The 72,089-nt window shown below is 38.7% G+C and overlaps 2 protein-coding genes across 3 annotated transcripts; one reads left to right on the forward strand and one right to left on the reverse strand.

Moving 5' to 3' along the window:
- Positions 1-13,524: 13,524 nt before the first annotated feature.
- On the forward strand, positions 13,525-18,774 carry CLEC4E (C-type lectin domain family 4 member E). The gene is made up of 6 exons (XM_090275387.1): positions 13,525-13,824; positions 14,686-14,778; positions 15,389-15,478; positions 16,321-16,472; positions 17,116-17,231; positions 18,450-18,774. The coding sequence occupies exons 1-6, from the start codon at positions 13,671-13,673 to the stop codon at positions 18,607-18,609; spliced, it is 765 nt and encodes a 254-aa protein (XP_090131513.1). The 5' UTR covers positions 13,525-13,670; the 3' UTR covers positions 18,610-18,774.
- Positions 18,775-34,470: 15,696 nt separating this feature from the next.
- Positions 34,471-45,482, reverse strand: CLEC4D (C-type lectin domain family 4 member D). 2 transcript variants are annotated; one of them, XM_090275389.1, is made up of 6 exons: positions 45,282-45,482; positions 43,392-43,481; positions 40,508-40,618; positions 39,643-39,791; positions 36,503-36,618; positions 34,471-36,219 (listed from the first exon to the last, which is right to left on the reverse strand). In XM_090275389.1, the coding sequence occupies exons 1-6, from the start codon at positions 45,307-45,309 to the stop codon at positions 36,072-36,074; spliced, it is 642 nt and encodes a 213-aa protein (XP_090131515.1). In that variant the 5' UTR covers positions 45,310-45,482; the 3' UTR covers positions 34,471-36,071. The 2 variants fall into 2 exon arrangements, with proteins under 2 accessions (XP_090131515.1, XP_090131514.1); XM_090275388.1 differs by having other exon boundaries at positions 39,643-39,794.
- Positions 45,483-72,089: the final 26,607 nt, after the last annotated feature.

Here is a 72,089-nt window from a genome sequence, read left to right on the forward strand (position 1 = left end):
CTGTGTTTGTTTGCCTCTGTGTCTTAGGTAGAGCTGTTGCTCCTGTTACATTGTAAGGTGCAGAGCCTTAGGCTGGTTTGGCTCAGTGGATTGAGCATCGGCCTGCGAGCTAAGTGTCGCTGGTTCGATCTTCCAGTCAGGGCACATCAGAGAAAAAAAACTCTGACCCCAAAAAACCTCCGCTGCCTTGCAGCATACCTCTTCAGGGGAAAGGCTAAGGGAGTAAACCCCGACAGAAAATCCGGAGCCGGAGTCCCTAAGGCGGTTTGACGTTGTAGTCAACAGCGGCAACTCCTGCGGCGCACCTGAAGCCAAGCTGTATTGACTCCGTCTTTCCCTTGGACCCTTCAGCTGCGAAGAGAGGGGGGGGAGTCTGCTGCATGGGCAACAGCAGACCCTCCATATCACCCTGCCCAGGCTCTGTAGCTTCAGCTTCACTGGAGAGGACACTCCAGCGTCATCGCAAGATGCCGATTCAACACAGGAGGAGACAGATACCGTGTCACTCCCGAGTTGGACTGCACAGCCATTCTCGGCGGTGCAGATAGACTCTTAAGAAACTACACCATCGTCTCTCGAGACGGACGGCTGCCGACGGAGAAGGTGACCTGTTTCACCACATTGCAGCACTGTATGTGGGGGAGAGGCCTGAGAGGGAACAATGTCACTTGCCTAGCACTCACCCCTTTTCCAGGCACTTCTCCCACTTTGTATGGGACTGGCGCCTCTCTAGTTGTTGCCCTGGCCATCATTCCCAGAGTAAGTGGGTCTGCAGACATTCTAGGACAGTGTACAGTGTAGGCCCTTTAAACAAGTGGACTCTGCTGAGAAACTGGCTGTTTCTTCCTCCACCCCACTGGCTTTCACAGTTAAAAGCAATGAGGCTTAATTTTCCCCAGCACTGGGACTGTGAGCTGCGTAGTCTGGTCTGGTGCTGGGAGTGCTCCCCAGGTGTCCCTCCTGACTTTTTAAAATGTGTGACTGCGCTTCCCGGCAGCCTGACGCTGATACCACTGTTGCTGCCACCACACTGCATCCTCTCCGCCCCTCCTACCTGTCTGGATGAGTATTTCTTCTTTATATCTTTGTTTGTTGGACTTCCATGCAGCTCGATTTTCTGGAACTTCTGGTTGTCTCTAGTTTTGAGGTAGTTGTATTCCTTCTTAGTTGTGGAGGGAGACACAGTGTGTCTGTCTAGGACTCCATCTTGGCCGGAAGTCCCTTCAAATAGAAGTTTTAACTTTCATTTATAACCTTACCCATCGGAATGCAGAAAAAATGATTTAATTGGAAAAGTAATACCATCAGGGACCTTCCACCAGTATTGCACATCAAATTTATTAAGTATACAAAATTTGTACTCAGTGCAATCAGTATTGCTAATATATGTCAATATAGGTCACAAAACCATTTGAGGAATGGCAACTTGATTTTATCTAACTCCCACCTTCTCAGAATTATACCTTTGCACTTGTTGTAAATTGTATGTTTTCTCACTGGGCTGAAGTTTTTCCCTACTGTCAGGCCACAGCCATGGCCACAGGTAAAGTCTTGCTGGAAAAGATTATATCAACTTGAGGAGTTCCTAGAGAGCTACACGGTGATCGAGGAGCTCATTTCAAGGGACAGGTTGTCTGAGCCATTTGAAATATCTGATCTTTTTGTCAACACTTCCATTGTATGTACCATCCCTGCTCTTCTGGTTTGGTGGGTTACACAACAGCATAATTAAAACTCAATTGGCCAATATTTGTAGAGCATTTGGATCCTCATGGCCCAAAGCTCTCCCTTTGGTTCTTCTTAATCTTTGCTCCACCCCATTTGGTAAAAATAAACTTTCCCCTTTTGAAGTAATAGCAGGAAGATCTATAAGTTTGACTGAAGATTTTTATTCACCAATTCTTATTAAAGGAGACATTTATTGTCAAGAATTAATTAATGCCTTGCAGAATAATTAACCTTCCACAGTGTGTTTCTGGGAGACAAAGACAAGTTTCCCCATTTACACCCAGGAGACTGTCTGCTTCAGCTGACAAAGTTGCCTTCAGAATGGGGAGCAGACATTTCCCCTGGACAAGAAACAGGCATTTTCCGCAGGACAAGAAGTAGGTGATCTTTTAAAAAAATGTAGATGGTCTTAAGAGTAAAACTGACACCTCATGCCTGAACTTTCACCAGAATTGTGAAAATTCTTCTTTCGCCCTATTCCTTACCATTTTAATCCTCTTACATCTAGTTGAGAACCCACAGACTCTCGCTCAAGATCCTCTAGAAGTATCCTGGGATTGTTGTGTTTTTCCCCCTGGTACAAAGTCCTAAACTCTTAATATTCCCCATTAATTCTGTACCTCCTGATCTCTCCTTCATCCCTCACATTAATTGTTAAGTCATTTACTCTGTCTTTCTCACCTTCTTTACTGTTTAAGTTTTCACCAGTGACAATGACAACCAAATCAAGCATTCCCTTTCTTCTTATTCCTTTTTATAACCACCTATACTTGGAAAATATAATGCCTTGATAAAGTTCTCCCAAAGCACCACTGAAGGGGGCTACCTCTCTGATTGTTGGATTTGCTACCAACTCCCTCAGTCAATAGAAGACCAATACTTACCATTAGTTCTTGTAACCAATTTTGATACTGTTCCTGACCCTATTATTTACCAAGACTTGGCCCCATCAAATTTTACCTTTCAAGTAAATGTCATTAAGGTAGAAAAAGTCTATTTCCCCATTTATCACTAATCTCTGTTCTTGTCAACACTGACAAAAGTGAATTTAAATCTACGTTTAACCTCAAACCTAGCCCTTCTCAGTCTTCTCATTATATACTTCAACAATGTAAACAGGATGAGGAATAAAATAAATATTACTAAATTCTATAGCATTTATCTGCCTATTGAATATAAAGCAGATGGCTTTTGGCCAGCACGGCCACAATCACACCCTGGGTTAGAGGAAATATTTTCTATCATACCTATGAATCAATATATAAGTGAGACTACTTTTATTTTTAATCCTCACACAAGAATATGTTTATTGATCTGAGAAAGAGAGAGAGGAAGAGAGAGAGAAAGAGAAACATTGATGTGAGAAAGAAACATTGATTGGTTGCCTCCTATGTGCCAGGACCAGGAATCGAACCTGCAACCTAAGTATGTGTCTGTCATGTCAGGATGACTGTAGCCAGGATCCCCACTTCCACACACATGTCTTTTCCCAGTTCTTCCTTAGGTAAGAGAGTGCCTTAGTGTACAAGTGTCACACTGTCTCACAGTTCTTGCCCCGTGCCACTTTTGTTTAATTTCATATATATATGAGCCCCTGCTGTTCAGGGAGTGTGGATGCTCTGTTTGTGTCTCCCCTGCCACCACAAAAATAGAATAATAGTGGATCATCTTTTCCAGTCTCGCCTGCTGCTGTGAGAATCAACTTGGTACAAATTCCCTCTCTAATGCTCCACTGACATTTTTCAGCCTTGCTGAATCCAAAGTTAACCTGCCTGGAGCAGAGCTCCTGCGATACACTTGGCACAGTTGGCAGGATTTACCGCAGATGGAAACTATGGTACAGGGGTCAGCCACAGTCACTCAGGGTGGGCTATTGGGTTGGCCTGCCACGGATATGTGGTTTGTGGTGGTGACCATGTTGGTGGCTTGGGTATCCATGCAAGATTAGGAGGGGATAGAGGTGACTCCTAAGGTGATAGAAGAGGGCCTGCTGAAGATAGGGGGCTCTCTAGAGAAAAAAGGTGCCCAGCAAGGTGCTGGTGCTGCAGGCTGGCTTTTTCTCACTATTCTGTATAAAGCAGTCCAGGAGTCACTTCTATTGGAGGCACAGGTATGAGGGTTGAAAGAGGACCTTTCCTGGGAGCAAGAAATGAGGGCTTCCTGGGAGAAAACAAGGGAACTATTAGAGGCAGAAGGGACTGCCCTGAGGACCCAGATTGAACCAGTCCCTTGAAGAGATCAGAGGTAAAGTCATAGACTCCTCAGAGGATGACAATGATGGGGAGGGCCAGATTCCGCCTCTCTTTCAGGCGCTACCAGTGGTAATGCAGAAAATTAAGACTGAGTGTCCCCGAATGGGGGTGGGGGGCAAGCCCAGTCCCTTCTGCAAATCATGGAGCACTTCCCAAACGCAGAGCTGGTGGATTTGGGGAGCTGATGGGGAATGCAAAAGGTGTCAGAATCTTTAGCAGCTTGGTTGCTTAAGATTATGGGAGGCAGGTGTAGGTGGCATTTCGCTTTCTGGTTAGGAAATGGGTAAGCTTGCATCCATCACCACACACCTGGCACTGAGACAGTAGCTCCAGAATGCATACCGGACTCCATCATTCCCTGTTAGATTGGATCCTGACAGCCCCTTGCATTACGTGGCCAAACACAGGAGATTTGTCACTATGACCAGTAGGTGGCAGTCGTATACTGGATTACAGCAGATATTGCAAGAATGGGGAATGAGGAATCTATTTATAATTTGAATACTCATGGCCCAGACAAAGAAGTGTTCACAGCAGGAATGAGGGATTTGGTCCTACAAACTGTGCCATCACAGTTATTCAGACCTTTAGTAGCTATTCTTACCCCTTATAAAGGCCATGCCGTCAATGTGGTGACCAAAACCATAGCTGACCTCAAGGAGGCAGAAGCTGTCTATAACAGGAAGAGAGTGTGGGCAGTAGGGCCTGTAAAGGGAACAGAGGGACCAGTCAAGTTCATTAGGACCCAGATATGGGTTGATCTCCTGGAGGCAGGAGCCAATAGGGAGAGATTAGACAGAAAGGCTAACAAGGTGCTCTTGGAGCTGTGGCAACAGTTGAAACCAGAGCAGCAGTTTTGCCCACTACAAAGGAAGGGAGGGAACCCCGGAGCAGGTAATGAGAAGCGATGTGCACCTCAAGTGCAGGCTCTGAGTCTATTGCAATTACTTGCAGAAGTCATCCAGCAAAGCCAAGGATCCACCCGATGGCAGGGATTGGGTTTTCTGGTCTGACTGAGGAGAAGGCTGAGGGGCCAGCCTAGTGGGGCCAAGGGAGACCAGAGGCCACATGTAGAGCTTACTACCTATTGCTCTCCCAAAAATGTACAATAGGTGCTGGCCTTGGTGGACACAAGAATGGACCAATACTAAGCAATACCTCCTCCCTGGAGGTCATCAGGAGACAGGTGATACTGTTAAGGAACTATAAAAGTTCCAAATAATTCATCCAGCACATAGTCCTTACAACTCCCCTGTGTGGCCTATGAGGAAACCAGATGGCATGTGGAGGATGACAGTAGAATACTGGGAATTAAATAAAGTAATACCACCATTACACGCTACCACACTCTCAGTAGCCGATCTAATAGATAAATTAAGCCATGAGCTGGGAACCTATCATTATGTTCTTGATTTGGCCTTTTTCTCCATAGACATAGCAGTTGAGTGTCAAGATCAATTTGCTTTCAACTGGAAAGGCCACCAATGGACCATCACTGTATTGCTGCAGGGATATCTGCATAGCCCAACACTGTGCCATGGACTGGTGGTGTAGGATTTAGCAATGTGGCAAAATCCCTAAATGATGCAATTGTATCATTATATTGATGATATCATGCTGACTTCTGACTCTCTTACAGATTTAGAAACTGCTGCGCCTACCTTGCTGAAGCATTTGCAACAGTGAGGATGGGCAGTAAACATGAACAAGACAAGGACCTGTCTTATCTGCCAAGTTCTTGGGGATTATCCGGTCAGGTAAGATGAAGGTGGTGCCAGAGGCAGTAATTGATAAAATACAGGCAATTCCAACCCCCCACAATGGTCAAGCAGTTACAGGAGTTCTTGGGTATGTTGGGCTACTGGAGGGTGTTTATTCTGCATTTGGTGCAAATTCTGAAATCCTTGTACCACTTGGTAAGGAAAGGAACAGATGGGACTGGGAATACAAGTGTAAGAAGGCTTTCGCTGCAGTTAAACAGGCTGTAAAAACAGTATTGGCCTTGAGTGTTTTAGATCCAAAACCTATGTCACCCCCAAAGGGTATGGTTGAGGTCTATGGAAATGGCAAGAATGGATCCGACAACCTATCTGGTTTTGGTCTCAACTTTGGAAGGAGCAGAGGTTCGTTACTCCCTAACAGAACAGCAGCTAGCTGCCACCTATCATGCCTTGATAGCTACAGAGCTTATTATAAGGATTGCCCCCATAAAGCTGATCACAACTTATCCAATAGTAGGCTGGGTATGTGACTGGAGGCAAAAGCCCAAAAGCAGGGTGGCAAATGCTCACACTAGCAAAATGGGGTGCATATTTGCAACAGAAAAGTACCCTGTCCTCAAGCCCCCTAAGTGGGGAGATGCAACAAGTCCTGGAGCCTGTATAATACCTTGGGACACAGTAGACTGAAGGACCAATGCCTGAGCTGACTACCCTTGTGAGCCCCTATAAAGAAGGCCTACCCCCGATACCAGAGGATGTATGGCATGCAGATGGGTTGAGCTGGAGGCAGCCTACCACATGGAAAGCCTTGGCTTTCCATCCTAAGACAGAAACCATATGGGTGGAACATGGAAGAGGAAAAAGTAATCAGTGGGTACAGTTACAAGTTATATGGATGCCCGTTACCAATGAACTCTCTCCTCTCTTGTCATTTACACTGACAGCTGGGCCGTGTATGGCAGTTTGACTCTCTGGTTGCCCACGTGGCTAGACTCTGAATGGATGGTGGCTCATAGGCCCTTGTGGGGCCAAACCATGTGGCAAGACCTATGGACATTAGGGAAGTAGAAACAGGTAACTCTGTACCATGTTACCAGACATGCCCCACTTGTCTCACCTGGAAATGATGAGGCAGATACCCTTGCTCAGATATGGTGGCTAGAAGAAGCTCCAGACTCAGACATGGCCACCTGGTTCCATAGGTGACTCCTTCATGCAGGTCAGTGCACTATATGGACAATAGTGAAACAATGGGGATTGACCCTGACCTTTGATGCAGTGGCACAGGCATGCCAAAAGTGTATGGTCTGCTCCCAGCACCAACTATGGCGGGTTCCCCGAGAAGGAGGTCACATAGCCCAGGGTCCATTGCCACTGGTGAGATGGGAAGTGGAACACATTGGCCCCTTACCAATTTCAGAAGGTTTCCAATATACTTTGACTTGTGAGGATACTGCAACAGCTTTGTTGGTGACATTCCCTGCCAGGCACGCTGATCATCAGACCACCAAGAAGCACTTAGAAAAACGGTTTTCCACCTATGGCTGCCCACTAATTATAGAGAGCTACCAAGGAACTCATTGTACTGGAAAGGGGTTACAGACCTGAATAAAGGATCTGGGCATCCAGTGGAAGTTTCATGTCCCATATAATCCACAGGGGGGCAGCATCATTGAAAGGTATAACAGTCTGTTAAAAAAAGGGGATTTATGGAGAAGACAGGTTCTCTGAAGGGGTGGGCCTCATGGTTATGGACTGTGTTACACATCCTCACTGAGCAGACAAGGAAAGGAGAGCTCTCTCCTATTGATTCTTTGCTCCAACTAGCCACGGCCCCCATATTGAAGCCTGGTTTTGAAGACAGAATAACATTCTCTTGCCCATGCTGACAACCTTGAATCTGGATTACATGGTGTGATGGACCTGGCCTTGGGTGTTTCGCCACATGGGTCAACAATGGTTAGCATTGATGGCCCCACGGTATTCAAGCCAACTTGAGGTGTATACCTTGGATAATAGCCACGTGGCCTCTTCAGGTCATGGTGGTATACTTGAAGGGTGCAGAGACCATGAGCATCTTGAGGGGCAGTTTTGCTCTTTCATTATGGCCAATGCATGCCCCTTCAAGAACTTACATATTGACACAACAGTAACTTCCCTGGGGAGGGGAGTAAAGGTGCAATATAGAAAACTGGGGAGGAACCCTATACCTGCTACTGTGTTCTCAAGATTCCTCTTTAGGATGAGCAGGATCCACCCTTGTTAGTACTGCTAAAATGTATTTTTTATTGCCCTTAAGGTTGGTCTATAGCAATATATATGTGGATTGGGCATACACTTTGCTGATGCGGCAAACCTTTCGCCATACTGGGTCTGCACAGAGATGCCAAGCAGAACTGCCACTGGCTTACCATAGGGAGTACAACCTGCCAATGACTGTGCATGGCAGTGGCTGCACCATGGACTCATGCTGACCCCACCTCCTCATGGAATGATACATGGACTCAAATTAAGGGCTTGGTACGCAGCCAGGTGAATCACCTTAGGCCCCTGTTAGGGTACTCACTCTGGGATGGGCTAGGCTTGCTAACAGCAGTGATGGTGGGGTTAACATACCCTACTACCTCCGTCTAGAATGCCAAAATAGCACCAAGCCTGAGATTTTCCACAAAACCCATCTTGTCTCTGATGTGGATTACTGGGGAAGACATGGCAGTGCCCATGTGGGTGCATTCTCAGTTCCTTGGGGGACCCTGTGGGTTTGCAGGACCCACAGATGGCGCTATTTGCCCTTTAACTGAGCAGGATGCTGCACATGGGGGGAACCATATGTTTCAGGTCACATCTTATCTACCCCGAAGCAAGTGCCCACTAACTGAAAAACACTTAAGGCTAGGCACCGGGAAAAAGAACTGCTTGGTGGTTCTGTCTGTTAGACATAGTCTCCCTGCAAGGTGCAAGTATAGTCACAGAGGCAGAAGTAACCGCCTTGGCCAAGCATACAGCACAGGCCTTTAATGTGACTCACTATGCTCTGTCCCTTCTCAATAAGAAAGTTGGGCAACTGAACAATGTTGTGCTGCAAAATAGAATGAACTAGATATGCTTTGCTCCACACAGAATGCAGAGTGTGTACCCCTGATGCCCAACACAATATATCCCTTGCATTACAACAGTTACAAACCCTGGCTGGTTTGGCTCAGTGGATTGAGCGTCGGCCTGCGAGCTAAGTGTCGCTGGTTCGATCTTCCAGTCAGGGCACATCAGAGAAGGAAAACTCTGACTCCAAAAAACCTCCGCTGCCTTGCGGCATACCTCTTCAGGGGAAAGGCTAAAGGAGTAAACCCCGACAGAAAATCCGGAGCCGGAGTCCCTAAGGCGATTTGACGTTGTAGTCAATACCGGCAACTCCTGCGGCGCACCTGAAGCCAAGCTGTATTGACTCCATCTTTCCCTTGGACCCTTCAGCTGCGAAGAGAGGGGGGGTCTGCTGCATGGGCAACAGCAGACCCTCCATATCACCCTGCCCAGGCTCTGTAGCTTCAGCTTCACTGGAGAGGATACTCCAGCGTCATCGCAAGATGTCGACTTAACACAGGAGGAGACAGATACCGTGTCACTCCCGAGTCGGACTGCACAGCCATTCTCGGCGGTGCAGATAGACTCTTAAGAAGCTACACCATCGTCTCTCGAGGCTCTGTAGCTTCAGCTTCACTGGAGAGGACACTCCAGCGTCATCGCAAGATGTCGATTCAACACGGGAGGAGACAGATACCGTGTCACTCCCGAGTCGGACTGCACAACCATTCTCGGCGGTGCAGATAGACTCTTAAGAAGCTACACCATCGTCTCTCGAGATGGACGGCTGCCAACAACAGTTACAGGATGAGACGGTGGGTATAACCAAACTCACCTATGACCTGCTGGGGGTCTGGTGGGCCTCCCTAGCCTTTGGATGGTGTACAGTCTAAATTACAGCTCTGTGCTTTGTGCTTGGTATTGTCTTTTGTTGTTGCAGCTTATATTGCTGCTGTGGGATTTGGATGCAGTGCTCCAGTTTTCTAGTGCAGGGCCCCTTGTGGAAGAACCCTGTCACGTAGATTGTGAGGTGAGAATCCTGGAGGGGTAGAGCATCCTGTCGGGATGACCATCGTCAGGATCCCCACCTCCACGTGCATGTATTTTCCCAGTTCTTCATTAGGTAAGGGAGTGCCTTAGTGTGCAAGTGTCACACTGTCTCACTGTTCTTGACCCCGTGTCACTTCTGTTTAATTCCATATATATATGAGCCCGGGCCCTGGCTGGTCTGGTTCAGTGGATTGAGCGTCGGCCTGCGAGCTAAGTGTCGCTGGTTCGATCTTCCAGTCAGGGCACATCAGAGAAGGAAAACTCTGATTCCAAAAAACCTCCACTGCCTTGCGGCATACCTCTTCAGGGGAAAGGCTAAGGGAGTAAACCCCGACAGAAAATCCGGAGCCGGAGTCCCTAAGGCGGTTTGACGTTGTAGTCAACAGCGGCAACTCCTGCGGCGCACCTGAAGCCAAGCTGTATTGACTCCGTCTTTCCCTTGGACCCTTCAGCTGCGAAGAGAGGGGGGGTCTGCTGCATGGGCAACAGCAGACCCTCCATATCACCCTGCCCAGGCTCTGTAGCTTCAGCTTCACTGAAGAGGACACTCCAGCATCATCGCAAGATGTCGATTCAACATGGGAGGAGACAGATACCGTGTCACTCCCGAGTCGGACTGCACAGCCATTCTCGGCGGTGCAGATAGACTCTTAAGAAGCTACACCATCGTCTCTCGAGACGGACGGCTGCCGACAATATATGAGCCCTCGTTGCACAGGCAGCATGGATGCTTTGCTCCTGTCTCGAGTGCCACCATGAGAATAAATTTGGTATGAATTCCCTCTCCAACATTCCACTGTCATTTTTTGGTCTTGCCAAACCCAAAGCTAACCTGCCTGGAGCTGAGCTCCTGCAGTACAGTGCTCTGAATGGAATCAAACCCGCAAACTTTTGGTGTACAGGATGGTACTCCAACCAAATGAGCCACCTGACCAGAGCTAGGCTATGCCTTTTAAGATAAGTTCTATATAGAAATTTTCCACATCTTAGAAGGACGAATTAACAGCAGAATATCAAAAATTTCATAAGGGAGAAAAATTACAAAAGCTTACTCAACAAAATCTATGAAAAACCATATTGGGTAGAGGAAGAATTTGTTGTTGTTAAAAGAATATAATAAGAAGGAATTAAAGAAAAGTTAAGTATCTAAAAATACCTTGCTGAAAAGAAAGTGTTTATTTCATGTGTAAATTGCAGCATAGAGATTGCAAGAATAATGTACAAGCTGCACTGCTGAGTAACTGATATTTCTATACTGTAACATCATTGTGTTCCATTTACCTAAGGTTTAAATTAAAAAATTACAATTTAAATTGCCTTCAGAAAAAAATTTGGGTTAATTTTTATATCCCAGGATGTTTTGCTGTGATACATTTGGCCATGTATCATTGAGCCAAAAGTACACCTGCAAATAAGTATAAAGGTAGTCATTGCCTCGTTTGTGAGAGGGGGAGAAAAACTGGAAATGATTTAAATGTCCTTCAGAAGTGTGTGGTCTATAAATTATGGGAAAATTTAAACAATGATATTAAGATAGATGTCCAAGTGCATCGATGAATAGAAAGATAATTTTCAAAACTTAGAAGTATGCACAGTATGATTTTATTGCTATAAAAGTAGATAAACAATATAGTATACAAACTGCATGTAACACAAGCTTAGAAAATGTCTCAGAGTATATATAAGAAATCATTAAGTGTGGTTGACTTTAAAAGTGTGTATTAAGGGCAGATTTCACTCTTATGTGGAATCTAATGAACAAATTCAACTAACAAGCAAAACAGAGACAGACTCATAGATGGAGAGATGACAGCTAGTGAGGGGTGGGTGGAGTAGGGGGTGGAGGGATTGAGCAAAAAGGAAAAAGGACTCATGGATATGGACAGCAGAGTAGTAATTGCTGGGGGGATGGAGGTATAAGGGAACTAAATAGTAATGGAAAAATTACAATAAAGAGTAAACTTTAAAAATATAAATGGGAATCTAAAAACAACAACAAAAAGGATAGATGGGAGGTTTTCTACCTGTCATATTCTTCTTCTAACAGTAACCATAAAACTATTATTTTTATAATTTGAGGAAAAATAAAATGAAGGATAAAATTATATACATACTTTGGCAGGTAAAACATTGTTTGTTTACTAATTATTAATATGTAGTTAATTGTATATTCATAAATTTATATAATTATTTATTGATATTGACTATTGCTGATTGATCATACTAAATAAACGACTGTAGTCATTATGGTTCATCATTTAACAATTCATATAACTCATTCACTAGATAATTTCTCTCTTTTCACTAGTCAAAAGCCATTTGCTGATAATACACATATTAAATATGTTTATATTTTATAATATATGCATATAATTTTTAAACATTCTTTAATGTACAGGAAACTGACTAATGCATTGAAACAATGAAAAGTCCCTTTGAGAACAGAATATTTCCTAACACGTGGAAAGTCTGTGAATCATTGGGTGTGGGGATTACCAGGATATATAGAACTAATGCCTCCTGACACTTGTGAATTTATATCAAGTGAATCCAGTTTGATCTTATTCTTAAGTATTTTAAGGAAGAAGATGAAACATTGCTGTATCTACTAACATCCCAAAAAGCATATTCTAATGTCTAGCTGAAATTGCTTCTTCTGACATTCAAATTCATTTCTCCTAATATAGCCCCCAATATAAAACAAAAATTCCAAAGAAAATATATGCATAACTTATAGACACAGACAACAGTATGGTGATGGCCAGAAGGAAGAGGAATGGGGGCTGGGTGGAGGGGGGCAAAATTGGGAGAATGGGGACATCTGTAATAGTATCAACAATAAAAATAAAGTTTAAAAAATGATATTAACTACCAAATAAAGAATATTACTTTAAAACTCATCTGAAAGTTCTTTGGTCATAATTTGCCAAATGAGTCTTTCTATTTGAGGTATAATATAAAATAGTAATAGAATACAATTATTTTATAGCGAGTGGTTATATTTTTAAAATCCCAAATAATTCTGAACAATAGAGTTAAACTAGGCTTTAGAGTCTCTAGGCTTTAGAAGCTATGTTATGATGTAAGAAATTGAGCTGAGTTTCAAAGTCATCAAATGATAGGAGGCTATTCAACTGAAGTGGAGCTGTAAAATAGCCTACTAGTTAGTACTTTGAAAAAAGGATTATAAATCCACAGATCTAATTTATTTTTAATTAAATTTATCGGGGTAATATTAGTTAATAAAATCATATAGGTTTCAAGTGTACAATTCTATGATACATAATCTGTGTATTGAATCATGTATTTGCCACCCAGGGTAAAATCTTGATCCATCACCATGTATTTGGCTGCACATGAAGGATGAAGAAAAAACATAATGAAAAGACACTCACGTTGCTACATATTAAATACTTACACTGTGTGCCCAGGTTTGTGCTAAGTGCTGTAAAGATGTAGAGTTTGTCTCCTTTTCAGTTAAGAAATATGTGGTAGTAAAGACCAAAAGTGAGATTGGGGTACAGAGGTAGACCCCACAAGTGTCAAGGAAACATTGAGGGATGAATAAGGCCTGGAAGAAGGCGGAAAAATTTTATCCACCAAAACAAGACAATATTTTTGAAATCACTCATATTTTTCTATGACCAGCCTACTTCTGTTGTACTTACTGTTTCATCATTTCCCCATTTTGTTGTTGTCTGGAGTGCAGAGACCGACTTTTTGTCCAGTAAACTCCCTTGTCCTCCTTGTGCAAGAAAGGAAATCCTGAGGTGAACACACAGCCACCGAAAAGTTAACATTCTTATATCTTGGGGTTGAACTTCCTAAAATAGGATATAAAATGTTCATTCCTAAAGATTCCTTTTCCTTGAAACTTACCAACAAAACACTCTTGGACTCAGAAACTGAGGAGAGAGAAAGAGGAAGAGGGAGAAAGAAAAAAGGAAAGAGAAAAAGGATGTGTTTACCCAAATCATCTGCATCACAGTGCACAGGTAAAATTTGCAATTTTCCTTTTTTTTTTTTTTTGTGGAATAGGTGATAAAAAAATGTTGAAGGATAAGACAATAGAAAAGCATGCAGTAGAGTCAAGAGTGACAAAGAATAAAACAGAGGAAAATAAAAAAATGGTTAGAAGAGTATATATTATACTGGAAAGATCACTGGACTTAAGTTCAGGGAGAGCTATGACTGTTGTTCTTACCTTCTCTGTGTTTCACTGTGTCCCGTCGGGCAAGGCACTTCATTTCTCTGAAACTGCCTTTCCTTGTCTGCAACTGTGTACTGGGAAGAAAGAGAAGAGAAACTACTAAGTGAATTCAACCTTTTATCTGATTGGTTTATAAAGGGCTTGGAAAAGGAGGCACTAAAAAGAGGAGAGCAAGAGAGAGACAAGAAAAATGGAGAGGGAGAAAGGGAATGAGGAGGGGGATGAGTGACTTAGGAAAGGAAAACTTGGCACATCTTCCAACTTCATGAATCAGTCTTAAAATTAGTAATGGATTACTCTAGTGGTTCTGACAGTGTGGTCCCCAGACCAGTGTCCTGAGAACTTATTGGTTCCATACCAACACTAACTAAATTTTTTTGTTGTTTTGTTTTTATTTATTTATTTATTTATTTTATTTTTGGTTTTTCAATTACAGTTGTCCCATTTTTCCCCCATTTCTCTCCCACAATCATATCCCTCCCCGCAACTAAAATTTTAACTCTGGGGATGATGCCATCTGTGTTTTAATAAGTTTGAGAATTACTCAATATAGACAATGCAAGAGGAAGGAAATATGTAAGGTTAAATTAGAATTTCTTATGCCTCTTGCTTAGGAAGGATTGACCATATTTATGTCTTTCTACAGAGAGAGGATGCTTCTCTTACCCACTGGTCCTTTGGACTGTTGCTGGGGTCTCCATCTTACTACTCAGTGCCTGTTTTATCACCAGATGTGTTGGTGAGTTCTGAAGGTCAAATTCAATCTCCCTGGTGAATATTAGGAGTACATTCTTTCTTGTTGCCTGTAGGCTCTCTTCTCCCATAAAGAGTATTTATATTCCACTGTTCCTCCTATTTGTCTCCAGGTTATTCCTCAAGCCAGAAACACCAACTAATATATAACTCTTTCCAAATTTCAGTAGCTTCTGCTGCACTTTTCATAATAGACAATTTTCATATCCATGATGGCCTTGAGTCCTCTCCTTTGTCCCTGTTATTGATTAGGGTAACCCTTTCTATGAGGTCCTAGCCAGAGTAATGACAAATCACTTTCTGGAAGGAAGGGTAGAGGGGGTTAAACTTGGCATAATAAAGAATGCTAACACACTTGTTTTCTCTGCATCTTTGGGCCTGAAATAAGGTACAGTCACTTTTATAAATTAGGAAAGCCATAAAATGTAAATTCCCTCTTCTTTCTTTCAGTAAATCTCAGTGCCTCTCCATGCAGAAGGAAAAGTAGATAGTAAGAAAACATCATGATAATTGTTGGCACTTTTCTTATAAATACAAAAATGATAAAATTTATTTTATCAAGAGTAATAAACATTAACTGTTCCCTGTCCTTACAGTGACATATCAAATCTTTCAACTCTGTGATGAGAAAAAGGTCCCACAATATGAGGAGTTACTGGAATTCTCCTGCAACAATGATGGATTGGGTAAGATATTCTTTAAATTGGAACATCAAAATTTACTTATCAATATTTTTGGATTTATAGATTGATTTGGAGATAAATAAAGTAGTTGGATTAGGTCCTGTTTTTCAAAAACAAAATGTAAAAACTGGCCTGTACTGTAATAGAAGAACAAGGAGAGGAGTTGAATAAGACAGGAAATGAAATAGCATTGGAGCAGGAAATCACAGGGATATTATAGCAAACTCTCAGAATAAACATGAGGTATATATCTGAACAGTAAATCTAGAAATGGATGGTGTTATCCCCAGGAGTGCACTTTTTTTTTAAATTCATCACCTGCTTCCAAAATGAAGTACAGGGGGAAAATATGTATAGAATATGGAATTTGGAAATACCTCAGAAATATACTTGGTATGCTTTTTCATATAGTATTGTTCCAAGTCTTAGGAAAATGCCATACAACACTAGAAAATGTCTTCCTTCTTTGGGCTATAATTTCCTCACCATCAAATCAAAAGACTGGACTATTTATTTTTAGTCTCAGAAATTTAGCCCACCTGTACAACCAGTTTGGAGATTTTGTTGAGAGTGCACTATTTGGGCCACATGACAAATGGTTGAGATAGCTAGTGTGTGAGGTATATCCAGAAAATAAGGATTATGTCTCAAAAGACAAGAATATTGCTGTCCACGTTTATTGACAGAGGAATTACCTAAAGTCTTAGATAGGAAGATGGGGGAGGAGGGTATGAACAAGGAATTCCAAGGCTTCTGACTATAAATGATGAACTTCACAGGGCCAGATGAATCTTCTCATTTTCTTAGTTCACATGGGACATTCATGGAAACTTCTCTCCTCTTAGGTTCAGTCAAGAATTGCTGTCCATTGCGCTGGATACATTTTCAATCTAGCTGCTACTTTTTTTCTACTAACACCATGACCTGGTCAGCAAGTTTAAAAAACTGTTCAAGCATGGGAGCTCATCTGGTGGTTATCAACACACAGGAGGAACAGGTAATTTGAAGTACAGCCTCCACCAGTGTCAGTGTAGCACTCTCCACATGATCTATCCCTTTTTCCATACATGTGTACAGTGTTTGGACCACAACTAATATTTGTAAGTGAATGTACTGAACTGCATGCTGTTCTTACTATTTCTGTAAGTCAATACCTATCTAATTTTTCATTTCTAGAAGAGTCTAAGAATAAAAGAAATTTCCATGTTTAGTTTCTTTATTAGTAAGGCAGAAAAAGGGGAGTTGGGAGTCCATTTTAGAATGACCATTATGTTTATAAACCTATTTGAAAGAGAGAAAGCAAACAGTGCCCATTACCTTTAAGCTGTCATTAATAATGTTTTATATTAATTTATGCAGATTTGTCTATAAATAACAGAAGATAAACTTTGAGTGAATTATTGAGAAACTTGTTTGTTGAAGGTTCTTTTTTGTTCATTTAATTTTATGTTGTATATATTTTTACCATAATAAAAAAATCAGAAGATAATCTCCCACAATCTTAATATTTCAGGGCCATGTATCTATCATCTTTAGTCCAGATCCTACCTTATCTCTTTAAATAACAATTGCCTTCAACATTTGTTTAGAATTTGAGATAACGGATCTATTTTTTTTTTTTTACTCTGTATCTTCCATAGGAGTTCCTTTTCCATGCAAAACCTAAAGAAAGAGAGTTTTATATTGGACTAACAGACCAGGTGACTGATGGTCAATGGAAATGGGTGGATGGCACACCTTTCATGAAGTCTCTGAGGTAATTTCCTTCTCCTTCTTGTAGGAGAATTTAACACTATCCAAAATCTTAAAATTAGCCCATTGTTGAAGGGAGTTCTCAGAACCTCCTTCCATTCCATGAGATATATTCAGGATCATCCTATTGCTCATTTCCTAAAACCATCTCAAATATAAAGGAAGTAGATGAACAGGAAAAGAGGAATAGAATTGAATGCTAACACTTTGGAAATGCAGCAGGAACGAAGCATGAAATTCAGATTCTTAAGTCCCTAAACTGTAATCACTAAGACAAAATTAGTGATTTGAAAAAGACAGAAGATTCTTCTGGGGTGAAAAGCGAACTCCTTGATACATCTCTTTTCTCCTCAGTAGTGACTTTTCCGCATTAGAACACCGCATTTTGGAGTTTTCAAAGTTTTGATCTCATTCATTGTCTCACTTGCCTAAGTTACAACTTTCTGAGATACATCGATATGATTAACTTCACTTAACATTTGAGGAAACTAAAGGTCAGGGGGCTTCAATCGATTCTGAGAGTATAGCCCACATGCTCTGATACTTAAAAAGCTGGTTCACTACAACACTGTAACACCAGTGAAGGGGGCACCTAAGTTAATATGCCTCTGTGTAGAATAAGGGGAATCAAATCAAATGTGACAGGACATATGAGTGCAAAGAAAACAAATCCACAAGGACATCAGTCATTCCCATAACCTCTCATTCAGTGTCTAAATCTTTGAGGAAGTATGACAGAATGGAAAGAATCAGGTCAGCTTTACTACTCACAAAACTCTACAACTTAGACAAATGGTTTAGCTTTTCTGAGACCCCTTTTCTTCATCAATAAAAGAGTGAGAAGGGTGAAAGTATTAAGCAAAGAAAAAAAAAAAGACTCATGGACACAGACAACAGTATGGTAATTGCCAGAGGGAAGGGGGAGTGGGAGGTAGAAAAGGGTAATCGAGGAATAAATGGTGATGGAAGGAGACTTGACTTGGTATGGTGAGCACACAATACAATAAACAGATGATGTATAATAAAATTGTACACCTGAAACCTATATAATTTTATTAACCAATGTCACCCTAATAACATCAATTTTAAAAAAAGAGCTTATAATACCTACCTCGCAAAATTGTTATGAAGTTAAAAACACAAGTAACTTGCCTAGTATATTAGGTCACTTTACCTCTTGTAGCTGGGACTTAAAATCTCCCATGTTGGTTTTTTTTTCCAGTTTCTGGGATGTAGGGGAGCCCAACAACTTAGCTACAGTGGAGGACTGTGCCACTATAAGAGACTCTTCAAATCCTAGGAAAAATTGGAATGATACGCCCTGTTTCCTCAAAATGTTTCGGATTTGTGAAATGCCAGAAAAAAATATTTTGAACAAATAAAAATCTCCAAAAACAGAAGGCACAACTTAAATGTATAAATGAGGAAGAACAAGAGCATGAACAGAGCCACAACTCCAATATGAGAAACATGTGCATTGCACTTCATAAGGACTTCAAAAGTGTTGCTTTGGTGTAAATAAAAATAAGTCGTTTTGAATGTTATAATTCATGAAACTGACTGAAGAGCATTTTTCGCTTTATTAGTCTATCAGGCCTTCTTCTCAGAATATACCAGGCAATTCTCTAGCAAATGCTGTGAGAAGAAAGGCATGACCCTTTTGGTACATCTGCTTTGTTTCTGAGAGTTTATATGAAAATATAGAGACAAAGAGCAAGTACAGAGTTTAACAAAGAAGGTTTTGGAAAGCATCTGAATCCAGGCCCTGTGTCAGCTCCTCTTCTTTCTAGATTCTGAAGTCTGTCCTCTCTTCTTGGTTTCATACTAGTTTTATCCCCTGCCCAAGCATATATTCTCAATATGTTCTTCTGTACAAGGAGGAAGAAACTTCTTCAAGTCATGACTTATTATGGCTCAAAAAACTCATGTGGCCCTGGCTGGTGTGGCTCAGTGGGTTGAGCACTGGTCTGAAAACTGAATGGTTGCCAGTTCAATTCCCAGTCAGGGTACATGCCTGAGTTGTGAGCCAGGTCCTCAGGAGCGCACGAGAGGGAACCACACATTGATGTTTCTCTTCCTCTCTTTCTCCTTCCCTTCCCCTCTCTCTAAAAATAAATAAATAAAATCTTAAAAACAAAACAAAACTGGTGTGGACTTTTGGGCCAAGGGCTTTTATTGCACCTTATTAGGAAAAAGCCATGCTAACCTTCAGCTCCAAGCAGACTGTCATCCAGTCCACTCCCTCTTTTCTCTGTTCTCTTCCATTGACTAGTTGGATCTCACTTGAATTTGTATCTATTGCTCAGCTAGGGCCAGAGTTCAACAGTCAAATTATCCTAAGAAAACATTCAGCTTGACACTTTTTGATCTCAAGCCTATCCACTTATTGCATAATATTCTATTAATACTGATAAAGTTACTCAAGAATATGTAAATAACATGACAGCTTTTATAATCATTTTTCTTGAACACAGCACTTTAAAGAGACCCTCAAAATTCATACACTGAAATCGGTGTGTAATTATTGAATGGGAAAATCCAACTGAATGAGTAACTATATTGGCTTTCTTTACAAATCTTTATTTTTCTTAGGCACAAGTGTCTTTTTTATTTTTTATTTTGAACAATTTAATGGTTTTCTGCACAATATACATCACATTTAAAATTTAGCAAGGTTTTTAACATCTGATTCTTGTTAACAGCACACCTTATCCTATCCTTTCATCGGGTTTTTCAGAGATTTGATGCTCAACAAATTTTAGCTTTTATAAACACATTTTATGATTAAGGCACTGATCTGAAGGCTTTTCAGGACCTAACTTACCTCTGAGTGAGGTGCTATCCCATCATGGAAGCCCATGGGCACAAAGTCCTATCTGATGTTTAGAAAAAAGGCTGGATGGGAAAATTCCTCGCAATCCTGGAATTACCTAGAGAAGGGATCAGTAAGGTGGCCATGTTCAATACTTAACATTTCCATAGCTTGTAATAAAAATACCACAGTTCGTAATAAAAATAAGCACTTATCCCTAACATGCAGTACTGCAGATGCAAGTTAAACTTATCTGTTAACAGTTGCCTGCTGTTTTCTGCTCCCAGATGAAATGAAGCATCTCTTCTGATAATGAAGAGAAACCTGTCTGAGGCAAACGAAAGATTGGCAAACAGCACAGCCTCCTCTGAATCCACTTGATCCCACTCATCTCTGAATTACTTCAGCTTCTTTTATTCTGGGATTAATGTAGTGTTATCATTTTCTTTTCATTTCATTTATTTTCTGCTTTTATAAAGCAGTATTTTGAGATGGACGTTTGATCTTCATTGTATTCATCAATTTATTTTATTTTATTAATTCATTATTTTCTCAATTCCTTATTTTACTTCTCATCAATTCGTTATTTTTGTGGGTATAGCTTGATAAGCCATACTTTATAATGGTAGACTCCATTAACTTTAAATTGATAGCTTTCATTTGCTCTTTTTTTTTTTTTTTTTTTTGGCACATGTAGACAATATTTTCATCAGTAGTAAGGATCTCAGGGTTATGCCTTTTCCCCAATGAAGGTATGAAATACACTTTTCCACCTTTACTTATCATTCACCAAGGAGCTGTTACGTCTCCACCTAGGCCATCATTATTGCCAGGCTGGTTATGACTCAGAAGATGTTATCTGAAAAAAGTCTACAGAAAAAAAAGTTTCCCCTCCCTCATTAACAAAAGCCCACCCTTTATCAGTTATGATTTAAAATACTTAAGCAGAAATAAAAATATACAACTGACAATAACTTTAAAGCATACCTTAACATCTTGTTTTGTAGTCATACAAAGGAAAAACATTTTTCCTACATTAAAAGAAAACTTGCTTTATGTGCAACTGAAAACAGAATCTTATATGATAATACAAAAGCTACCCTCAGAAGAAATCACTTCAGGATCATTAAGCCACTTCCTCTGCTTTGAAGCTCCTAGAGTTTTAAGTTTTATTAAATCACCTGAAAAAAAATTCCAAAAGAGAACCACACACACTACCAAATCCAAACCTGAGGGTTTCAAACACTCCCCCAAGATGTTCTGTGTCAGCCCACTGGGCTAGACCAAGCCCGACTCTTTGCTTCCCCACGCCCTACACTTCGACCCCAGCAGGTCTGTCTGAACCTGCCGTGCTGCTCAATTCAAAACCTGAGGGAAAACAGAAACTTGAAGACTGGGAGTTACTTGCCAGCTTGAAAGTAGCGATTTCTTACTTTTCCACCCTAAGTATTTTTAAGTTCTCTAGCATGAGTTATCTGAAATCATAAACTAAACAATTACCTAAACCCAACCCTCCCAACCCCAACCGTAACAGGCCACTGCCAAAAACTAATTACCAAAATTTGCCCCTCCCCTTCAATAAAAGGAACTTCGAAGTCACATTATTTGAAAACTTAACTTCAACATCTGGCCTAGCCAAGCTCTTCTGAAGGTCTCCTGAGGTGCCTGAATGTGACCCGCAGCTGCAGTGTGCGGTACACTTCGGCTTCAACTTCAGGGGAAAAAGCAGCTCCAACCCCTAAAGGCGTTGTTGCCAACAGCGTTAGCGGTACAATCCTTCTCTAACCCAGGGTTTGTCAATAGTACTATAGAATCTGTGGAAAATCTTAGGGGGAAAAAATACATTCTCTCCCCCACCATCTTCCCTGTTAAGACCACCCCAAAATACTTCAGGTAAAGGAGTTACATACTTCAAAATCTGATTAAGGGGTGGAAAAAGAGTAACTACCAGCCATTTCTCCAACGGACAGCTCCGCCACAGACCTAGTTTTTAGAAACTGTAAACCTGTGGCGTTCTAGTTTTCCTGATACTGGAGTTTCTTTGTTCCTGCCACCTTGAGTCATTTGCCTTTGAGATTGTAGCCAGAGCTAAGGGGAAAAGAACTCAAAACCTATTTTGCTCCCCACCCCCACAAAAACTACCCCCCTCCACGAGTTATATGCCCAAACTCGACATTCACAACTATTCACAAAACTAAAACATTGCATTACCCCAAGCTAAAAATAAAAACTGCTTACAAAAACAATTTTGTCTCAAATTCATTTGTTTCTCTCAAATTGGTCAAAAGACAAAACCAGAAAACTTGCCATCTACCATTCCTCCGAGCCTTGTCAGTCTGCCCTCAAAAGCTCCAGATAAAATAAGCCTGAAAAAGAGAAACCTACAGCACCCGGAAATCGGCCTACATTCCAGATGAAAGCCCTTGCCGCTCAGGTACACCACTGCCCCGTTACCATTAGGAAAGTCAATGTCACCACTCCGGTTACCGAAACCCTGGACGCGGCCGTGCTCCCGGACTTCTACCAGCGCCGGCTGCCTGCACGCGGCTGGCGCACTGGGGCCCCGGGGCGCTCGCGCTCCAGGTTCCTCTATCTGTCCCTCTATCTGTCCTCCACCGCCCGCTCGCCGCCTCCGCGCGGTCGCCCAGGCGCACGCTGGCGTCGCACATCGCACGGGCTGCTCCTGGCTGGCACCCTCGCCTGGCTTCACCTCCAGATCGTTAGGGCTCCTTCCTTCTGGCTCGCTCCCTCCACATCGCACTGGCTGCCGGACTCCTCTCCCTTCTGCACCACCAACCGCCGCTGGCTGCCCAGTCCTCGCTTCACCGCACTGGCTCCCCGAATCCTGTCTGTCGCTCCCGAATTCCTAGCTTCTCTGAATCCACTTCTGGGTGGCACCTGGGTCAGCTTTCAATTAACGCTGGTCCTCAGGATTTAAATCATCTGAGCTCAGTCCGATGCAAAAACGTTAAATGGGTGATTATTCTTGATCTCGAATTACTTCAGTCAATGAGGCTTTTTTAAGTTTTCCAAAGAAAACTAAACTAGCGTATTTAGGCCTTTCAAGTTTTTAACTCTTCCTAACAGCCTGCCTTAGTTTTTAAATTACTTCAGTCCTTTTAGTAGCCTTTTGCTATGATTTTTAACCGATTTCCCTTCTAGCTTCTTGCGGATTATCTTCTAAGTTAGTCCTGGTCTACAGCAGTTTAAACATCCTCATCTTCTCAAATCCAACTTCTGCAACACCGGAAATTAAACTCATGAGCTTTTACAATAAATTATAAATTAAAAACTCGATTTCCTCCTCAGTTGCTTTTTTTTTGGCTCTAAACTTTTCTATCTTCTAATTTTGACATCTTGTATGCTTGTGTCCAACAGCTTTTCTACCTAGCTCGCTTTTTTTCCTTTTCTAACTGAAATATTTCCCTTGACAGTATTTTCAAATTTGTGTCTTCTGGTTTTCTACTAAACTTCTATCTTCTCATTTTCTATCTTCTACCTTGCTTCTAAATTTGTATCTGTGCCCTTGGTTGCTTTGGTTTTTCTACTTTTGCTTTCTACCTTTTGTGTTTAATTTTCATTTTCCTGTCTTTTAAAATGAGTGTTTTATCTTCTATTTTTCTATCTTCTCTAAGTCTTCGTCACCTTCCTGTTCACTTGTCTTCTGAGTTTTCCACTTCAAATTTCTAGTTTTTCCTCAAATTTTATCCCATCACTCGTAAGTTAACGTTTGCCAATCTTTAATGCTGCTTTAAGAGCAACTAGGCTTCAACTGACGCCATCTTAACTGCGCCATGTATTTAAAGGTCTATCTCTTCCATCACCTATAATCTTTTTAAAAGACGGCCTTTAAAATATTTTAATGATCTCCAACTTCGTTAAAGTAGACGATTATTCTATTTATGCCACCTATGTTTTAATGGCACTTTAAGTTTGCCCTTCAAGTAAGGCTTTTTGAATTCGGACTTTGAGAATTCTATCAGCCATTTCTTTGAAAATTATTTCATTAAGTAGTTTCACCTCAAACTCCTTCATGTTCTAGAAATATTTTTCTTCTCTCTTCCTTTCTGAAACTACTTAAATCTTCATATGTTCCCTTAAGTAAGATCTTTAAGTTATAAAAACTACTTTAAATTTTTAAATCTAAGCAATATGTCGATAAGTATTTCCGCTATTTAAGTTTCCTAAATAAATGTATTAATTTCTATCTCTTTATAATTGAAAATCTTATCTGGTTTCCTCAAGCAGTGCCTGCCGCCTCACCAGTCACCTCTGCGCTCGCTGCCTGAATGCCTCTAGGCATAAGTGGTTTTGAAATCAATACTCGTTTAAACCAAATCTTTCAACCTAAAAGTAATCCAATAACTATGTTTTAAACTCGCTAATTCTCTTTTTCAAATTATAAACATCAAAGAGAAAACATAGAGATTTTTTGTTCATTGTTATTTTCCTATAGGTAGCTATAACTGATTACTTAAAATTTTATTTCAATATTGAAAGACATGAAAAATTTCTGACTTCAAATGTTAAATGGCAGGATGGAAAGATATATATGTATATATATATAATCTTATCTAATTCCTTATCTGTGGTTTTGTTTTCCATGATTTTGGTTACCTGTGGTCAACTGTGGTCTGAAAATATTGAATGAAAAATTCTACAAATAAACAATTCATGAGTTTTGAATTGTTTACTGTTCTGAGTAGCGTAATAAAAATCTCACACCACCCCACTCTTTCCTGCCCAGGTCATGAATCATCCCTTTACCCAGTGTCTTATCTCCACCCTGCAAACACTACCTGCACATTAGTCACTTAGCAGCATCTCCATTATCAAATCAGCTGTCATGGTATTGAAGTGCTTGTATTCAAGTAACCTTTATTTCATTTAATGATGACTTCAAAGGGCAAGAGTGGTGATGCTGGCAGTTTGAATATGCTAAGGGAAGCTTTAAAGTGTTTTCTTTAAGTGAAAAGAGTGTATGGGAAGAAAAAAAAAAGCCATAATACACACACACATACACACACGCACACACATTCAGAAAGGAATCATATAGCAGATGATGCTTTTAAAATATTAAATTTAATTTTATTTAAATTTAACAAATAACAAATTGAAGTTATTTTGAAACTTTAAGAATTTTTTAGGCTTTATAAGTTAGCAAAAAGAATTATTTCCTAAAGGTCCCTCTCAAGCAAATGAAAACTATGAAGAATCATGTAAAATATTCTTCTTGCCCTTCTGTTTTCCCAATTCCCTTTTCCTTTTCCTCTTCTTAACAATACAGTCTTAAAATGACTCATCAGATGGTACAGAGCAAGGTAGCTTTTACGTATGTAGGCATGCGTGTATGGGGTGAGGTTGGGTGAAGGGGTGCAAAATTTCCCCCACAGGGATTTAGAACTTGAGTCTGTGTAAGGGGAAGAGTGGGGGTAGGAAAGGTAGTAAGGGTGTGGGGGACCTATTAGATTCCAGAGGCCCTCCTGGTGAGGTGGCGGACTGGCCCAGACTGGGGAAGCCTAAAATAATTTGAGGAACATGGGTGTCTGAGTCCAAGTAGGAGGACCAACTGGAGGAGTCACAAGTCATATGGTGGGATGAGGAAGGTCACACAGGAAGCTCTAACAGGTCTCGCAATCAAGTTTTGTCCATAAAACTTGCACATTTGGTTATTTATTCTTGGGAATCTTATAGTTATATTGCTATTATAAGTGTAATATTTTATATAAAAACACTATATTTTGCAGGTATTATATAGAAATATTGTTGATCTTTGTGTATTGATAATTTATTCAGAAACATTTCTAAAACTTTGCTATTATTTTAAAAACTCTTCAGCTATAGATTCCCCTATATTTTCTATATAGATAATTATATTGTCTATATAGTTAGCTATTCAGGACTGTAGTCACTGAACACTAACCACTAGTTCTAGTTGAGAAATGCTGAGAAGTATAACATACACACCAGATTTTGGAGGACTAAATTGGAAATTAAAGTAAAATCTGCCACTAATAATATTTTATGGACTACATGTTGAAATGATAATATTTTGGATATATTGGTTTAAATAAATTATTAGAATACTTTTTTGATGTGGTTAATGGAAAATTTAAACATGTATGATTCACGTTTTTTAGCTTGTTTTGTATTTCCTTTAGACAATTCTAGTCTGCAAATAATGATAGTTTGGGGTTTTTTCCCTTTCCAGTTCTTCTGGTCATACTAAGCTAATTAGGAGTTGCATAGAAGCGGCTATAAGTGAGCATTCTTGTTTTGTTCTTGACTTTAAAGAAAACACTTCTAATTATTTATCATTAAATATAATGGTTGCTATAGATTTGGAGTAGATCCTCTGTGGAAAATTCCTTTTCTTTCTTATTCGTTAAATGTTTTATACTAAATGGTTTACTGGTTTTATCAGATGATCCTTAACCATCTCTTTTTAATATCAGATGTTAACATTAAAGTGTTAATTGCTAAAAGTTAATGTCAGTTACATCAGTAAGTTTGTATTCTATGTATATACATGTACATTGTTTAAAAATCCAAATTCTTCTGCAGGGGTTATAAATTAATAATAGTTGCATTCTGCCTATTCCTTATTCCCTTGCTCAAGAGGCAGACACATTCAAATTTTTAGATGTTTCTTTTGTTACTGCATTCTATGTTTCTAAATAGTATAGTTTGTATTTTTATCTAATAGTATATACTATAATGTCTTGTTTTTTTCAATTTTGTATAATTTGGCCATTTCTCCACATTAATAAAAACAAGAATCTCTCTCTCTCTGTAACATACACCTCCCATCTCTCTGATATCACTATATCATAACTTAATTTTGTTAAATAAATATTCAACACTTACATTATTATAATATATAAATATTATTCACAGCTGAATGATATACTGTGTCATGATTGCTTATACTCTCTTAAATACATTTTGCTTTTCATGTAACTATTATTGGCATCATTTTTATATTTATTTAGTTTTCTATGTAATGATTAATAATTCATCCCTTAACTCTCCATAATTATGCATCACCTTCAATGCATTCAAATGCATTCTCAGTCCCATATTTTTATGGAGAATATAATCTTTTTGGAACTCTGATCTGGGGTTGTTCTCAAGTATGTTCCATAATCATTCGTCGGCAGCCGTCCGTCTCGAGAGACGATGGTGTAGCTTCTTAAGAGTCTATCTGCACCGCCGAGAATGGTTGTGCAGTCCGACTCGGGAGTGACACGGTATCTGTCTCCTCCCGTGTTGAATCGACATCTTGCGATGACGCTGGAGTGTCCTCTCCAGTGAAGCTGAAGCTACAGAGCCTGGGCAGGGTGATATGGAGGGTCTGCTGTTGCCCATGCAGCAGACCCCCCCTCTCTTCGCAGCTGAAGGGTCCAAGGGAAAGACGGAGTCAATACAGCTTGGCTTCAGGTGCGCCGCAGGAGTTGCCGGTGTTGACTACAACGTCAAACCGCCTTAGGGACTCCGGCTCCGGATTTTCTGTCGGGGTTTACTCCCTTAGCCTTTCCCCTGAAGAGGTATGCCGCAAGGCAGCGGAGGTTTTTTGGAGTCAGAGTTTTCCTTCTCTCATTATTTTGTTGTTTTCTATTACATAAAGATTTTTTTGTCATTTTTAAGGTTATTTCAAATTATGGAATACAATAAAACACTAGTTATTTATAAGGAATAAGCTTTCAAGCTCTGTGTTAAGTAAAAAACGTGAGGAGTATAGGGCTACTATGTAGGTAATATTCCCATTAGTGTAAAAATTGTGGGGAATATATATGTTATATAACACATGTAAACATATGAAAATATGAGGAATGGCTCATGTAGTTACTCTGAAGAAGCATTTAGGTACTGGAATTCAGGGTGGAAGAGAGGTTTACTTTATACTTTTATTAATGTTTTTACTGTTTGCCTTTTAAAAGATTTATCACATTATGTCTTCAAAGACAAAAACAGTTTAAATTTTTTAAGTAAAAAAATTTCCCACATTATTTCTTCAAAGATAAAAACAATATTTAAGTTTTTTAAGTGTTTCAGCCTTCTAGGACTACCACAGTGTACTAATTAGCTTCTTTTTTTTTTTTTTTTCCATTTTTTAAATTGTTGTTCTATTACAGTTGTCCCATTTTTACCCATTGCTCTCCCCGGCCAGGCCCACCTCCCCCCTCTCCCACAGTCAATCCCCACCCTGTTGTCCATGTCCATGGGTCATTTCTATTAGTTTCTTGACTAGACCCTTCCTCTTCTTTCTCCCTTCACCCACTCCCACCTCCCACCTCCCTCTGGTCACTGTCAGTCTGTTCCTTGTTTCCATGTCTCTAGCTCTATTTTGCTCATTTCTTTGTTGTTTTCATTAAGTTCCTGTATTAGGTGAGATCATATTATATTTGCCTTTCACCGCCTGGCTTATTTCACTAAGCATAATACTCTCCAGTTCCATCCATGTTGTCAAAAAAGTTAGGAGTTTCTTCATTCTTTCTGCTGCAAAGTATTCCACGTTGTAAAGTACCCCAGTTTTTTGATCCCCTCAACCACTGATGAACACTTCAGCTGTTTCCAGCATTTGGCTATTGTAAATAGTGCTGCTATGAACATAGGGGGGCATAGGTTCTTTTGAATTGGTGTTTCAGAATTCTTCGGGTATAATCCTAGCCGTGGAATTGCTAGTTCAAAAGGCAGTTCCATTTTTAGTTTTTTGAGGAAATTCCATACTGTTTTCCACAGTGGCTGCACCAGTTTGCATTCCCACCAACAGTACACTAGGGTTCACGTTTCTCCTCATTCTCGCCAACACTTGTTGTTTGTTGATTTGTTAATGATGGCCAATTCTGCAGGTGTGAGGTGGTATCTCATTGTGGTTTTAGTTTGCATCTCTCTGATGGCTAGTGATGTTGAACATTCTTTCATATGCCTCTGGATCCTCTGTATGTCCTCCCTGGACAATGGTCCCTTTCCCATTTTTAAATTGGATTGTCTGTCTTTTTGGTCATATAAGCTCTTCATATATTTTGGAGATCAAACTCTTGTCTGAGGTACCATTGGCAAATGTTTTCCCATATCTTTGATTCCCTTTTCGTTTTGCTGATGTTTTCTTTAGCCGAGCAGAAACTTTTTAGTTTGATGTAGTCCTATTTGTTTATTCTTTCTTTTATTTCCTGTGCCCTAGGAGATATATTGGTAAAACCATTGCTGCATGGGATATCTGAGACTTTACTGCCCAAGTTTCCCTCTATGACTTTTATGGTGTCATGGCTTTCATTTAAGTCTTTTATCCATCTTGAGTTTATTCTGGTGTATGGTGATAGTTGGTGATCTACTTTCAATTTTTTGCATATCTCTGTCCAGTTCTCCCAACACCATTTGTTGAAGAGGCTATTTTCACTCCATTTTATGTTCCTTCCCCCCTTGTCAAATATTAATTGGCCATAGAGATCTGGATTTATTTCTGGGCTCTCTATTTTGTTCCATTGATCTATATATCTGTTCTTATGCCAGTGCTAGACTATTTTGATTACAGTGGCCTTGTATAGTTTGATATCAGGTATTGTGTTTCCTCCTACTTTGTTCTTCTTTCTCAGGATTGCTGATGCTATTCAGCATTATTTTTTGGTTCCATATACATTTTTGAAGTATTTGTTCTAGGTCTGTGAAACATATCATTGGTATTTTAATAAGGATTACATTCAATCTATAAATTACTTTGGGTACTATGGACATTTTAATGATGTTGATTCTACCCATCCATGAACATGATATATGCTTCCATTTATTTGTATTTTCCTTCATTTCTTTTTTCAGTGTTCTATAGTTTTCTGAATACAGGTCTTTTACCTCCTTGGTTAAATTTATTCCTAAGTACTTTATTTTTCTTGTTACTATAGTAAATGGGATTAATTTTCTAATTTCTGTCTCTGATATTTTATTGTTGGTGTATAGAAATGCCTCTGATTTCTTAATATTGACTTTGTACCCTGCTATTGACCAAATTTACTTATTAGGTTGAGTAGTTTTCTGGTGGAGTCTATGGGGTTTTCTGTGTATACTATCATGTCATCTGCAAATAATGACAGTTTTACTTCCTCCTTTCCAATATGAATCCTTTTTACTTCTTTTTCTTGTCTGATTGCTATGGCTAGAACTTCCAATACTATGTTGCATAGAAGTGGAGAGAGTGGACATCCTTGTCTTGTTCCTGATCTTAGGGGGAAAGTTTTCAGTTTTTGCCCATTGAGTATGATGTTGGCTGCAGGTTTCTTGTATTATGTTGAGGTATGTTCCCTCTATTCCCAGTTTGCTGAGTGTTTGTATCATAAATGGGTGCTGTACTTTATCAAATGCTTTTTCAGCATCTATTGATATGATCATGTTATTTTTGTCTTTCATTTTGTTGATGTGGTGTATTACATTTATTGACTTGTGAATATTATATCATCTTTGCAACCCTGGGATGAATTCCACTTGATTGTGGTGTATGATCTTTTTAATATATTGCTGGATCTTATTTGCCAATATTTTGTTGAGGATTTTAGCATCTATGTTCATCAGCAATATTGGCCTGTAGCTTTCTTTCTTTGTAGTGTATTGACCTGGTTTTGGAATTAGGATAATACTGGCTTCATAGAGTTTGGGAGTCTTCCCTCTTCTTGGATTTTTTGGGATAGTTTGAGAAGGACAGAAGTTAGTGCTTCCTAAATGTTTGGTAAAATTTGCCTGTAAAGCCATCCAGTCTAGGGCTGTTGTGTGCTGGGACTATTTTGATTACTGCTTCAGTTGCAGGCTTTCTACTTCTTCTTGATTCAGTTTGGAAGACTATGTTTCCTGAAATTTGTCCATTTCACTCAGGTTGTGAAATTTCTAGTCATGTCATTGTTCATAGAATTTCTTACAATCCTTTGTACTTCTGTGGTGTCAGTTGTGATTTCTCTTCTTTGTTTCTGATTTTATTATTTGTGTCCACTTTCTTTTTTTCTTGGTGAGTCTGGTTAAAGGCTTGTTGATTATGTTTATCTTTTCAAAGGAACAGCTCCTGGATTTGTCAGTCCTTTGAATTGTTCTTTTTGTCTCTATGTCATTTAATTCTGATCATATCTTTATTACTTCCTTCCTTGTACTTGCTCTAGGCTTTGCTTGTTGTTGTTTCTCTAGTTCTTGCAGATGTAGGGTTAGGTTGTTTATTTGAGATTCTTTTATCATTTTTAAGTAGGCCTGTATTGCTATGAACTTCCCTCTCAGGACTTCCTTTGCTGTGCCCCATAGGTTTTTGGGCTGTTGTCTGTTCATTTTCACTTGTTTCCAGAAACTTTTTTATTTCTTTCTTGATGTCATTGTTAACCCATTCATTATTTAATAGCATGTTATTTAGACCCTGTGAATTGGAATGTTCTTGAGGTTTTTTCCTTGAGGTTGGTTTCTAGCTTCAAGTCATTGTGATCTGAGAAGAAGCTTGATATAATTTCAATTTTCTTGAATTTGTTGAGTCTTATTCTGTGTCCTGACATGTGGGCTATCTTTGAAACTGTTCCATGTACATTTGAAAAGAATATATATTTTGCTTCTTTGAGGTGAAAGGTTCTGTATATATTAATTAAATCAATTTGATCTAGAGTTGTTCAGTCCACAATATCCTTGTTGTTTCTCTGCTTGGAATATCTGTCCATTGTTGGCAATGGGGTGTTAAAATTCCCTACTATGAGTGTGTTGTTGTCAATATCCTTCTTGAGGTCCTGCAAGATTTTCCTTGTATATTTGGGTGCTCCTATGTTGGGTGCATATATTTTCACAAGGGTTATATCTTCTTGATGGATTGTTTCCTTAAGAATTATGAATTGTCCTTCTTTGTCTCTTGTTGTAGCCTTTTTTGTGAAGTCTGTTTTGTCTGATATAAGTATTGCTACCCCAGCTGTTTTATTCATGTCCATTTGCTTAAAATATTTTTTCCATCCCTTTAATTTCAGTCTGTGTAGATCTTTTGTTTTGAGTTGTGTCTCTTGTAGACAGCATGTATGTGGGTCATGTTTTCTTATCCATTCAGCTACTCTGTGTCTTTTGATTGGTGCATTTAATCCATTTACAGTTAATGCTATTATTGACAGGTGCTTATTCTTTGTCATTTTTCCTATTTGTACCTGTGTTCCTCTCTATCTCTCTCTGTTTCTTCATCTTATTAAAGCAGACCTTTCATCACCTCTTGCAATGCTGGTTTGGTGGAGAAGTATTGTTTTAGCCTTGTTTTGTCTGGGATACTCTTTATTTCACCTTCCATTTTGAATGAGTGCCTTGCTAGGTAGAGTAGCCTCAGTTGTAGGCCTTTGTTTTCCTTTGCTTGAAATATTTTTTGCTATTCCCTTCTGGCTTTTAGTATTTTTGTTGAGAAATCATCTGATAGCCTTATTTGAGCTCCTTTGTATGTTAGTAGCTGTTTCTCTCTTGCTGATTTTAGGTTTCTCCCTCTGTCTTTTAATTTTGCCATTGCAATTATGATGTGTCTTGGAGTGGGCCTCTTTGGGTTAATTTTCATTGATACCCTCTGTGCTTCCTGGACTTGCATGACTTTTCCTCTCATCAAGTTAGGGAAGTTTTCTGTTATTACTTTTTCTACAGGTTTTTTATCCCTTTCTCCTCTTCTTCTTCTGGTATCCCTATAATATGAATATTATTATGTTTCATGTTGTCCCACAGCTCTCTTAAAACCTCTTCATTCTTTTCAGTCTTTTTTCATTTTGTTGCACTGTCTGGGGATTTTTTTCTATGTTGCCCTCCAGCTCACTGATCTGATCCCCCATTTCATCTAGCCTGCTTTTGATTCCTTCTACCATGTTCTTCAATTCAGAAATTGTATTCTTCATTTCCTCCTGGCTCTTATTTATAGCCTCTATGTCCCTTTTAATGCTGGTGTAGTTTGCAATAAGTCCTTGTAGTTTCCTTGGAGTTCTTTGTAGTTCCCCTGGAGTTTGTTGTAGTTTTCTTTGAGCTTGCTGAGGTCATTGAGCTTCCCTATAATCATTATTTTTTTTGAATTCCATGTTTGATAGTTTGTTTGCCTCTATTTCATTTAGCACTCTTTCTGGGGATTCCACCTTTCCTTTCAGTGGGGGGGTGGGTGTTTTTTGGTTTTTTGGTTTTTTTTGTCCCCCTTTTGGTGACTCTTCTTGTTTGTTTCTGCTTCTTAGATTGATCTGCTTTGACTTCCTGTCTTCGTGTAGTGACCTTCTATGGCAGGAGACTTGTGGGATCAGTGGCGCAGTCTCATCGATATCTGGAACTTGATGCTCTTGGGATGCCATTTATGCCACTTATTTGGGCTGTCTTGTTGTACTTGGGTTTCAGTTGTTGTTTTGTTTCTCTTTGGTGGGTCCTTCCCTCCAGCTAGCTACCTGAGAGTCACTCCCCCTACCACGTCTTGTATACTGTTTTAGATGTACACTGTCCCCAATCTGGGCTTAGGTAGCCTGTTTGAGACTACCAGAGATCTATTGTCTTTGTCTCCTTTAGTTGTTAATTTATTCAATCTGTGATCAACTGTCAGGCTTAAGCTCCAAGGGTGGGACAGATTAATTCCTGTGGGAGGGGTTATTGCTTCCCCTCAGGCTGATGCCACTTGGAGGGAAGTGGCCTTCCTGCAGTATGAGAGATGAGTCAGCACTGGGACCCTGTCAGCTGCTCCCTCAGTTCTCTCTTCAAAGCCACCACCCCAAACTCTCCTTAAGTGTCTCTAATCTACTCTGTCCTCCCTCTGCTGAAGCCCAGTTTAAGTGAGTGCCAATGTATTTTCATATGTGGTACCTTTAAGTACTCTCTGTGTCTCTAGCCATCTCTCTCAGGCCACCAAAAACCCCACAGCTTATTGCTTTTTGCTTTTTGCAAGTGGATGCTATTTTACTCTTGGCTCTGTTGCTGTAGTCTGGGAAGCCCAGCTGGGGGTTTAGGCCCAACCCTTCTTAGGGAGAACCCCAGCTACTGAGTTGTTTCTTTGTCCCTTCAGCTGCCACCTGTGAGAGCCCAGCCAGCCCTCTAGGGCCTCTGCACTTCCTACCAGTTACATTTTTCTGTCTGTCCATGGTTATAAGGCTTCTCTCCAGCTAGTGTTCATTGGTTATTCTCCACAATTAAGTTGTAATTCCAGATTGATCCTGGAAGGAGGTTAGTATAGCTTCCACTATTCCTCCACCATCTTAGATCTCCTGAAAACCAGGTCTTCTCAGCATTTATTTTTATGAAGTTACTATCAGCTGTCTTAAAGAAATTTTGAAGAAAGGAGAGATACCAAGAGTATTGAGAATAGGCTGAAAGGAACTAAGGATGGAAATAGGGATACCAATCAGAAGGCCACTACAATAAGCCAGGTAAGAAAACGTTGATCTGGCCTGTGGTGGCAGCCATGGAGGTAATGAAAAATGACATACAGGTAGATGTATAAAATCACAAAGGGGTCACATTTTATTGACACCGAATCCCTACCACTACACAATTTTATACAAATAAAATGAATAATATTAAATGTACAAAGCCTATTAGCATTTACATAAAGTTAATTCAATAGGTTTTTGTAGATTTTGTAACTTAGGAAAGATACCAAACACAATTAAAGTTACTTAGCACTAGTGAAAACGATCAGCTTTAAATGCAGACACATACACACATGTGTTTGTATCAATCAAGCACTAATATTCAAACTCAGAAAATAACTAATTTGCAAAGTACTTTTTAAAAAAATAGTGATAAAAAAGTTAGGTTATAAAGCTCTTGTTTGAAATTTTTTAGCTTAGATCCAGGAAACATCAGCAAATTCAGAATTTTAAGAAAGACCATTACATTTTGCTGATATTGGATGTGACTGTTCCAAAATTAATACTACATATATCACAAAAGCATAATTTTCAGTTGTTAAAACAATTACTTCCTTGCTAGTTTGAACTATAGCTCCAAAGAAACATGCTAACAATTTACATAAGTGAATTGAAAAATTATTCAAATTAAAAATATAGAAACACCAATATAATGTTACTTCAAATAATTAGGAACTTTTATCCATCTGTTAGCCAAGAGGCCAAATCATCCACAGTAACTTTCCTGTAATAACAAAGAGAGTGCTTTTCACCTCTTAGATCTGAGCCATAGGCCTGGCTCTCCCATGAACTAGCTAACAATGCAAAGGTGAGCTCTTGGGCTTCCCAAGGTTTTTATTTCCTCAGCTATAGAACTGAAGGGCTTTTGTTAAGGTGATTTTTCCACTAAAAAAATAACTAAATAAATAAATAAGTCAACTTGAGACTCCCTGCTTTGGGAAGACATTTAAGATAGAGTAAGAAATTAAATTTTTAAAGGTCAATAGATATTTTCTTTCTACCAGTGCAATGCTGTAATTCAGAACTATTCTATACTGTCACTCAGAAAATATTTTTCTTACAAAATGTCAATCTAATGACTGATACTATTAAAATATCTAAAAATAAAGGACCAATTAAAAATTATTTTGAAAACCTTAAAATGTTTGTGATATTTGAGATAAAAAATTATGTATCATTATCAGTTGGAATATCCCACCTCTGAATATTTTTTTAAATTTAAGTATGGTTGGTGTGCAATCTTATAATTGTTATATTCATTTCAGTTGTACAATAGAGTGTTTGACATTTTTATACCTTACAATGTGAATAAATTTTAGGAGTTAAGATTTGGGACAGAGGAAGAAATAACTAAGACATTGTACAATTTAAGACATTCTGTTAAGTATTTAATAATTGCACACCAATTGAAAAGTAAATTTTTAAACATACTATCAAGAAAGCAAAGTTAATGATGACTGATTTTTATAGAAGAGATTATTCCTTCCACTGAAACACCACACAAAAATACATTATCTTGAATGAATTGAACAAAATAAATAAAGCCATCATGACTGAAAATGTTCTATAATCTAGCATGTTTTCTCTATCCCAATGAGGTATGTACATTCTGCACTGGACTAATGGGTTCTTCTTTTCTGTCCTCATCACAAGAACCCCTTCATAACTTTCAGGCAAGTATTCTTCCAGGTTTCTTACAAATCCTACTTGCCTCAAAATTACAAGAAATATTATCCCAGGTCCATTTGTTTTGGTCATTAACAAGGACAACACAATTTTCTTTCTGTTGGTTGTTGGGTATACCCTTATACAATAATCTGAAATAAAAAAAAAAGAATATATATAATACACACACATACACACACATGGGGTGGGTATCAACGCACAAGGCAGAGAAAATGCCCCTAAATGTCCCTAATTGAAAAATTTAGAGCTTCACTGTCCAATACAAGTATGGTAGTATACTAGTATAGAGATTACTCAACACATGGTGCTGAGTAGCACTTTTATGTTGGTATCCTCCACCCAAAAATGAATTCTACTTGCTACCTACTCCCATCTTTGTCTATAAAGTTCTTTCACCCTAGTCAATATACTCACATCATATGTGGGTTAGATGGTGTCTTTTTCACCCTTTGCCACTGGCCTTCAGGATTCTCATGTGGAAGTCCCAGGAAATATGAAAATTGTCTATCCAAATACTGAATAATAAATTTCTGCATTAAAAAAAAGAAAATTCTTACAAATATATTTGCATTTATTTTGTGATAGATGTTATTTGAGGAAAAGAGGAAAGAGGTAGAATAGATTACTAGTTAAGCACAAAAGTGTTGGTATCAGAAGGATCCGTTTTCATATCCTGCCTCTGCCCTTTACTGTGTAATGTTATTAAGTGCTTCATCTCACTGAACCCTAGTTTTCTTATTTTCAAAAGAGACAACTACATTACTTCATAGAGTTATTGTGAAGATTAACTGAGATGGTACTTGCAAATCACTTGACAAATGCTTCATAGAATCAGATTATCAGGAATTTTTGTTTCAAAAATTGTCTTCCTTAATTGTTTGCATATTTCATTAAATCCCATTTTATTTAGTCAGCCTGTAGATTGCAAGGCCATGAAAGCAGAATCCTCCAGGAAACCATGTTGACCAATAAAAAAGTAGGTGCACGCGTAGCGAAGCTGGAGATAGTGCGCAGCAATGAAGAGTGCGAAGGGCAAGTCTGCAGCCAGAGCTTGCGCTCGGCTTAACACCTCTTGCGACCCCGGGAGGAAGAGGCTTTATACCCCTAACACAAGGACAAGCAGGAATAGGGCTCGCGAGTTGAGTAGGGGAGCAGACCCGACCCGGCCTTGGCGTCCACCTCTACCCATCGTGGGAACCTGGGTCCCTGTAGAAGGTGAAGACAGCCTGATTGGATGCTCTTTCACCCCCTCCTCCTGCCCCAGGCCCACCTGCCCCAGGGTGAGCCTTGGTAAATAAATGAAGGCTTGTACAGCCTGGAGCCTGGAAAAGAAAGGGAAGGGGGGGGTGCCATGGTTGATACCTGAGCAGCCAGACCCCAAGGATCAGAAGTCACAAGGGACAGATTCTCTGGGAAGAACTGTCCAGCCCCAGAGAACAGTATTAAGTCTGCAAGGGCTTTGAAGTGGGACTGACGCTGGCTGTTTAGCACAGGTGTGGACCAGGCCCGCTAGATGGTGAGGCTGGAGAGGTGAGCTGGCCTGCCCTTACCCTCTACTCATGGGTGCTGGAGGGAGGCAGGAGGGCCTGGACTTCAAGGTCAGAAGATCTCCACCAGGACCTTGGTGGACCCCCATGCCTTATGCAATGGGCATGGAGTCTATCTTGTGGTGACTTCTCAGCCTGCAGTGTGGGGACAAGGTCAGAGTGCCTCCTTACCTTACCACAGCTGTGTTGTAAATGTGATGAAAGTCATGGACAGTAAAAGAATATGCTAGGGGGAGAATCACCTTCCCCACTGGCATCCCTGCCTGTGACCCATGACTCAACAAAGTTCATTAAAACCCAAGTCTAGTCCTGGCTGGTGTGGCTCAGTGGAGTGAGCACCAGCCTTCAAACCAAACAGACCCTGGGTCAATTCCCGGTGAGGGCACATGCTTGGATTATGAACCAGGTCCCCAGTTGGGGGCACACGAGAGACAACCACACATTGATGTTTCTCTCTGTCTTCCACCCTTCCCCTCTCTAAAAATAAAATCTTAAAAAAACAAAAAAAGAAACCCAAGACTAATGGCCTCATTGTCCTTGTTCAGGATGTGGGCCTGTGTGGTTCACTGTGTCTGCTCCATTCAACCTTAATGACTGCTCCCCCCCACTTTGTTTTTTTTTTAATGTTTTATTTATTATGTAGAGAGGGGAAGGGAGGGAGAAAAACAAATAAAATTTAAAAAATAAAAAATAAAAAAGTAGACTGTGAGTCATGGTATATATATATATATGGAAATATATTACATGAGGCAATAAATTTCATTTTTTATGTTGATTTTCTTACTTACTTCTTGCCATTCCCTTCTTGCCTGCAAGGTTTTTTTGCAAAATCAGCTGAGAATCTTATAGGGACCCCTTTGGAGGTAGAGGGACTGGCAAGAAGTATTAAAAGTGATGAAAAGCAGGGACCTACAACCAAGATTACTCTATCCAGCAAAGCTATCATTTAGAATGGAAGGGCAGATGAAGTGCTTCCCAGACAAGGTAAAGCTAAAGGAGTTCATCATCACCAAGCCACTATTACATGAAATGTTAAAGGGACTTATTTAAGAAAAAGAAGACGATCAAAACTATGAACATTAAAATGATAACAAACCCACAACTATCAACAACTGGATGTAAAAAATAAAAACAAAAACAAACTAAGCAAACAACTAGAATAGGAACGGAATCATAGGTATGAGGATCATTTGCAGGATTATCAGCTGAGAGGGGAAAAAGGGAGAAACGGGGAAATGATGCAGGAATTAAGAAGCATAATTGGTAGGTACAAAATACACAAGGGGATAAGAATAGTATAAGAAAGGGAAAAGCCAAAGAACATACAGATATGACCCATGGACATGAACTAAGGGGGGTGGGATTGCTGGAAGGAAGGGGCATACTGAGCAGAAGGGAGCAAAGGAAAAAAATTGGGACAGTTGTAATAACATTATCAATAAAATATAATTTAAATTATTTTCTTATTTAGAATTATAACCATACATCTGAATTATTTTTCCTGTGCTTTATCCTGTAGCTATTTCAGTCTCGATTAAACTATTCACTTATTTACTTACTCACCAAAGAATTATTAAGACACAGCCAGAATGCCTAGCACTGTGCAAGGCACTGGAGATGCAAAAATGAGTAAGGCATAGCGCCAGCCCTCTACAAAGTAGGACCTGTGGGAGTAGATGGAGTATTAAACTGACAACTGCAGGGCGCTAAAGTAAGTGCCATGACCACACAGGGCATAGAGTACCACAGAAGTACCTCCAATGTAGAATAGGGAGGGTGGAGTAGGGAAGATGAGTCAAGGTAGTTTTCTGGAGGAAATAATGCATGACTGAAATCTGGAAAGACCTGAAGAGGTTGGTAATATGAAGAGAATAAGAGGAAGAAAATGTTTTCCAAGCAGATGGAAGAGATGAAGCAAAGACACAGAGGCAGAGCAGAGCAGAAGTCCTCTTTCTCTTCAGAGAGATTCAAACCAGCAGGGAAACTGATGGGTGCTTCCCAACGTACCTGCTCAGCTTCTGTGTTGATGGTGGCCAGGTGAGCCCCCAGCCCTGAACAGTTCCTTTCGCTCTCCGCCCACGTCTTGTTGTCATTAAAAGGAAAATAGCAGTTGGACTGGAAGGCTCTCCAACCAACAGGACAACAATTCCAGGTGCCTCCTCACAAGAATATTGAAATGAAAATTAGTTACAAAGAAGTATTCATTTATAACAGATTGCATAATTATTCTACTACCTTGTATCCAGTTATCATTTATGGGAATAATACCAAGATTACCAAAATCACGGCGTTGCCCCTTTTAAAATATTCTTAATTACATTTCTAAACATCTTCTAAACAAAAGTATTGGAATCGTGTAATGACTAAAGGAAAATGACAACATATTCTCTTAGAAGGGATGATTATTTTTCAACATCTCTATATCTATTTACATTCACATTTAAAGTATTTCCATAAGAAAGTCTTTTACAGGACATTATATCTGAAGGGGGCAAAGAACTTGCTAAAACTCTGAAGCATTTCCCCGTTCTCCTGAATGAGACTTTACAAATTCCAGAATAACAAAAGAGACAAAGACCATTGTAGGAGGAAATTGTCCTTATGACATATCTGAATCAAAAGAAAGGGAATTAAATTATGTTTTGGATGCCAAAAAAGACCCATAAATGTGTTGTTATATTCTCCAGTTATTCGACTGATTACAGTCATGAGAAACAGTTCTATCTCAATGACTGATGTTCACGCTTGTGCCGGATTCTCACCTTATGTTATTTTAATCTCTTCTGCTTTACTACAGATATACCTTAAATCATATTAGGAAGTTCAGTGGAAATGGAAAAGAGAAAGCAATTCTCTTATGCTACTTTGCTACCTGTTCCCTTCAGTTCTGATTCTTCTTTGATGCATGTCAGGTACGTGCGGTGCCCTGGTAACTTGAACCCTCCCATGCTTCTCTCACAGCGTAGAACGTTGTTATGAGTCACTGTCAAGGAGGAACAAAATTAGTTTCCTTTCCCTACATAACCACTTAATTTGGGAAATGGGAACTGATGGCTCTAACCTTTCTCTTACGCTAATAGTTAGGACCCCCACCTTCCCTTTTCTTCCTATACAGTTCCTTTGTTGCAACCCCAGGTGAAATGGTTGAAATTGTTGAACTTAATATTTTTATTATCATATTGTCCATTCTGTGCTTCATGGGGGTAGTTTTATAACCTTTATGTGCATATGATTTTAAGCATAGTTTTCTGTCAGAATTTGTGTAAGAGTGGAAATTTTTAGTGAACACTGGAATATTTCTACAAAAGTTTATAATCCAATATATATTTATCTTTTGAATATTTTTACTATGAAATATAACCAAATGTAGAGAAGTGAAAAATATAAATGTACAAGGTATCAATGGATTGTAAAGTGAACACTCCAGGTAACTACCCAGCTCAAGAAACACATTGACAACACACTAGGAGGCCTTTACACCCCAGGTGCTACCTATCCCTCTCTCTTCAAGGTAACTCTGCCATGGCTTTTAAAGTAATCACATTGTGCCTTGCTTTACAAGTTTACCCCTTAATAACATAGCTCTAAACCATATAGATCAGATTTGCCTGCTTTCAAACCTTATATAAATGGAGTCATACAATATGCCTTCTTTTGTTTCTGTTTTCTGCTCAGTGTTGCCTGAAATTTATCTATGCTGCTACATGCAACTATAATTCACCCATTTTTATCATTGTAAAGTGATCTATTATCTTTATGCCCTGACAGGTATTTATCTATTTTTCTTCTGGTCGATATTTGCATTGCTTCCAGTGTTGGCTTATTGTGAGTTATGTTGCTCTGAGCATTTTTCACCATGCATCATTCTAGAGCACATAAGCATACAATTCTGCAGGGTCTATGCCTAGGAGTGGAATTGCTGATAATAGTATATACATATTGTCAACTGGTAATAGTATATACATATTGTCAACTGTGATAGTGGCAAACTTTTCCAAAATGAGTGTACTCCACTTCTTTACACTCCTACTGGCAGCAATTCATTGGCGGTCCAGTTGCTGCATATCATTATTAATATTTGATAGTGCCATACTTTTTTTTTGACAATTAAAAGGTATTTCATTTTATTTTATTTTTTACATTTATGCTACGAATTTATAGAGAATGGGTTCCAGCAGCTCAGGCTCCTTTCCCTTGGTTCTCAAAAAGTGTGTTTCTCTGGGTGGGGCAGGCTGGCACTTCAGCTGAACCCAGGTACCTTTCTCTTTGGCTTCCTTCTTTTTCTGATCATTTTGTTTCACACATTTTCAGGAAGCTATCTCAGTTCTTAAGAGTACTTAATATGCTCAACATCTACATTAATTATCTTGGCAGGAATCTCATCCATAACTTGTTTACAACATGTCCACTGCATGCTGGGTGACATTGTAGACTCTTCCAGTTTTGCCATGGGAGCATTTGCGGGACATTTATTTTTGAACAGTGCCCATTCCTTTGATATCTATATCACCTTTCTTGTAGATTTGCGTGTATGTGGTCAAAGGAATAACTCCATCTTTTCTAAAAGGCCTGGAGAACATATAGCAGTGCCTCTCTCCTTTCTCTGTCTGTTAATCATTTTGGAAGATGGAAGTTCTGGCTGAAAGGCAGCGCCAGACTTTTTAATTATTGCCATACTGTCATGTTGCAATGGCATCTCATTGTAAATTTAATGGTTGACTTTTTAAAATATTTTTAATTTTCATGTTTATTGGGTGCTTCATTTTTCTTTTCTATAGTGCCTATTTGAAAGTGTGCCGGTTTTTCTGTGGTATTCTCAGTATTTTTCTTCTTGATCTTAAAGAGTTGTTTATATATTCTGTGCACTTATCTTTTATTAATTATATGCATTACAAACATCTCCTATGGCTTTCTGTTTCAGTCAGTGATATTTTTATTGTACAGTAATTTTTACTTTAATGTAGTATAATTTGCCAATATGTTTTTATTGACTAGCACATTTTGTGACTTGTTTAAAAAACTATTCCTTGGTCAAAGTCATGAAGATGTTCTCCATTTATCTTCTAACAAGTGCTATTGATTTGCTTTTCACATTTTGGCCAATAATCCACATTGGGTTGGTTTTTGCATATGATATGAGACTGGAGACCAATTTTATTTTTAAAATATAGATAACCAACGGTCTCTACACCATTAACTGAACAAACCTGTCCTTTCCATACAACTCTACAATATCCCCTTCTGTTTTATATAAAAAGTTTATACATGCAGAATCTATAACTAAGCTCTGTATTATTTTCCTCTAGTCTACTTGCCTACACTTGCACCTATATTATATTACTTTAATTATAATAACCTGATACAAGGTCTTGATATCAAAAAGAACAAGTCTTCCAACTATTTTTCTTTTCAAAGCTAGACTGAAGTCCATATGAAATGTGGGTTTTGCTGGTTGCTCTTTGCTCATCTGAGGCAGCACTTTGTAATCCTAGTCCAAAATGGTGGGTGATTTACTACAGTCACCAACCTTCACATGCATAGAAAAGGGTCTAAATTCCATCCTTCATTCCCTGACACAAAGCAGCATCACCAAAGAATAGCAAATCTAGTACGTAGCTCTGATTTTTAAATCAAAGACACTGAAAGCATTATAGGTTGATATGTTGGGGGAAATCAAGATAAAAAGTTTAGAGCAACTTTATGAAATTTGAGGGGGAAATAATTCAAGGAGAGCACCACTTTTGTTAACAACTTACCCAAACAACTTGCAATAAAGAAGGCACTGAGGAGTGAGATGAAAACAATAGCAATGACCCAAGGGATTCTCTGGAAATGCTGGCCACTTTCTACAAGGGTAAAAAGAAGGATAAATAGGCTATCTTCTTCTCAGCCCCAAGAGCTAGGGAAACTAATTCTCCCAAGGAGCAAACTAAATATGAGATTATCCAAAATATTTTAGATATAGTAGAGACTGTAAAGATCTTCTCTGGAAAAAAATCAATTTTAGAGCTTAGTAATAAATAAATAAGAAATATGTAAACATTTTTTGAGTAAGAAAAGTGTTTTATAAGGAACTCGAAAGTCATAAAAAATTGATAATTTGGGTACACAAAAGTTAAAACTTCTCTATAACAATGTTAAAACAGAAGGAATACCTGGAAGGAAAATCATGTCACAATATTAATATCCAGAATGTATAAAAAATTTTAAAAATCAATTAAAAAACAGCAAAAATTTGAACAGAATGTTTGATGAAAATTTAATTTGTTGAAATTATAAATGGTCATTAAACAAATAAGAATATGATCAGAGAAATGTAAACTAAATTATTATGGTATGATTTTTCACAAATCAGATTTTAAAAAGTAAATTAAAAATATAACACTCTAAGTGAGAAAATAAATGCTGCTGCTGAACTACAAATTAGAAAGCCATTTACACAGATCAAGTTAGCAGCATTTATCAGTTTTTAAATGTGTTATATTTGCCACAATTTCTTTTTTCTTTTTTATTTTACTTTTTAATTATATTATAGTTTATATTCAATATCATTTTGTATTATTTTCAGGTATACAGTACAGTGGTTAGACAATCATATACTTTAAAAAGTGCCACAATTTCTTTTCTAGAGATTTATCCTATAGATATAACTGAATTTATTTATATTAAAAGGTATTCATTAGAGTACTTTGAAAATACAATAAAATACTGAAATCTAGTATTTGCATATTATTGTCAATAACAGAGATTTTAAATTATGGAGAATCCATATTATGAAATTCTATAAGGCAATTAAAATAATCAGATATATCCCTGGCTGGTGTGGCTCAGCAGATACAGTGCTCACCTGCAACTGAAAAGTTGCGGTTTGATTCCCAGTCAGGGAACATGCCTGGGTTGCAGGCCAGGTCCCCAGTTAGGGGTGTGTGAGAGGCAACTAATTGATGTTTCTCTTGCACATTAATGTTTCTCTCCCTCTCTTTCTCCCTCCCTTCCACTCTCTTTAAAAATAAATAAATAAAATCATAAAAAATAAATAAAATACTCATGTAATGAGTATGCATTGCACTAAAAATCTCAAGACATATTGTTACATAAAAATGGTTTTCTTCAGTACCGTTGTTCATTGTGGGTCCATTGAGGTTTGCCATGGTGGATGATGAAATAAAGTGAAACATTAATTTTAAAATTAATTTTAAGATTCTGCATATGTTCTATTTATTTCTCAAAATATTATTTAAGATTCTCATACTACAAATCCATTCACTTCAGTAAAACATAAAGTGGGTTAAAGTTAGAGACTCAGGAACACCATGAGCCTGAATCAGTGGGTTTTTTATATCTTTCTTCTCTCCCTTCCCTTTAAAGAATATTCCCAAGTTACTCTCTTTCTATCTTGTTTTTATTTTATACACTTTAACTCCTCTTTTGGCCCAATTTATGTTTTACAAAGAAGTTTCTGTTGCCCAATGTATTTGATTCTATCTATGGCCTTTCTCTTCATCAAAGTTATTCTCATTTTCTTCCACCTTCCCCTCCCCATATCTTCATATTCAATCTTAACAACTACAACTATCAATTCTATTTTAAAATCTTAGTCATAATTTTACCTGCATCTATAAAATTGAAAAGAGAGGAGTACTCACGTTTATCATGGAGTTCTTCTTGCTGCATTGTGTGTTAACTCTCTTGTTGCACTGTGTTTGGGAGAAACAGATGTCTCATATTTTTTCCCCCAGAATATATTTCTGTGGATAAAAGAATATATTCAGGAATTCTTGAGATTAAACATCCATCTTACTGTTCTGGTGGGATTTTAAGTTCCTAATATAAAATACTTAACTCAAAAGAAGAAGTCTGTTTAAAGATTGAGGTTTCCTTTGATTCACTCTGGGAGATGAAGCAAGGAGAAAAGGAAATTGTGAAAGCGGTACCCAAAAACAGTTAGTAGAAACTTCCATAAGTATCTTGATATCACTAATCAGTGTGCCATGTGAAATTATTCAATTTATTTTTATTCATTTAAACAAAAAAAAATTAGCTAAACCCTAACAGAATAATCATTATACCTAATAAAAATGTAATGCATCTATCTGACAGACTTGGAGCAATTACTGTCTGCTGATAACGTTCCAGTGCAGAGATAAGGAAAAACTGTCCTCACACTTTCTGTCTGATTGTGGCAGCCAAGCTCGAATGGGGGAATACAGTGCAAAAACATGTAGTTTTTACAACCCAGAAATCCCCTTATAAACAGCTGGAGAGCCTGTTTTATTCCAAAGAAGAATTTAAAATACGAGTTTACAAGTGAAAAAAAATTGATGAATATGCTCTCATTTTTCTCTTTTCCTGGATATTATATTTTAAATGGCAGTTATATGCTTGAGGTAAGCTCTGCCCTCGATAGTTCTCTGTTCTGAGTAAATTGAGTGTAAAATGGTAAAAGACAGTGTGACCAATAAACAAAACCTTTTATTGTATACAATGTATGTACATTGTATGTAAAGACATAAAAACCCTTGTTTTGGAGTTGAGAAAGAGGTGATGGAGCTGTTAATTAAATCTTAAAATTTTCATAGTTGAGAGAAAATAGGTTTGTTAATGCAAATGAAAGTGTGACATTCTGTGATAAAGACACCATCAGAGCCCCGACTTCACTTACTCTACTGTCATGAACTGAACTTTTTGTCCCCCACCACTATGCTGGTACCCTAATCTCAGACTTCCCAGCCTCCAGAACTGTGAGAAATAAATGTTTATTGTTAAGCCATCCAGGCTTTGGTATTTTGTTATAGCAGCTCAAGATGACAAAGACAAGTACTAGCAGCCCAGAGATCCTCATTAAATTTAACCTTCCAGAATATGTCCTTTCCCTACATTTTTCCTTAACCTACAATACTACTTTGAATATATGATTTTGAATAAAATACTACTTTATTATGCTAAATTGGGAATGGGAGAAAGTAAAATTATAAACTTGACAATACATATCTCTTCCAGCACAACTGCACCCGAAAGTATTACCACAGCAGCAGCAGCAATTGCCCACAAACTATCATAAGCAACACATAAACTAGAACTTGTCTAAAGTAATATTTATTCTTTATTAAATGGATCTAGGGCTCCTGGGTATATATAAATCTTGCTTTCAGCAGGAAAAAGTAAACTATATTTGGCACATTTTGTATTCCCAGGAAACAAGAATAATTTCAAAAGATGAGAGAAACTCTGCTTTAAGATGTTCTCTAAGATAGATGAGAAGCTGTGTCCAAGAAATAGTTAAGATTACAAAAAGACAACGTGAAAATGAGCAAAAGCTCTATTAACATTTGTTTTGGGGTTGAGTAAAAAGTGATAGAGCTGTTGAGTAAACCTTAAGATCTTCCTAGATAAGAGAATTGCAGACTTTTTAAGGCAAAGGAAAAAAAATGTAAAATACTTTCATAAAGTCACAATTGTTATCACAGATAAAAGGTACTAAAGGTAAAGCAGCAAACTTTCAAAGACTCCATGGACAGGTCTAAAATTTTTGAGTATAAATATAATTTCTTTTTATTATTTTGATTAATTAGAAATATATATTATATATTTATATATTAATTGAATATATTAAAATCCATGAATTTACAATGGTACAAAAAGGAAATAACTTATGTTTGCCATATAAGATAAATAAATTTTATAGGTGTTTATTTTAAATTGTTTTAGAAAAAAAAGGAACTATTATATGTATATTAATATATGTTTGTTTTTTCCACTAAAATTATATACATTTCTAAGCATAGGTATTTCCTTATTTTGTTTTGTAAAATTAAATAATAGGAACCAGAAATGATATGACAAGTAATCCTGGGGGAAAAAGTCAGTTCTGTACCAAGAACAGGAAGAACTAATGTACGTCAGTTGTTACACTTAATAACCAGGTAGAAAGGGAAGCCAAGAGTTTGTACAAAGTAACTGAGTAGAAAGAGGGCTCATAATGTGCTGTAAAATTATAAATAAATAAGATGTACTAAGCAAAAGTGCTAACAATGTAGACTCACTTATATCCTAGAAGATGACACTTCTAAATGGACCTACTCATTATGACAAAATAAGGAATATATGGTTATGGCATAATGCTGACAGATAAAGCCAATGAGTTATGCAACACTAGCCAAATGAGATATTAGAAGTACAATATTTCTGGGAGAAGCACCTGGTTGCAGAAAAATTGCACAAAAAGTACAGACTAAAGTAGACTAATGTCAAAATTGAAGAATGAAAATAATTATCATGTTCTTGTTCAAATTAGTGACATGGGAGGCTCTTGAACTCATCTCTTCCTACAGACACACCAAATCTGCAGCTACATAGGGAACAATTCTCTCTGAAAGAAATCCAGAAACTAGCTTAGCAACTCCTACACATCAGGTGAATGAGAAAAACCTATATCAAAATGAATAGGAAAGGCTGAGACATACTTCCATTAACCCCACCCCCGACATAGCAACATATAATTGGAAGAAAAGTCACAACTCCCAGTTTCTGCATGAAAAGTGAAGGATTTGGACGTAAGACTAAGCATCGACACTTTTAAGACTACCACTTGAGGGATGGGTACCCAAAATACCTACCTCTGAAAGCCAACAGGGCTTGAATCTGTGAGGCCCACAAGACTATAGTAAACAAAGAAAGCATCCTTACTGGGCTCTGGAGGACCCACACGGCTATCTCCCCAGGGCACATCACCCACCCTGGCTGGTGTAGCTCAGTAGGTTGGGCATTGTCCTGTAAACTGAAAGGTCGCTGGTTGAATTCCTGGTTATGGCACATGCCTAGGTTATGGGTCCAGTCCAGTAGGAGCACATGTGGGAGGCAACTGATCATTGTTTCTCTCTCCCATTGATGTTTCTCTCCATCTCTCCCCCTCCTTCTCCTCTCTCTAAAAATCAATAAACATGTCTTTGGGTGAGGATAAAAAAAAAAAAAGACATCTTCTAATCTTTCCCTGAAAGTTGTTTATTTGCATATCTTAAAAGCTGCACCTGTGCAGCCACTGTGGAAAACAGTATGGAATTTCCTCAATAAAATTAAAAATGGAACTGCCTTTTGACCCAGTAGTCCCACTTCTGGGAATATATCCTAAGAAACCTGAAACATTAATTTGAAAGAATATGCACCTTCATGTTCATTGCAGCATTATTTACAATAGCCAAGATCTGGAAACAGCCCAAGTGCCCAAGAGTAGATGTGTGAATGAAAAAGCTGTGGTACATTTACACAACGGAATACTACTCACCATAAAGTAAAGGAAATCTCACCTTTTGTGACAGCACAGATGGACCTGGAGATTATTATGCTAAGTGAAATAAGCCAACCAGAGAAAGGCAAACATCATAAGATCTCACTTACATGTAAAATCTGATGAACAAAATAAACCAATGAACAAAATAGACACAGGCATAGACACATGTAACAGACTGACAGCTGTCAGAAAGGAGGGCTGTTGGGGGACTGGATGAAAAAGTGAAGGAATTAAGCAAAAATTAAAACCACATATATACTGTATAACACACATAGACACAGACAACAGTGTGGTGATAGCCAAAGGAAAAGGAGAGTGGGGATAAGCAGAGCTGAGCAAAGTGGGGGAAAGAGACTTTGGTTAGGGTGATGTGTGCACAGTGCAGTGTGCAGATAATGTTTTATTAATTTGTACACTTGAAACCTGAATGGTTTTGCAGACCAATGTCACCCCAATAAATTTATTTTTTTAAACCATAGATTTACAGGAAACAGAAATATATTTATTACGGAAATTATGACTAGACTACACACAAAAAAAAGTCTGTGCAAGAGGCTGAGAAAAAAAAAGTTGTATACCAACTCTAGTGATGATGCAAGCAGCAGACAAACAGGATGGCATCCACAGCAACAATCCAATGACTCAATGGAGACTCACAGCTTCCTCTTTGTTGTAGCGTGTAAATAACACTAATCTGGGGTCATATGCTTCTGAGAAGTAAGATAAGCCAGAGTAAACCAGAAACATTTACAAGTGCATATGTCTAGGCCAACAGTATAGATATGACTTTCTTTCCATTAGTGCTGTGGATGCATCCTAGAAGACAGACTGTAGTTCAGGACACTAAACAAAGAACTTTCTTGGAGTAGTATAGACAGCATCTATACTTCCAGGCTATTAACTAGGTTTATATATAGAAGATGGAGTTCCCCTAAAGGGGCCGTGAAAATATTTTTTAAGTGACTAAATTTTTTTCAGATTGGATGAAAATTATAAACCCAGAGATCTAAGATGTTTATTAAACCCCAAAACAGGATAAACATCAACACACGCACAATCAGGGTACATCAAAATCAAATTGCTTTAAAAACAATAACAAAAAAAAAACAATAGTGAGGAAATTTTTTAAACTCCAAAGAAAGACCACAGACTTCTCAACAGAAATTGGCAAGTTTTATAAAGATATACATTGACTTCTTATTTGACGCAGCAATTTTATTTCTAAGAACTTATTCATGGTAAATGAAAACATATGCTCACAAAAAGACTTGCACATAAACATTTATAGCATAATTTATTCATAGTAGGTGAACACTGGAAACAAACCAGATGGCTACCAGTGGATAAGCAAATTGTGTTCATACAGATGAATACGACTCATTATCAATTTTTTTAAAAGTTGTTATTGGTGAAAAAGCACCAGAATGCCATTTCCCCAAACTGTCAGTAAGGAAGGAGAAGGAGAAATGCCATCTCATAGTCCTGGGAGCAACACTATGCCTGCTTCCACTTATTTTCTCTTTCTAAATTCTATTTCAAGTTTCTACAACCTTTCTTTAAAAAAATTTTTTTTTAATTTATTTTTAGAGAGGGGAAAGGAGGGAGAACGAGAGGAGGGGAGACATCAATGTGTGGTTGCCTCTCATGCACCCCCAGCTGGGGACCTGGCCGGCAACCCAGGCATGTGCCCTGACTAGGAATCAAACCAGTAACCCTTTGGTCTGCAGGCTGACACTCAATCCACTGAACCACTCAAGCCAGGGCTGCAACTTTTCTTAAGGTGGCCTAACTTTCTACAATAAAAACATACTCTTTTACAGGAATTTCCCAGCAGATCTTATTTAGCAATTTCATCGTTTTGTTCCTAGAAATCAGTATGTATATTAATTGGATTAGGTCAAAACAGCCAGGATCACATATTCTAACAATTCAATTAAATTCCTTTATAAATTCATCAGGGTTCTGGAGAAAGTTGTGGAAATTTTTAGGTGGATTCCTTAATTCTGTTCTAGTCCAAGGAACATATACAATCACTGGTTCTCCTCTAACTGAGACTGGTCTTTCTGGTTTTCTATTCTGAGCGTAATTTACTTGTGCTCCTCCTAGAAGCTTCTAATTTCCAATCAAGATAAGCTTTCCATTCATTCAGTTTATTTTTACAGTCAGCTTTGTCTAATTTTTCATGCATAAAAATTAATTCAGGTGTCAAAAGAGTTCAGTTTTGGCCATCTTAAGTTGATATCACCTCTAGTTAAATCTTTTTATTTCTGTAAGTACTTGCAAGTAAAGACTTCCTATTAATTGAATATCTGTAAGAGTAGTAGTGGGGGCTGGAGGCTGGGGGTGTTTGGCCTTGGAGGCATGATTTCTTATGTTAATTTTAGTTTTATTTTGACATTTGGGATGCAAACAAATTTCTAGGGATGTTGTCTAGTGGGGTGATATGTGCTGCTTATGGGTTGAGCTCTAAGGGGTTGTCACCTCCTGAGTTATCTCAGCCCTCTTATGTGTCTTGGTTTCTCTCTCAACTCTCTAATACAGCAGTGAAAACTCAAAGTGCTAGGTAACCAACCTTTATGTGCGCATCCCGGATGAGTCAATTATTTAATTACAGTTGAGTTGGAATTCCCTATGAGGCTCCTGCACATCCTGAGGGATACCCTCTGACACCTCCACAGAGTTTCTTAGTATCATACATAAGAATACCCAAGGTGTGAACTGGACAGAGGAGGCACCCCTTAGCTTTGGAGCCAAATGAGTTGAGGCTCTGCTCTCATTAATCCAGCAAAAGGCTCAGACCCTCACAGAGCAATTTTATTTAAAGGCTAAAATTAAAAACCAGCCACTCATTTTCCTCTCCTGTCCTTAGTTATCTTGACTCTGATATTTAGCCTAGGTTCTCTCAACCCTTGACCCTTAGCTCCAACTCAAAAACAATTTTTAAGAAAGAAAAAAACAAAACAGTCAACTTCTTACCTTAAAATAGGGAGGTCTGGAATTCCAAGGAAAACTCACCCAAGTTCACCCAATGCAAAGCAAGGAGTCAGTGGGGCCCAATGGGCCCCTACTACTAACTAGCACAGGTTTGGGACTACAAGGAGGTCCTGAGTGGGCTTCTCTGGAATCCTGCCACACGACACCACATAAGACAATCTGAGTCACAGCACCAAATTGACTACTCATTGAAACAACAATGTGAATGAATCTCAAAAACAGTATGCTAATCCATACACACAAAAAAGTACACATTGTACAATGTGTGTGACATTCCAGAAAATAAAATCTAATCTATATTCACAACAGGTCAATGGTTGCTTGGAACTGGGGGTGGGAGTAGGGTTAGCTAAGAAAGAACTTAAATTTTTGGTATAATAGAAATGTTTTATTATGATTGTGTTGGGGTTTACATGGGTATAAAAATTTACCAAAAGACATTAAAATGTACATTTTTAAAAATTAATTAATTAATTTTTTATTACAGTTGTTCCACTTTTTCCCTCATTGCTCACCCCCCACCCCACACACTTCTCCCACAGTCCACCCCCACCCTGTTACCCTGCTGTCCGTGTCCGTGGGTCATTTATACTAGCTCCTTAACTAGACCCTTCTCCTTCTTTCCCCTCTTCTTCCCTCCCCCTTCCCCCCTGGTCACGGTCAGTCTGCTCCTTGTTTACTTGCCTCTGGTTCTATTTTTCTCATTTGTTTTTGTTCTTCATTAGTGTCCTGTGTTAGGTGATATCATATAGTGTTTGTCTTTCGTTGCTTGGCTTATTTTGCTAAGCATAATACTCTCCAGTTCCATCCATGTTATCACAAACCATAAAAGTTCCTTCTTTCTTTCTGCTGCATAGTATTCCCTTGTGTAAATGCACCACAGTTTTTTTAATCCAATCATCTACAGAGGGGCACTTAGGCTGTTTCCAGCACTTGGCCATTGCAAATAGTGCTGCTGTGAACATAGAGGTGCGTAGGTTCTTTTAAATTTGTGTTTTAGGATTCTTTGGGTATAATCCTAGCAATGGAATTGCTAGTTCAAAAGGCAGTTCCATTTTTAGTTTTTTGAGGAAATTCCATATGTTTTCCACAGTGGCTGCACCAGTCTGCATTCCCACCAACAGTGCACTAGGGTTCCCTTTTCTCCACATCCTCACCAGCACGTATTTGTTAATATGTTGATGATAGGCCATTCTGACTGGTGTAAAGTGGTATCTCATTGCAGTTTTTATTTGCATCTCTCTGACGGCTAGTGATGTTGAGTATTCTTTCATATTCCTATAGAGCCTCTAAATGTCCTCTTTGGAGAGGTGTTTGTTCAGGTCCTTTGCCCATTTTTTAATTGGGTTGTCTGTCTTCTTGGTGTTGAGTCGTATAAGTTCTTTATATATTTTGGAGATCAATCCCTTGTCTGAGGTATCATTGGCAAACATGTTTCCCATACTGTTTGTTCCCTTTTCATCTTGCTGATATTTTCTTTTGCTGAGCAGAAAGTCTTTAGTTTGATAAAATATACATTTAAAATGGGTTCTGCAGTGAAGTGAATGTTTGTGTCCTTCCCAAAAGTCAGATGTTGAAATCCTGATCCCAAATGTGATGGGAGATTACTATGTTATGGGAGTGGAGCTTTCACCAGTAGGATTAGTGCCCTCATGATAGAGGTCCCGAGAAAGCGCTCACCTTCTTCATATCAAGTGAGGATACAATGAAAATATAGCAGTCTTTTACCTGGAAGAGGGCCCCCACCAGCACCCAACCATGTTGTAACCCTATCCTTGGATTTCCAGCCTCTAGGACGGTGGGAAATAAGTTTTTGTTGTTTGTGAGCCACCCAGTCTATGGTACTTTATTACAACAGCCTGAACTAAGACAGTTATAATTTATTGTATATGTTATAACTCAATAAATTTTATTTAAAAAGAAATCATTGGCCACAGTAAAAATGATTCTCTCATCTTCATATTCTTTTTCAATCCATAAAAAGATATTCTACTAATACTTCCATTGTGTTTTTGTTTCTTTTCATTTCTCATAGAATCTTAGACTGGAGATAGGATCCAATGCTTTTATTATTTCCATGGGGGAGGACTAATTAATCAAAGGGCAGTATTCAATTGTTGCTTTTCTCTCTTGGCTCTCTACAGGAAGGTGAATAGGAGGTCTATTTTTTTCCTACATGTAGCCTACATACTTCTCCCCAAAAGGGGATCCCATTTTAGACTTGGAGTTGGGTAGATAATTTTAAAACTTTTTTGGCTACAAATTTAATCCATATTTTTTTAGTACAGATTTCCCAGTAATAAAGCTGGTTTTTGGATTTCTTCCTGGTTCCTTTATATATTTCATAAATTCTCCAGAATTCAGACATGAGAGCAGTGTTGTTAATCATTACCTTTAAACTTTAACAAATAAGATTTGTTAATAGATTAGATGAGGGGGGTGCAGTGTAAGCACCTGACAATTGGGCTTTTTTTTATTATAATGTGTGTGCCTGACTTAAACTGTTGATTGCTAAGACACCCACTTTAAAACTAGATATCTTTGAATTAATATTGCCAGTCACTTGACTAGATAGTCAGGCTTCCCCCTTACCCAAATTTCTTTTGTTTTAGAGGTCTCTGGATGATTTTGATAACTGACCCTTTGGTCTTGGTCACTCGTTTTTTTCCTTCTCATTCTTTAATTCACCCTTCCATTTTATGTTTTAAATTCACCAAAAAAGAATTAACCTACAAAACCCTAGCCCACCCACTGTCAACCCCCATAAAAGAACCCCAGATCTGTGCTCCCCTCCTCTCTAGCCATGATGTCACTGTGTGGCCTAGGTATGCCACATACCCTCCAGGACTTGAGAATAATAAGCATTATTACTTTTTTCAAAGATTTTTTATGGTTATTGCTGAAGGTGTCTTGCAAACATATAAGAACTACAAGGGCAGATCCAGCCGAAACATTGACTTTAAAAGTGAAGATGTCTGTGAGGGCTCACTGCAGGCCCAGGTGAGTGCCCTCAGGGACTTCTTTCTAGCCAATAGCATCACTATCGATGTGCTGAGACCAGCACAAAAAAGGAGGTAAAGAAAGGAAAGTTGTTGAGAATGATTCTTAGATTTATAGCTTGGGCATCTGGCTATATGTTGCAGCTATTTACTGAAATAGGGAGCGTTAGAAGAGACAAGTTTTTTTGTTTTGTTTTTTTGTTTTTGGTAAAATCTATGGCCTGTTTTAACATGTAAAGTTTGAAATGCCTATTTATAACAGAGGACCTACTCATTTGGAACTCAGAATGGAGGTCAAACTGATAGGAATTTGAACATTAGAACAGGAAGCTCAATTACTCGTGGAAAAGTGGTATCTTTATGTAGGATTGCATTTCACAAGCAGGTCATAATTTTTCATTATGAAGACTTTTGATGAGTCACTGGGAAAGAGGAAGGGGGATTAGTTCCCTTACAATTTATTCTGCCTTTATGAAGCTAGAGAGCTTCATGTTTTCACAAACCACCAGAACACAGCCCTCTCACAGATTATTTTACTCCTCCCACATTTATTTTCTCTTATGTGTCTTGTCAATGTAAGAAACATTAAAACCAGTAGAGAATTTTTGTGAGTATATTTGAGCTAAACTGGCAACAATTGGCAAGAAGCAAGATCTCAATGAATTGAGAAATGCTCAAGAGAATGGCAGTTTAACACTTTATTTTATACATTACAATCAAAGGAAGAGACATAAGGGGGTTACATGAAGTCCATTAGTGATAAATAAGGGAGGTGGGAGAAAGCAAAATGGGGAAATTTCTGGACTTGGATAAAAAGTAAAATGGAGAGACACATACTTCTTTTACATTGGTGGGTAGACCATAATTAATAATAAACACTTATAGCACATAAAGATGGGATGTGGGAAAACAAAAAAATAATGAGGGACTCGGGCGGTCTCTGCTGTGGTGGGAGGTTGTGCCCTGAGGGGTTCGGAGAAAGGAAATTATTTTGACATTCCAAAGGTATGTTATTGTAGAGGCAAAAAGACAAGACTTGCCTTTGTTAGGAAAAGATACCAGCCTAGGACATGACTAACCACCACAAACTGCTTTTAGTTAGTGTTTTAATTTCAGGGCATCCTTTGCATTTTGTCATGGACTCTGACCAGCGGGGTCTGCAGCTTTGTGGATGAGAAGGAAACAAATGCACATGGACTCAGTGAATCATGTGGATAAAAGGGACAGAGTGGCCACCTTCTAGGTGAGAGAGCACCTTGACGCATGCCTAGACAGGCTTTTTTATTTTTTTATAAACTCAACTTGTTGTATTTTTATATTCTTTGATGAGGCACATTTCCATTGTATACTTACAATATTAATGAAAATTTTGTCATGACGTTGGACACAAAGGAAACCTTAAAATTGCAGAAGTGGAGATTTTTATAGGTAATAGTCTCTGATTTAAAAGCCAATCAAGAGTCATTTCGACTTCTGGCCAAGATGGAGGCCTACACAGACACACTGCGTCTCCCTCCACAACTAAGAAGAAATACAATTATCTCAAAACTAGAGACAACCAGAAGTTCCAAAAAATCAAACTGCATGGAAGTCTAACAAACAAAGATGTAAAGGAGAAATACTCATCCAGACAGGTAGTAATGGGCAGAGCTGGGGTGGAGAGGACGCAGTGTGGTAGCCTTGGCAGCAGCAGTGGCAGGCCGATGGAAAGTGCAGTCACACATTTTAAAAAGTCAGGAGGGACACCTGGGGAGCGTTCCCAGCTCCTGACCAGACCTCACAGCTCACAATCCCACCTCCAGGGAAAATCAAGCCTCATTGCTTCTGACTGTGCAAACCAGTGGAGGTTGGGGTAGAGGAAGAAACTACCAGTCTCTCAACAGAGTCTGCTTTTTAAATGGCCCCCACAGTCCTAGAACATCTGCAGATGCACCCACTCTGGAAATGACGGCCAGGGCAACAACTAGAGAGGTGTCAGTCCCATACGGAAGTGGGAGAAGTGGCTGGAAAAGGAGCAATTGCTGAGCAAGCAGCATTGTTCCCTCTCTGACCCCTCCCCCACATACAGTGCCGCAACATGGTGAAACAAGTTGCCTTGTACTTAGGCTTTTTATTACCGTTCTCAGGGAATTACATCCAAGAGAGTCATAAATTATCATACTAAAGTTACTTTAAATGGTTATAGCTTATAGATAAAAAAGAAGAGATTGTGCATGCAGAGGGATGATAAGGATGAGCAAGCTGGCCACACATCCTGTCCTTGAAACAGCTCAGAATAAATCCTAGGAAGTTACTGGACTTCAAGGTTATACATTAAACATGTTGTTCTCAACCTTAGGGTGAGAGAGTTTTAGCAAAAGCAAGCTTTAAAGCCATCTAGATACAACGCAGGCCTGATTCCCACAGGAAAGCTGATCTGCAGGCCTGGTCCTGTGTGCTGCCTTGTGCCTGTTGGTTTTCTGGACCAGAGCTGAGCTACATTCACCACTGCCAAATTGACTGGTTCCCTATAGTATTTACTTTAGGTCTCTGAGTTTGTAAGGCTATCATGCAGGCCTCCCCTAAGCTTGTCTGGTTTAGTTTGTGGTCCCTTTTCTTCCAGTCTTAATGCCTTCATAAGTCTGACCACCGAATGACAACTCTAATCCTCTTAAGTATACTCACTTTTCTCTGTGCCTAACCTCAAGAAAAAAAAAAATTTGCTACCTCAGAGGTTTTTTTGTATTTTTTTACTTATAAATTTACATATTTTAAATATGTTTATTGATTATGCTGTTACAGTTGTCCCAATTTCTTTTCCCTTTGTTCCCCTCCACCCAGTGACACCCCTCCCTCCAATTGTCCCCCCCCCTTAGTCCATGCCCATTGGTTGTGCATGTAGTTCTTCTCAACATCTTCCTGTCTACTTCACTACCTCCTACTATGCTTAATTCCTATACCATCTCCCTCCCTTCCCCCCTTCCTCCTCCTTGCTGACCTCCCTCCATAATGTTTCCCATACTTATAATTCTTTTCCCAGTCTTGTTGCCTTATTAGTTTGCCTTTGTTTTGATTCCCTAGCTCCTGTTGTTGGTTGTTGTGATACAGTTTTCATTTTAATGTTCATAGTTTTGATCCTCCTTCTTCTAAAGAAGTCCATTTAACATTTAATATAACAGTGGTTTGGATCTGATGAACTCCTTCAGTTTTACTTTGTCCTGGAAGCACTTTCTCTGTCCTTCTATTCTGAATGACAGCTCCACTGGATAGAGTAATCGTGATTGTAAGTTTTTGCTTTTCATTACTTTGAATATTTCTTGCCATTCCCTTCTTGCAGCATTTCTTTTGAGAAATCAGCTGAGTTTTATTGGGACCCCTTTGTATGTAATTCTCTTCCTCTCTCTTGCTGCTTTTAAGATTCTTTCTTTATCCTTAATTTTTGACAGTTTGATTATAATGTGTCTTGGTGTGGTTCTCCCTGGGTCCAGTTGTTTTGGAACTCTCTGTGCTTCCTGGACCTATAAGTCTATTTTCTTCCTCAAGTTAGGGAAGTTCTGCTTCACTATTTTTTCACATAATTTTTCAATTTCTACTTCTTCTTCACCTTATGGAAACCCTATGATTCAGATGTTGGCCCACTTATAGCTGTCTGATAAGTTTCTGAGCCTCTGTTCATTTTTCTCAGTTCTCGTTTCCTCTTTCTGCACTGGTTGACTGTTCGTTCCTTCCCTATGTTCCAATTTGTTGATTTGATCCCTGGTTTTCTTTCTCTCACCACTAGTTTCATATGTGTTTTTGTTCATTTTAGCATGACTAGCCTTCATTCTTTCTTCGTCTTGTTTAAGATCTGCTGTTAGGTCTGTAAGTATTTTTATAACCAAAGCTCTGTACTGAGCCTCAGAAAGATTATCTATCTGCTGGTCCATTAGATTAGATATTCGCTGTCTGGTCAGCTGCGTCACTGGGATCTCTATCGTGATATGTGCCATTCTGACAGTTTTGTGTTTACCTTTGCTTCCTAGGCAGGGCTGTCACACCTCCTTTGCTATAGGGGGTGGAGCCCCATGCACTCATCACTACTGGGCGACCCTTCTCACCACGCTGTGGTGTTTTCTGTGGAGATAGAGGTCCAAGATGGATTCCTGCTGTTCACTCTCTGCTAAGAGAACGGTAGTCTCCTCCTCCATCCCCCACCCCCTCTGGGCCTCACAGTCCAAGGCAATGGAGGTCTGCCTTTCCCAGCTTTGGAATTGCAAGCTGACAGGTCTTGTCTGCAGTCAGGGGTGCTCCCCAGGCACTTCTCACCTCCCCTTAAATATGGGTGTCTGTGCTTACTGCTGTCCTGCTGCTGTTGCTGCTGCTGCTGCCAACAGTACAGCTTGACCTCTGTGCCCTGGCTTCGCCCCTCCTACCTGTCTGGATGAGCACCACTTCTTTATAACTTCATACGTTGGACTTCCTCTTATTTTCTGGAACTTCTCGTTATTTCTGGTTTTGTGGTAGTTGTATTCCTTCTTAGTTGTGGAGGGAGACAGAGCATGTCAGTCTAGGACTCCATCCTGGCCAGAAGTCTCTAAATTTACATATTTTTTAATGTCCATTCCACTAAAATGTAAGAGCTACAGTTAGAGCAGGAACTGTTAGGGGCCTCACTTTTCTCCTAATATCAAGAAAATAGTAATTATTCAATAAAAATATGTTGACTCACTGGCTGTTTACTTCTCTGTCTTTTATTATTCCTAAAAATAAAAATAAACAAACAAAAAAAAAACTCATAGGTCTTTTAGAAGTGTCTGAAGTTATCTGACTGCTAGTAACTACAATATATAAAGAATAAAATAAACAGAAGAAAAATTTAATGCTCTGAGATATCTTAGATGTCTTACAATGACAACTACCTTTGGTAAGTACATGAACTGATCTCTCTTAGTTCCTCACTTCATTTTTTTTGCCCCTTTTATATATTTTCTTCTGATTTGTGCAAACTCAACTCAATCCAATTTCTATACATTTCCCATGATTAATGAAATATCTATCCTCAAACCTACTTCTCTTTAGCACTTGACCTTGAAAAATTAAAATGGAGCTGATGTTAGTAATGATGTGTTTCAGGGGGGAGGGAAGGATTTTACTAAAGTCTGGGTTTTTTTTAAACATTCAAAACATTTCAGGTTGTCTAAATCAACACATTCCCAATTCACATAAGTAGGCAACTTGGGTTGCTCTCCCACACTCTTATCTTCTTATTTGCCATATTAGAAAATAGACATATTTTAAATATCACAGAAATAGCAAAGCAAAGAGATGAGAAAGTCTTAATGCCTCTCAAAATTTAAATCTTAGATATTTGCTTAATAATGTAAAATGCAGGAATAATGTATTTTAGTGTTATATTTTGATATACTATCTTTTGAACATGTTTTTCCTTTATAGTTTAGAAAACTTTCACATTAAAATTAAAGATACTAATCCAAAGATTGTAATTGTGGAAGGTGCTATGTACCCAGTATACTTCTTTTGAACCATGGACATTTTAACACTGGTAAGTCTGGAATTTGGACATACTATGTTAAAGGATTGATACCATTGATGCGTACATATAGATGACTTCAGAGTAGAAATTGGGATGATAATATTAGCAAAATGGAGGGCTATGAGATCCCAACACAGTCTTCCCACGAAACAACAAAAATAATAAACAACTACAAACTGACAAAAATAACTCTGGGGAAGTTCTGGACTACAATGAAAAAGTAGCAGAAACCCTGTGGAGCTAAGAAGCCAATGGATGGCTGCAGAGAAAAGCATAGGAAGCATTTTAACTGCATCATCTCATCTCCCAGTTCAGAAAAGCTCAGCCCCAGAAGGAATCTCCTCAGAGGTGTTTTACCCCATGTGGAACAGGAGAGTGGCAAAACCCCAACAAACCTTACTGCCATAGAAGTTTGCAGCCATTGTTACAGAGAAATACTAGTCTTCACTAACATGGATCCCAAAATTTTAGAGCTGAAGAATAGAAAGAATGAAATAATGTAATAGAAAGTTTCAACATCAAGCTCAATCAGGCAGGAGAAATTATCTGGCAACAGTTCTCTTGATATTATTCAGTCGGAGGAGAAAAAGCTTTTAGAATAAAAAAGTGAAGAAAGCTTATGTGAATTATAGACACCATCAAGTGAAGCAATGTTTCCATGATGGGAGTCCCAGGAGGAAAAAAGGAGAAAGGTATAGAAAACATATTTAAAGAAATAATTTCTGGGGGGAAAAAGTTATATCCCAATTAAAATGTACAAATAAAAAAGAAAGACTGAAAAATTTCCAAATGTAGGGAAAGATATGGACATCTAGGTACAAAAAGCTCAAATATTTCTACATGGTTTCAATCTAAAGAGATAGTCACTGAGGTTCGTTATAATTAAGCTCCCCAAAATCAAGGACAGAGAGAAATTTTGAAAGCAACAGGAGAGAAACAAAAAGACATCACATACTAGGGAATCCTCATAAGGGTATCAGCAGATATTTTAGCATAAGCTTTACAGACCAGAAAAAAGTGGGCTAATATATTCACATTGCTTAAAGAAAATAACTGTTAGCCAAGAATACTTTACCCAGCAGATGTAGAAGAAATAGACTTTCCCGGGCAAATAAAAGCTGAGGGAATTTATCACCACTAGACCTGCCTTACAAGAAACAATTATAAAAAGTTCTGCCCTGTCTGGTGTAGCTCAGTGGATTGAGTGCCAGCCTGGCCTGAGAACCAAAAGGTCAATAGTTTGATTTCTAGTCAGTGCACATGACTGGGTTGCAGGCCAGGTCCCCAGAAGGGGGCTTGTGCGAGGCAACAATTGATGCCTCTCTCACACATCGATGTTTTTCTCCTTTTCTCCTTTTCTCCTTTCCCCTTCCCTCTCTCAAAAAATAAATAAATAAAATCTTTAAAAAATTTTTTTAAAGTTTATACAGTTGAAAAATAAAAGGATACTAATTGCTAACATGAAACATATAAAACTCTAAAACCCACCAGTAAAGGTTAATATATTCTCAAATTCAAAACACTCTAATACTGCAATAGTGGTGTGTATGCCACTTTGAACTCTAACATACAGGTTAAAAGGTACAGTGCTAAAAATGACTATATTTATAATACTTTCTTAATAGATAGACAATATAAAATGATGTAAATTGGAACATCAAAATCAAATTGTTGGGAGGCAGGTAAATGTGTAGAAATTTCTATGCAATTAAAGTTATCGGCTTAAATTATTTTAAGTATAAGATTTATTACAAAAGCCATATGGTAATCACAAAGCAAAAACTTATAATACATACACAAATGATAAACAAAAGAAAGCATACATTATCAACTCACAAAAAGACATCAAGAGAGGAAGGGGAAAAAACACCATGAAACAATCACTAAGCAATTAACAAAATGCTGATAAGAAGAAATTACTTGTCAATAATTACTCTATAAGTGGTTAAATTCTCCAATTCAAAAGCATAAAATGGCTTAAAGATATTTATAGGCTGAAAGCGAAAGGATAAGAAAAAACATTCCGTAACAATGGAAACCAAAAGAGAATAGGAGCAGCTATACTGAAAATCAGGAAAAATAGACAAGTCCAAAAATGTAACAAGAGACAAAGAAGATCATTATAAGTAACAAAGGGTCAAGTCATAAAGAAAATATACCAGTTATGAATATACGTGCTATACATACATATTACACCATTAATAACAGATCTGAAGACAAAATAAACATTGATTCAATAATTGTAGGGAATTTTAATACCCCACTTACAACAATGGATAGATCATCCAGATAAAAATTTAATAAGAAAGTAATGGACTTTACATTTTATGAAATTGATTTAAAGACACATACAGAACATACCATCCAACAGCAGCAGAATACACATACAGGCATTCTCCAGGTTATATTATATTTTAGGTCATAAAAAAGGTGTAAACAAATTTAAGAAGATTGAAATCATATACAGTATCTTTTCTGAGCACAATGGAATAAAACTGGAAATCAGTAACAGGAGGAAAGCAAGAAAATTTATAAATATGTGAAAACCAAACAACATATTTTTGAACAACTAATGAGTCACAGAAAAAATAAAAAATGAAACAAAAAAATATCTTGAGACAAAAAATGAAACAATATACCCAAACTCTTGAGATGCAGCAAAAGCAGTTCTAAGACATAAGTTTGTAACAATAAAAGCCTACATTAAGAAAAGATAAATTAACTTGGCCTTTAGCTAGACTTACCAAAAATTGAAGAGGTAACTAAACTTAATAAATTTATTTCTAAAGTGAACTGATACTATAGGAATACAAAGAATCATAAGAGACTGTTCACAACAATTATACTCCAGAAATTAGATACCTTAGAAAGAGTATTAATTCCTAAAACACACAAATTACCAAGACTGAATCATGAAGTAATAGAAAATGTGAACAGACATTATTATGAGCAAGGAGGTTGAATCAGTGATCAAAAATCTCTCAGTAAATGAAATCCCAGAACCAGATGGCTTCACAGGTAAATTCACTACATATTTAAGAAGAGTTAATATTAATGCTCAAACTCTTCTTAAAAAATTTGAAGAGAAAGAAACACAAACTCATTTTATGAGGCCAGATAACCCTGACACCAAAGCCAGACAAGGAAACTGAAAGAAAATACAGACTGATACTCCTGATGAAAATAGATACAAAAATTCTCAACAAAATACTAGAAAACCAAATTCAAAAGCACATTGCAAATGTCATACACTATGATCAAGCAGGATTCATCCCTGAGATGCAAGGATAGTTCAACCTATGCAAATCAATAAATGTGATACATCACATTAACTGAATATAGGGGGGAAATCATAGAAACATATGAGCCAGGTGATCAGAGGGAGTCCCATGGGCAGCAGCTACCAAAATGGGGGTGCCAGACATGTGCCTAAGCTCCTTTCTAGGATATAAGAATGACCTGAAGTAAGGCAAGAGGAGAACAGACATGTGGTGCCTGAAAACCTCTGTGGTCCTTAGAGAGTGTTTCAGTCAGTCCTCATATGTGTATTAACTTAGATGTCTATTTACTTATTGCCTTTTCTTATTGTTGTTCTTTTACAGTTGTCCCAATTTTTTCCCCATTGCTCTCCCCTGCCCCCCGATGCCCCAAAGTCAATTCCACTCTGTTGTCCATGTCCATGGGTCATTTATACATGTTCCTTGACTAGCCCTCCTTCACAGAGAGACTGGGCGATTCTCAGTCTGCTTCCCCTGTGCTGTGTCTGAAGGATTAGCCATGGTGAGCCTGCTTAAGCCCCTTGAGAACCATTTATTTGTTCTCTATAGAACCAGATAGACATTCTATAGAACACATATAGATGTTTATTGGGGGCCTCGTGGATGCAAGCTTTGTTGGCTTTCAAAGCTGGATGTGTTAGGGGCCTACCTTGCAGGTGTGGTGCCAGATGTGGGGTTCAAGCCCTCCATTCCTCAGGAATAAGCTTAAATTCTTCCAATTGTGGATCACCATGCCTGCATGGAGTTTATGGCAGGACTGTGTCTTAACCTCTACTTCCCATATTGATATGAGTTTTTCCTCATTCACTTGATGTGTAGGAGTTGCTTAGCTAGTTTTGGGGCTTCTTTTAGAGAAAATTGCTCTGCATGTAGGTGTAGATTCAGTGTGTCCATGGGGGAAAGTGAGATTAGGATTTTCCTACACCACCTTCTTGAACCATGGTATATATTTTTCTTACCCTTGCAATCATTCATGACTGAGTTATTTTTCCATTTTCATATTTTCCTACTCATTATCATGCTCTATTCTCTATTTTAGTACTAAAATCATCAAACTTCACAATTCTCTCACTTATTTACTTTCTTTATAGAACATCACTCTTTGAATCCATATCAATTCCTAACCTTCCATTCTTGGTTTTACTTCTACTCTCCTATCTGAAACTGAAAAAAAAAAAAAAAAAAAAAAAAAAGTTCTCACTTCCATTTTAAAGTTACTCCTTTAAGAAACATTATGTGTGTGCTCCCATACTGAAACATACTATAAACCTCTTATGTCTGTTTCAATGGAGATTTTATCCAAGAAACCTGGATTTATTCAGAGAAGTTAAACCTTAGTCACTCTGAAAGACTAGAAAACTTCAAATGTAAAATTCACTTCAAAAGAAGGAGTATCATTAAGAGTTAAAGTTCCCAAATATTTAAAAGTCTTTTCCTTTATATGGAGAAAAAAGTAAGCAAATATACATTGAAAAGTAAAAGAATGTTAAGGACTTCTCCAAGCATGTTAAAATTGTTTGCTTAGGGTTTCACATGAATTTACTTTATTTGATTATTATGTCAGTTCACGCAAATGATTAGCATGTATGAGGGGGTAACTAAAAGAAAAAGAATTATCTTCTGCAGAGCGGGCCCCTTGTAGTACAGGCTTCCCCCATTAGGTGAGTGTTCTAGGAACCCATCTGTATCAGTTTACTAGCTGGCATTGTAATGAGAGGCTGTGTTTGGCTTCAGTGAATTTTTTCAAAGTCTCTTTCAACTCATTTGCCTATTTCATGATAGGTGATTTATGGGCAAACCTGCCCAGACCATGCTGAGTGTTCAGCAGTTTTTTAACCAAAAATGGCATGACCCCCATACCCCACCCTCCCTTTCACCTGACCTCACTCCAATTGACTTTTTTTTGTTCCCCTGGATGAAAAAAGTCCTCAAGGGGAAATGTTTTGCCAATGCGGAAGAGGTGAAAAAAAAAATGGCAGAAGTACTAAAAGACATCAAAATTAATGAGGTCAAAAACTGTTTTGAGAAGTGGATGTGTATTACATGAAATGGAGAGTACTTTGAAGGTAATTGAAGTTTAAATATGTAAGAATAACTATACAATTTTTAAAAATTAAATTCCATGTTTTTTGGGTCTCCCCTTATATATGACATAAAGTAATTTGTTATGTCTTCAAAATATGAATAATTATTCACCTTTATTGTTATTTCTATATAATTTTATTAAGTTTATTGCAGTGACATTGGTTAATAAAGTTCTATAAGTTTCAAATGTACATTTTTGTGACACATGATCTGTATATTGCACTGTGTGGCCACCACCCAAAGTCAAATAATCTTCCATCACCAAATATTTGGCCCCCTTTACATTTACTACCCCTTCACAATCCCCACCCTTTTTTCTGGTAACCACCATACCATTTTTGTGTCTATCAGTTTTGTTTTGATTGGAAAAATCAACATAGTTAAAATGTCCATATTACCCAAAACAATATAGAGATTTAATGCAATCCTTATAAAAAAAAATCCCAATGGTACTTTTTTAAAGAAATAGAACAAAAAGTCATCAGATTTGTGTGGAACCACAAAGACCCCAAATAGCCAAAGCAATTCTGAGGGGGAAAAAGAACAAACCTGGAGGTTTCAGACTTTCTGACTTCAAATTATACAACAAAGCAACATAATCAAAACAACATGGTATTGGCAGAAAATCAAGACACACAAACCAATGGAACAGAATTGAGGGTCCAAAAATAAATTCATACAGGCAAAAATCTTTTGACAAAAAAAAAAAGCCAAAAACATACAATGAAGGATAGAAAGCCTCTTCAATAAATGGTGCTAAGAAAACTGGTTAGTCACATGCAAAAAATAAAACTAGACTACTCTTTCTCTCCATATACAAAAATTAACTAAAAATTGATCAAAGACCTAAATATAAGACCTGAAACAATAAATTACATAAAAGAAGACATAGATTCTAAACTTGTGGAAGGTTTTATAAATTTAACCCCAAAGGCAAGAGAAGTAAAGGCAAAAATAAATGAATGGGGTTATATCAAAACTAAAAAGCTTCTGCACAGCAAAATAAACTGCCAACAACCATATAAACCCAACCAACTGAATGGGAGAAGATATTTTCAAACAACTTTAACAAGTGTTTAATACCCAAAATATACAAACAATTCATATAACAACATCAAATAAATAAATGATCCAATTAAAAAATAGGCAGAGGACCTGAACAGACACTTCTCTCAAGAAGACATATAAATGGCGAACAGATATATGAAAAGATGCTCAACTTCACTAGCTATTAGGGATATGCAAATCAAAACTTCAATGAGATACTACCTCACACAGTTAGAATGGCCATTGTCAACAAGACAAGTAATCACAAGTTTTGGAGAAAATATGGAGAAAAAGAAACACTCATTCACTGCTGGTGGGAATGTTAACTGACACAACCGCTATGGAAAATAATATGAAGGTTCCTCAACAAATTAGGAATAGAGTTACCGTATGACCCAGCAACCCCTCTTCTTCTACCCAAAAAAACTTGAAAACATTTATTTGCAAAGATATATGCACCTCTATGTTTATTGAAGCATTATTCATGGTGGCCAAATATGGGGACACCAAAGTGTTCATCAATAGAAAGTTGGACAAAGAAGATGTGGTACATATATACAATGGAATACTACTTAGCCATAAGAAAGATAAAATACTGCCATTTGCAATAACATGAATGGATCGTGAGAGTATCATGCTAAGCAACCTAAGTCAGACAAAAAAGTTAAGAACCATATTATTTCACTGATATTTGAGATATAAAACTGAAAGCAGCAAATAAACAAGAAAAACAAACAAACAATAACTGTATAACTTTTCAAGGAAAATTTTTATTGGAAGTTTTGTTCATGAAGTAAATAATGCCTTAGGAAGAAACCTAAGTCATCATACCCAGACAGATTAGCAACATGCTATTTTTGCAGACATAATTTAAAGTTTTAGAAAGAACATAATAAATAACAATGGGATCAATAAATGCTTTACTATGTGGGATATGTTTGCAAAAATAGAGAAGAAAGCATGGGGAAAGTGAAGAAAAATACTGATAGAGCTAAAGATATAGAAAATGATAGAAAGTCCTAATACATACTTAAATGAAATGCCAGAAAAGACAATTAGAGAAATAATGGCTGAAGATTTTCTAACACTAAAGATGTACTTCAATCAATATATTAAAAAGACCAAAGAATCCAAGGTATAATAGAACAGTAAGAAGAAAGAAGAAAAGAAAAAATGTTATGAAGGTGAAGAAAGAGGAGAGTGAGAAAAGGAAAAGAAAGGAAAGAAAGGGAGGAAAAGAAGAAGGAAGAAAAGGAGAGAGGGAGGAAATCTTTACCTAGACACATAATGGTAACACTTAAGAAGAAAAAGGACAAAAAGAATGTCTAAAAATGGCCAAAGGAAATTACCTTCAGAAGAGCAAAATTTAGTTCAATTACTAACTTCTTAAACACAGTTATGAAAGCCAAAGGTGTTGAATAATAATTTCATTGAGCTAAAAAAAAACAAAACATTACCAACATAATATTCTATGCCCTGCAACATTATCTCCAAGAGTAAATGTAAAGTAAAAAACATTTTCAGGAAAATAAGCATTGAGAAAATGTGCCATCAGAAAACTTATAAAAATGAAAATATAAAGATTGTTATAGAGAGAGAATAAAAATGATTCCAAGTGTGCAGTTTGAGATAAGGAAATGAGTAAGAAAAAAACTTAAATGGTAAATATGTAGTTAAGTCTACATGGACATTGATTACATAAAATAAGTCAAATTAAATTTGTAAGGTATAAAGAATATATAAAATTAAAGTATATGCCAACAATAGCTTATAAATAGAGAGGGGTGGCAATGAAATTAATGTGTTCTAAGTTCCTTAGAGTATGCAGAAAGATAGCAAAAACATCAGTTAACACTATATCTGATAGGTCATTGCTACACGTTATGATTTCTAGAGTAAGCACTAAGAGAACAGGAAAAATGTAGATAACTCCCAAACTAACAAAAGGAGGAAATAATGATTTTAAAATACTATTTCTAAATGAAAACAAGAAAACAAGAGCAGGAACGAACGTAGAACATGATGGAAAAAAATGAAAATCACATAGTAAGATGATTGATTTAAACTATTTATGTGAAGAATTGACATACATGTAAATGCATTAAATTTGCCACCTAAGAATTAGTGGTCAGCATAAATTTTTTAAGAATTTAACTATATGTGGTTTATAAGAAGCACCACTAAAACATAAAGATCAAGAAAATCCAAAAATAAAGAAAAGAAAGGAAATACCTTATAACACTAACCTTTAGAAAGTTGGCGTATCAAAGCAGAACTTCCCTAACTTGCAGAAGGAAACAGACTTACAGGTCCAGGAAGCACGGAGAATTCCAAATAAACTGGACCTAGGGAGAACCACACCAAGACACATTATAATCAAAATGTCAAAAATTAAGGATAAAGAGAGAATCTTAAAAGCAGCAAGAGAGAAGAAGAGAATTATGTACAAAGGCATCCCAATTAGAGTATCAGCTGACTTCTCAAGGGAGACCCTGCAGGCAAGAAGGGACTGGCAAGAAATATTCAAAGTAATGAAAATAAAAAATCTACACCCATGATTACTCTATCCAGTGAAGCTGTCATTCAGAATAGAAGGGCAGAGAAAGTGCTTCCAGGACAAAGTAAAACTGAAGGAGTTCATCAGATCCAAACCACTGTTATATGAAATGTTAAAGGGACTTGTTTAGGAGAGGAGGATCAAGGCTATGAACATTACAATGAAAACTATCACAACAACCAACAACAGAAGCTAGGGAACTGAAACAAAGGCAAACTAAGTAGGCAACAAGAGTGGAAAAATAATTCGTCGTCGTCGTCGTCGTCGGCAGCCGTCCGTCTCAAGAGACGATGGCGTAGCTTCTTGAGAGTCTATCTGCACCGCCGAGAATGGCTGTGCAGTCCGACTCGGGAGTGACAATCCCTGCCGCACTTGTTACAGGTGAAGGCAGATGGCTGTTGTTGCTGCTGTTGACGCTGCTTCCGTCTCGATCTTTTCTGGGCCGCCTCCTCGTTGCGCGCAGCCTCTGCACGTGACGTACCTTGCCTGACCGCGAGCCTCCAGGCTAGGCGGTCGTCTGCTTGAACTTCCCATGTGTTGAGATTGATGGAGCATTGTGTCATGTCCTTTTTGCAGATGTCTTTGAACCGCAGTTTTGGGCGCCCTGTCATCCTCTTGCCTTCTGCTAGCTTGCCGTAGAGGAGGTCTTTGGGGATACGGCCTGCATCCATTCTTTTGACATGGCCGAGCCACCTGAGGCGTCTCTCACTAAGAACTGCATGCAAACTGCTCATGTTGGCTCGCTTCAGCACCTCGGTGTTGGGGACCTTATCCTGCCAGGCGACATGCAGGACGCGTCGCAGGCACCTCATGTGGAAGCTGTTGAGTTTCCTTTCGTGCCTTGCGTAGGTGGTCCACGTCTCGCTGCCATAGAGGAGAGTGCTGAGTACGCAGGCTTGGTAGATGCGCAGTCTGGTTTTCTCAGTGAGGCTGGAATTGTTCCACGCTCACCGGTTCAGTCTGGCCATAACTGTGGCTGCCCTGGCGATTCTCCGGTTGACCTCCAAGTCGACTGACAGAGAGCTCGAGATGGTGGACCCGAGGTAAGTGAAGTCGTTGACAACCTCCAGGGTGTATCCGTCGATGGTGATGCATGGGGGAGTCCCCGTGCCTTGAGCCATAACATTCGTCTTCGTCAGGCTGATGGCTAGTCCGAACTCCTTGCATGCATGAGAAAGGCAAGTGACTAGCTGCTGGAGTCCCTCTTCGGAGTGTGATGTCAAAGCTGCGTCGTCGGCGAAGAGCATCTCACGGATGAGCACCTCTTTGACTTTGTTCTTGGCTCGTAGACGGGCCAGGTTGTAGAGCTTGCCATCGGATCTGGTGTGAATGAAGACACCCTCGCTGCAGTCCTTAAAGGCGTATTGGAGGAGCATGGAGAAGAAGATTCCGAACAGCGTAGGTGCGAGGACGCAGCCCTGCTTTACTCCGCTGCTGACTGGGAAGGCCTCAGAGGTTGCGCCGTTGTAGGACACCGTGCTGTGCATGTTGTCGTGAAAGGACATGACCACAGCAAGCAGATGTGGTGGACAGCCAATCTTCCATAGCAAGCTGAAGAGTCCGCTTCGACTGACCAGATCAAACGCCTTCGTGAGGTCGATAAAGGCGAGGTAGAGTGGTTTATGCTGCTCGTGACACTTCTCCTGCAGCTGGCGTAGGGAGAAGATCATGTCCACTGTTGATCGGCCAGCTCTGAAGCCACACTGGGACTCTGGGTAGACGCGGGAAGCAAGGGTCTGCAGGCGGGCAAGAGCGACCCGGGCGAATACTTTGCCGACGACGCTGAGGAGAGAGATGCCCCGGTAGTTGTTGCAGTCGCTGCGGTCTCCTTTGTTCTTGTACATGGTGATAATGTTGGCATCTCTCATATCCTGGGGTATGTAACCCTCCTTCCAGCAGAGACAGAGTAGATGGTGGAGCGGCTGTAGCAGGACTGGTTTCCCGCTCTTTAGGATTTCTGGAGGGATTCCGTCGCTTCCTGGCGCTTTCCCGCAAGCGAGGCGGTCGATGGCTTTGCCGAGCTCTGCCGCAGTAGGTGGGGTGTCTAGCTCCTCCATGACTGGTAGGTCTGGGATGGCGTTAAGAGCAGTGTCTGTTACGGTGTTCTTCATTGCGTACAGCTCGAGGTAGTTCTCGGTCCACCGCCGCATTTGCTGTTCCTGGTCAGTGATGACCTCACCTGTCTTGGACTTAAGGGGGGCGATCTTGGAGGGGATTGGGCCTGTTGCCTTCTTGATACCCTCATACATTCCTCGTGCGTTGCCTATATCGGCGGCTTCCTGAATGCTTCTGCACAGGTTTAGCCAATAGGTGTTGGCACAGTGGCGGGCGGTCTTCTGGACTTTGTTCCTGGCAGCCCGTAGAGCTTGAAGTGTACTGGGAGTGGGCGTGGCCTTGTAAGCCAGTAGGGCCTTCCTCTTAGCCTCGATCACGGGTTCCATTTCTTCCCAGTGAGCCTCGTACCAGTCAGCGTTCTTCCGCTCTTTCTTCCCGTAAGCAATAATGGCGGAGTTGTATATGGCGTCGCGGAGACGTGGCCAATTGGATTCGATAATGTCATCTGCCGCCACTCCCTCACCGAGTGCATCTTCCATCTTGTTGATGAATTGCTGGGTCTTAACTGGGTTGCTGGCACAACTGGTGTTGATGCGTGGGCGACCCTTCATCTTGGAGTGGTGCAACCTCTTCGGCATTA

Source organism: Furipterus horrens, unplaced genomic scaffold (genome assembly GCF_987537825.1).
Source record: "Furipterus horrens unplaced genomic scaffold, mFurHor1.1.pri manual_scaffold_4, whole genome shotgun sequence".
Classification (NCBI taxonomy): Eukaryota; Metazoa; Chordata; class Mammalia; order Chiroptera; family Furipteridae; genus Furipterus; species Furipterus horrens.

Bases quoted from the DNA above. Each gene is read 5' to 3' on its own strand.
- CLEC4E (XM_090275387.1), top strand. From the start codon at position 13,671: ATGTTCATTCCTAAAGATTCCTTTTCCTTGAAACTTACCAACAAAACA. The intron at 13,825-14,685 runs GTAAAATTTGCA...GTCTTTCTACAG, and splicing joins ATCTGCATCACAGTGCACAG to AGAGAGGATGCTTCTCTTAC. The intron at 15,479-16,320 runs GTAAGATATTCT...CTCTCCTCTTAG, and splicing joins CTGCAACAATGATGGATTGG to GTTCAGTCAAGAATTGCTGT.
- CLEC4D (XM_090275388.1), bottom strand. From the start codon at position 45,309: ATGCAGCAAGAAGAACTCCATGATAAAC. The intron at 39,795-40,507 runs GTAGCAAAGTAG...TATTCTTGTGAG, and splicing joins ATCAGAACTGAAGGGAACAG to GAGGCACCTGGAATTGTTGT. The intron at 36,220-36,502 runs GTGAGTATATTG...TTTTTATTTCAG, and splicing joins CCATCTAACCCACATATGAT to ATTATTGTATAAGGGTATAC.